This window comes from Salvia splendens, chromosome 8 (assembly GCF_004379255.2).
Source record: "Salvia splendens isolate huo1 chromosome 8, SspV2, whole genome shotgun sequence".
Classification (NCBI taxonomy): Eukaryota; Viridiplantae; Streptophyta; class Magnoliopsida; order Lamiales; family Lamiaceae; genus Salvia; species Salvia splendens.
This window is the reverse complement of record NC_056039.1, coordinates 6,404,436-6,466,428: the sequence shown is the minus strand read 5'-3', so window position 1 is coordinate 6,466,428 and position 61,993 is coordinate 6,404,436. Positions and strand designations below refer to the sequence as shown.

General features: G+C 38.9%; 5 protein-coding genes across 9 annotated transcripts; 3 read left to right on the top strand and 2 right to left on the bottom strand.

The window, feature by feature from the left end:
* Positions 1–14,769: 14,769 nt before the first annotated feature.
* LOC121745432 (PH-interacting protein-like) lies at positions 14,770–26,197 on the top strand. Of its 3 annotated transcripts, none has more exons than XM_042139337.1 (24): positions 14,770–15,052; positions 16,253–16,619; positions 17,485–17,639; positions 18,512–18,751; positions 19,005–19,114; positions 19,227–19,304; positions 19,378–19,484; positions 19,900–20,000; positions 20,084–20,211; positions 20,630–20,733; positions 20,798–20,875; positions 20,995–21,073; positions 21,173–21,341; positions 21,549–21,619; positions 21,911–21,991; positions 22,076–22,149; positions 22,229–22,325; positions 22,407–22,466; positions 22,799–22,853; positions 22,970–23,364; positions 23,439–24,965; positions 25,043–25,615; positions 25,714–25,772; positions 25,850–26,197. In XM_042139337.1, exons 2-24 carry the CDS (start codon positions 16,267–16,269, stop codon positions 26,043–26,045), a joined length of 4,890 nt encoding a protein of 1,629 aa, XP_041995271.1. In that variant the 5' UTR covers positions 14,770–15,052; positions 16,253–16,266; the 3' UTR covers positions 26,046–26,197. The 3 variants fall into 3 exon arrangements, with proteins under 3 accessions (XP_041995271.1, XP_041995272.1, XP_041995273.1); XM_042139338.1 differs by having other exon boundaries at positions 14,770–15,329; XM_042139339.1 differs by lacking the exons at positions 14,770–15,052; positions 16,253–16,619; positions 17,485–17,639 and having other exon boundaries at positions 18,618–18,751; positions 18,907–19,114.
* Positions 26,198–26,966: 769 nt separating this feature from the next.
* On the top strand, positions 26,967–34,771 carry LOC121744402 (DNA mismatch repair protein MSH6-like). 2 transcript variants are annotated; one of them, XM_042137925.1, is made up of 22 exons: positions 26,967–27,044; positions 27,156–27,997; positions 28,353–28,485; positions 28,639–28,741; positions 28,835–28,888; positions 28,992–29,066; positions 29,251–29,319; positions 29,404–29,487; positions 29,600–29,794; positions 30,034–30,566; positions 30,657–30,786; positions 30,988–31,079; positions 31,176–31,354; positions 31,426–31,628; positions 31,709–31,810; positions 32,345–32,507; positions 32,906–33,192; positions 33,278–33,415; positions 33,670–33,749; positions 33,867–33,966; positions 34,044–34,173; positions 34,245–34,771. In XM_042137925.1, exons 2-22 carry the CDS (start codon positions 27,160–27,162, stop codon positions 34,472–34,474), a joined length of 3,918 nt encoding a protein of 1,305 aa, XP_041993859.1. In that variant the 5' UTR covers positions 26,967–27,044; positions 27,156–27,159; the 3' UTR covers positions 34,475–34,771. The 2 variants fall into 2 exon arrangements, with proteins under 2 accessions (XP_041993859.1, XP_041993860.1); XM_042137926.1 differs by lacking the exon at positions 34,245–34,771 and having other exon boundaries at positions 26,967–27,997; positions 33,872–33,966.
* A 149-nt stretch (positions 34,772–34,920) lies between these two features.
* LOC121744403 (E3 ubiquitin-protein ligase MARCHF8-like) lies at positions 34,921–37,215 on the bottom strand. Its single transcript, XM_042137927.1, has 7 exons — positions 37,003–37,215; positions 36,793–36,864; positions 36,093–36,160; positions 35,608–35,725; positions 35,405–35,482; positions 35,222–35,317; positions 34,921–35,120 (listed from the first exon to the last, which is right to left on the bottom strand). The coding sequence occupies exons 1-7, from the start codon at positions 37,192–37,194 to the stop codon at positions 35,034–35,036; spliced, it is 711 nt and encodes a 236-aa protein (XP_041993861.1). The 5' UTR covers positions 37,195–37,215; the 3' UTR covers positions 34,921–35,033.
* A 4,212-nt stretch (positions 37,216–41,427) lies between these two features.
* LOC121744179 lies at positions 41,428–42,212 on the bottom strand. Its single transcript, XM_042137626.1, has one exon. The coding sequence runs from the start codon at positions 42,176–42,178 to the stop codon at positions 41,531–41,533; it is 648 nt and encodes a 215-aa protein (XP_041993560.1). The 5' UTR covers positions 42,179–42,212; the 3' UTR covers positions 41,428–41,530.
* A 7,014-nt stretch (positions 42,213–49,226) lies between these two features.
* Positions 49,227–52,961, top strand: LOC121743027 (probable beta-D-xylosidase 2). 2 transcript variants are annotated; one of them, XM_042136207.1, is made up of 8 exons: positions 49,663–49,801; positions 50,046–50,111; positions 50,212–50,493; positions 50,569–50,738; positions 50,852–50,949; positions 51,036–51,386; positions 51,460–51,873; positions 52,127–52,961. In XM_042136207.1, exons 3-8 carry the CDS (start codon positions 50,236–50,238, stop codon positions 52,717–52,719), a joined length of 1,884 nt encoding a protein of 627 aa, XP_041992141.1. In that variant the 5' UTR covers positions 49,663–49,801; positions 50,046–50,111; positions 50,212–50,235; the 3' UTR covers positions 52,720–52,961. The 2 variants fall into 2 exon arrangements, with proteins under 2 accessions (XP_041992140.1, XP_041992141.1); XM_042136206.1 differs by lacking the exon at positions 50,046–50,111 and having other exon boundaries at positions 49,227–49,801.
* Positions 52,962–61,993: the final 9,032 nt, after the last annotated feature.

Sequence of the window (61,993 nt, the reverse complement as noted above, 5' to 3'; positions counted from 1 at the left end):
GACCAAAATACCCTCAAGCCCTAAAAGAACATTTTTGTCACTCCATTGTATTGTTAACATGTGATTTCTGCCACATTTTTGTCATCGACTTCTTATGTAATTTTCTAATAAGTTATAGTACATCATACGTAATTAAAAATTTGTCATTATTTACACTTTCTATTTTTTTTATAATATACATATTTATCATTATCTGCATTAATTGATATGAAAATAATAAAATGAGACCATTTCTTCCTTATAAAACTCATTTTCTTGTATTTTTCGATGTTTTCTATTTCCCCTAATTTTTATTTGTTTATTACCTTGATTTATCAATCGATTGTATACATTATGAAAGTATCCCAATTTTGCAGTATTAATTTATAAATTTACATTGTCTTAATTTCAGATACTATTATTAATAAAAAACCTCCAAGGATTAAATAGCTAATGTCACATGCTTGAATATTTTCAATATGTTACTCGTGTTTCAATTTTATCATGAATGATAAGAAACTATGCAAATTTATATATAAAGATTGAATATTCATATGATTTTAAAAATTTTAGGTTATACTAGATTACAATTCTTAATAAAATATCAATAAATATAAAATCGTCTTAAAGTTAGGCTTAGATTTACAAATTAGTTCGATGATATATAATGAAATAATATTTAAATGCCAGTGTTTTCAAGAAAATAATACTGTATCATTTAATTAAATATGAAATATTTTTTATTATGTGTATTATTGATTCAGATTTTATTTCATAAATAACTTCACTTTTTCTTATTTCGGTTGTTTCCCAATGAATTTCCTACATGATTAACTAGTAGTACTATATGGTTACTACTAACTTTGTGAAAACAATTGAATCAACAAATAGCAGCAATCAAACAAAGCAAGAAACGACAACGGACAATGAATTTACGTGGTTCGATCAAACCGATCTACATCCACGGGAGAACTCGAGCAACTTTGCATTAATGGTGAAACAATAATTACAGAGGCATGAACACTATAATTCTACACAATCAACGTAGCATCTATACATGTTGAATCAGCTAAAACTCGGCAGATGAATCAACTCACCGATGCGGTGAAATTGACAAATGAACTAAGCCAATCGATCACAAAGATCAGCTCCTCTCAACTCTCCTTCTTGATTGAGAATTTCCGGCTAGTTATCTCCTTCAAATATCTCTTTTCTTTAAGGTGTAAACTCACTCTTACTTCATGCGTTTGGTGTGATCAGCTTATACACTCACACCCCAACAACCATCTCACGGGCTATGATCCCATGTAGTCGCACTCATGTGCACCTCAACGAATAACCAACTTAACTGTCGTCATTCATTCCTTGATCTTGTGAGACGCATATTGTTAACAAACTTGAAATAGGAATATGAGAAGTTTTTTTTTGTACAAATATTGACAAAACTTTAATTACATACGAAGTACCAGAACTTATTAGGACATCACGTAAGAAGTTGCTGATATAAATGAGACATAATTCATATGTCAGCGAAATTAGGGATTGCCAAAAATGCCCTTCAAGCCATTTGGGCATTTTTTTGTCCAAAAAGTGGCTAAAAACATGATTCGTGATTATGTTTAACATTAGAGTTCTCTGACGGTATTTTTTTTGGTTAAGAACCTATTAGGGCATCCGCAATGCATCTCGTTGCGGTCCCTATCTTGTCTCGGAGAGACGAGACGGCAGCGAGACAGTGTTGCGAGCTGCGGTTCGTCTGTGACGCCCATTCGCCGGCTCGCGAGTGGACGTCGTTTATTTCCGTTGAAAATGTATTTTTATGGTTTTTTTTTAATTCAGAAAAAATTCGAAAAATAAAAAAAATCCCAAAATTATACTAGCCGTTTATAGCCGTTTTTTACAATTTTTTTATTTTTTAAACATTTTTTAAGCCCCCAATCACTTCTATAAATATCAAATCATTCCCACAAATTAATCAACCAAAAAAACTCTCTATTCTCGCTCAAACACTCTCAAACACTCTACATTCTTCATCTCAAAACATTATTCTTCTCCCAAATTTAATCCATTCATGGATCCATTTGAGCAAATGCGTCGAATAATGGAAGAATCGCTATGTCACGCCCGCATTTCCTAAGGATAGGAAGTACGGTGGACCGCGACTAGGGGAGGAACAAAGAAGCGGGGAAGAAAGGGGAGAACAAGATTATTTGACCCAAAAACATTTATTAAAAGAAGTTCACTTCAAAACATTGTACTGAGGTTAAAGTAAACAGAGTTTAAATAAAAAACATTGTATCAGATTACAAAGCAGCGGAAAAGACCAAGAGATAGATAATGCCGGGTATGACGACACGACACCATCCAAAAGGCAAAGTAAAAACACAATTTTTGACTTTAATTGCTCAACATCCGTCATCCCCATCGTCGCTCAACCTGCACATTAAGAAAACAACATGCAGGGCTGAGTACTTATTGCACTCAGTGGACACACGCCAAAATCATAGTTTGTCATGCCATAACAGTGTAACCTTGGGGTTTTAAGTGTAAAGAAAATAACCCAAGTACACTAAAACATATTTCATAAATTCGACTGCGCAGTCATTTTCAGATATTGCCACCCTTATTCCCACCATCATACACTATCTGATCCAACGGGTGACAAGGGGCGTGGCCACACCCCAGGTCAACTAGACCGGCCAACTTGCTCTCAGATGGCTCCCGATCTCGTGTACACTAGCCTGAGGGTTCGCAGCCCAACAGACCCGAATTCGATTAAACATATGTGGTAAACCACTTCAGATAGGTTTCAAATCAAAACAGTTGGCAAGACAAGCAATTCACCTCCATAAACATTTCCGGAACGAAGTCCGTATTAAAGATAACCCACATAAAATAGTAGGGTAGAAAAGCCCACCTCGATTGCTTAGCTTTTAAAATAGTTCCCTTCAACCACACTTTCCTCGTAAAAGATCACCCTTTTTGAAAGATAAATAAATCATGATTAGAGTCAGGGTAGACGATGTTTAACGACAATGCATGATTCCTACTTGGATGACTTCAACATCTAGCACGTTACACGTATACACACTTAACAACATCTCATAAGCCAATCACACAAAAACACACGCCCGAAAACACACCCCGCACGCACCCGACACGCATACGACGTACCCAAAACGCGCACACGACACACACACAACACTCATACTCCTGGCATACCCTTACTGTGCAACGGCTCACTTGGCTCGGAAAAGGTTCGGAAAAAGCTCGGAAAAAGGATCGGCGTCTCGGCCTGGCTCGGTGTCTCGGCCGCCTGGCTCGGCACCTCGGCCGCCTGGCTCGGTGTCTCGGCCGCCTGGCTCGGCACCTCGGCCGACCGTCTCGGCCGTCTGGCTCGGCACCTCGGCCGACCGTCTCGGCCGCCTGGCTCGGCACCTCGGCCGCCTGGCTCGGCACCTCGGCCGACCGTCTCGGCCGCCTGGCTCGGCACCTCGGCCGCCTGGCTCGGCACCCTCGGCCGACCGTCTCGGCCGCCTGGCTCGGCACCTCGGCCGCCTGGCTCGGCACCTCGGCCGACCGTCTCGGCCGCCTGGCTCGGTACCTGTCTCGGCACATGGCTCGGCACTGGCTCGGCGTCTGTCTCGGCGTCTGGCTCGGCACTGGCTCGGCGTCTGTCTCGGCGTCTGGCTCGGCACTGGCTCGATCACGTGTACACCCGTTTTTCCCCAACCAACGATTCTCAAACCCTATACGACAACCACACCACACATTCTACATCCCAAAACACACCCAAACACCTGGGATCAACCCTTCAACACTCTCCACCACACTGCCCTAGGCCGAACCCTAAAACTCTCGGCCAACACACACGAAACCCTCGAACCAAACGCTGATTCCTCCGAGCCATCTCTTGGCCAAACACACCCACAGACTTCACAAAAACGAAGCACTCAGACACACCCCCATTGCACACACATACATCACCCAGAACACACAACTCGCAGAACTGCGCAGTTTACTTGCGAAAATCATAATAAAATCATACGACCTCCAAAGAAGCTGAAATTTACACACCACACCCAAGACACATCCAAGTTTATACAGTTAAAATTTCGTATCAAAAGGAGATCTTTTGCTCAGTCAAAAAGGGGTCGGAACCCACTGTCAGTTATCACCGAAAACATGTTCAACACAAACACATAGCCACAAATCCTATTCGACATCTAAACCATCCAAAAACGTCCTACATGCATGTTTTTCGAAATTATCACGAGTTAGGGTATCGGGTTACCTTTCCCGGATAGTTCAACGTAATTCACACGCTTTACTTCTTCTTCCGACTCCGATTCACAACGAGAGTGCGTAACACCTTGAAGAATCCAAGAGGATGGTGAGAGGGAGTGAATGAGGAAAGGTAAAACCGAGAGGGAGAAGGAGAGAGGGAGCTTACCGGTGTTGAGATTGTGAGGGAGAAGAGAGAAACCGATGATTGTGATTGGGAAGGGAAAAATATCGGTTATGTGGGAGTGGGGGGGTTGAGAAAATCGTGGGGTGATGGGGGAGGGATTTCGAAAAAAACAAGAGAGAAGGAGGGAGGGATAATTAGTTAATTAGGATTTTAATTCATGATTTATTAATTATCCCAATTATAAAAAGCCTAGTTAAATTATATCACATCCACCAACAATAAAATAAATCAATTAAGATTTTCCACACCATATATTAAACAAGAATTCACAAAATCATCCATTAAGAAAAAGAAACATTTTCGGATATTACATTCCTCCCACCTTAACAAAATTTCGTCCCGAAATTTGCCTAGATTACTCAAACAGTTCTGGAAACTTCTCTCTCATCTTATCTTCTAATTCCCATGTTGCTTCTTCGACTCCATGATTCCTCCACCGTACTTTCCCGAAGCAATTGACTTATTCCTCAATTCTTGCACCCTTCGATCCAAGATGGCCTCGGGCTTCTCCTCATAACTTAGATCGGGATTTAGGACCATCATCTCTTCTTGGTGAACTATGTGTGTGGGGTCAAACACGTACTTCCTCAATTGTGACACATGGAAGACGTTGTGCACATTCCCAAAGCTTGGTGGTAGGGCCAATCTGTATGCTACCACGCCGACTCTATCCAAAATCTCGTACGGACCGATAAATCGGGGTCTCAGTTTTCCTTTCACTCCAAAACGAGTTATTCCTTTAGAAGGGGAAACTTTCAGAAAGACCTTTTCTCCGACCTCGAATTGTAAATCGGTCCTTCGAACATCCGCATAAGATTTCTGCCGATCCTGTGCCTCCTTGATCCTCCCACGGATTTGTCGGACAATCTCTATCATCTCTTCTACAGAGTCTGGTCCGAGAATTCTTCTCTCACTCATTTCATCCCAATAAAGTGGCGATCTACACTTCTTTCCATACAATGCCTCATATGGAGCCATCTTGATAGTCGCCTGGTAACTATTATTGTACGCAAACTCAACCAATGGCAACACTTCTTCCCAACCTACACCTCGATCTAGCACCACGGCTCGCAGCATATCCTCTAAGGCTTGAATCGTTCTCTCTGACTGCCCATCGGTTTGTGGGTGGAAGGCAGTACTAAAATTCAACTTAGTCCCCAACTCGCGCTGCAGGCCCGTCCAAAACCTAGAGGTAAATTTGGCATCGCGATCGGATGTAATTGTCGCTGGTACTCCATGCAAGCGTATAATCTCCCGTACATATACTTTAGCCAACTGGTCGGACCCATAAGTAGCCCGAACCGGTACAAAATGTGCAGATTTGGTGAGACGATCTATGATCACCCAAATCACAGTGTTCCCTCGCTGGGATCTTGGCAGTCCTATCACAAAGTCCATTGCAATATGTTCCCACTTCCATTCTGGAATCTCGAGGGGTTGCAATCTCCCATAGGGCCGTTGGTGTAGTGCCTTTACTTGTTGACATGCTAGGCATCTCTCCACAAAAGCTGCAACATGCTTTTTCATACCGTTCCACCAAAATTGTCTTTTCAAGTCTTGATACATCTTGGTGCTTCCTGGATGAGCAGCGTATGGGGTTTCATGTGCTTCTCTCATGATTTCCATCCTCAGGCCTTCATCCTTAGGCACACACAACCTTCCCTTGTATGTGAGACCATTATCTGATGCCTCACGAAAATTTCCGAGTTCACCCGTCCTCACTTCTGAGCGAAACTTTTCTAGTAACGTATCTCGCCGTTGAGCTTCCACAATTCTGGCTCTTAAGTCGGGTTCCATCACCAACGTGGCTACTATTTCTTCCACAGTCTCGGGCATTCTCACTACTTCCAACCGCATCTTACTGAACTCCTGGATCAAACTCTCCTCGATAGTAAGAAAAGTGGCCAGCTGAGATTGAGACTTCCTACTAAGAGCATCGGCCACTACGTTTGCTTTTCCCGGATGGTAATTTATACCACAATCGTAGTCCTTCACCAACTCGAGCCACCTACGTTGGCGCATGTTCAACTCCTTTTGCTCAAAGAAGTACTTTAGACTCTTATGGTCCGTGTATATCTCACAACGGACTCCATAAAGATGATGTCTCCAGATCTTCAAAGCATGTACCACGGCTGCCAGTTCCAGGTCATGCGTCGGATAATTCAGCTCATGGGGCTTCAATTGTCTCGATGCATATGCAATCACTTTCCCCTTCTGCATAAGCACACATCCAAGTCCCACCTTCGACGCATCTGTATACACCGCATAGTTAGTCTCTGGCTCCGGCACAGCTAGAATTGGTGCGGTGGTCAATTTCTCCTTCAACAACTGAAAGCTCGCCTCACACTCCGGTGTCCAATTCATCTTGACTCCATTTTTCAGTTGTTGAGTCATTGGCCTTGCTATCTTCGAGAATCCCTCAATGAATCTTCGATAATAGCCTGCCAGTCCTAAGAAGCTTCGAATTTTATTTTGTGTAGAAGGTGACTTCCATTCCTGTACAGCTTCCACCTTGGCCGGTCTACACGAATCCCATCTGAGGTTACTACATGTCCAAGAAAGTTCACTTCCTTGAGCCAAAACTCGCATTTACTGAACTTGGCATATAATTTCTCGTCCCTTAGAGTTGCTAGGACGGTTCTCAAGTGCTCTTTGTGCTCCTCCACATTCTTCGAGTAAACGAGCACATCATCGATGAAAACTAGAACAAACCGATCCAAATACGGATGGAACACGCGGTTCATAAGGTCCATGAACACTGCCGGGGCGTTCGTCAGTCCAAAAGGCATCACAACGAACTCATAATGACCATACCTTGTTCGAAAAGCCGTCTTGGGTACATCTTCTCGCCAAACCCTCAGCTGATGGTACCCAGACCTCAAATCCATCTTAGAGAAGACTCCTGCCCCTCGAAGTTGGTCAAACAAGTCGTCTATCCTTGGTAGTGGATACTTGTTCTTCAGCGTCAGTTTGTTTAGCTCTCGATAGTCGATGCACATCCTCATCGATCCATCCTTCTTCTTCACAAACAACACTGGTGCTCCCCATGGCGACACGCTAGGTCTAATGAATCCCAATTCCAGTAGCTCTTGTAGTTGCACCTTAAGCTCCTCCAACTCTTTTGGCGCCATTCTATAAGGTGCTTTGGATATTGGTGCCGATCCGGGCTCCAGATCGATCGTGAATTCTACTTGCCTGTCGGGTGGGGGTCCCGGCAATGCATCGGGGAAGACATCGGGATATTCACTCACTATCGCCACATCTTCTATCTTCCTGTCTTTCTTCTCCTCCCCATTCAAATAAACAAGGTACGCTGGACATCCCTTTCTCATCATTGTAGTGGCTTGCAGCGCAGAGACAATGGACTTGCGTCGGCTCATTGAGAAACCGTAAAACTTCGTCGGCTCTTTTCCTGGGGTTTCAAACAAAATTTCCCTTTCTCTACAATGAAGGATAACGTGGTTCTCCGCTAACCAATCCATACCCAAGATTATGTCTACGCTACCCATCGTCATTATTTGCAAATTATGGGCCACTAAACTGAGTTCGCCTACTCCAAAGTTCACACATGCACAAGATCGGGATATATCTATAGTCCCGCCTACCGGTGAGGTCACACTCATAGTGGGTTCGGTCTTAACAGTAGGTAATCCCAAAGTATCCACACAAGAAGTTGATATAAAGGAATGCGATGCACCCGTATCAAACAAGACAACTATAGGCATATTTAGAAGTGTGCCCATACCTGCCAAGTTTCCTTGCCCAAAGGTTTCTTTCCCATTTGCCGGCTGCTTCCCCTTCAAGGCGTAGGCCCTTGCTTGCGACGGCAATCCTTGGCGGCGTTGTTGCGGTGGAGGTGCAGGTAGTGCCTGGGATTGTGGACGGAAGCCTAGCTGGTTCTGTCTCGATCCCGTTCCCATGTTCTTATTTGGGCAACTTCGGAAGTAATGGCCACTTCCACCACAGTTGAAGCACCTAGGGTCTCGACACTCTCCGGTGTGGTACTTGAAGCACCTTCCACATTGGGGGTTCCTCGGCGGAAAGCTTGCCCTAGGGTGATAGGTATTCTGTCTCCCGCCATTGTAGGGTGGGTTCTTCATGTGTTGTGGCCTCTTGCCACCATACTGAGTGTGATCACCATCCCACCTCCTCTTCTCTTGATGACCTGACTGAGCTTGTAGGGGTGTCGCGTTTGTTGTCGCCACCACTTTTGGTTTAGGGAGTGCATCTTCCACGTCCAGTGCACAAGTCAAGATCTCCGAGTAGGAGAGTTCTCCTCGACAAGCCAATGCGGCCTTTATCTCATCTCTGAGCCCGGCCCGGAACTTCACCGCCCATTTCTCGTCGGTGTCCATCAACTCGGGCGCATAACGTGCCATCTGCGCGAGGGCTCGGTCGTACTCAGTTACAGTCATTCGGCCTTGGCTCAGCGTGTGGAATTCTACCACCTTGGCCCGTCTGTACGTCTTTGGGACATATTTGTTATCAATCTCCACTTTAAACTCCTCCCAAGATAGCGCTTCCAGGCGTGCAGGATTCATAGTCCTTTGCCGAGTCTCCCACCAGTAATCGGCATCACCTGATAGTTGAAAGGTGGCGCAAGCAATGCGCTCCCTATCTGTGCACTCCATGACCCTGAAAATACGCTCGAGGCCGCGTATCCACTCTTCGGCTTTTGAGGGATCTCCCTGTCCATCGAATTTAGGGGGATTCTGCCTGGAGAATGTAACTATGAATCTTTCTTGCTGAGGCGGGGGTGGAGGTGGTGGTGGAGGTGGTGGTGGAGGTGGTGCCTCAGCGTTGGGTCCTTGTTGTGGACGGAGTTCACGTCTTGGCGGCATTCTGATTCAAAATCCAAAAAGTGTTACTACAATTCTCATCCAAAATTACCACTTTCTCGAAATTTTCTCATAATCTTCATGTAGTAAGATGCAACCCATAGGATATAAATCAAATCCAAATCCTCATTAAAAGAAAGAAGGTTAAACGTTGTTTCACAAGAGCAGTTCACACTAAAAGCAACAACTAAAAAGACATCGAACTATTTTATTTCTAGACTACGACTCGATCATCTTCATCCATAGGCCCTTCCTCCGGATCTTCGTCATCGTCCTCCTCGGAATTCCCTTGCGGAGCCACCTCGGGTTCCTCCTCGGGATCCTCTTCGGTTTCCTCCTCATAGTTATCTTCAAACCCTTGCTCACCCTCGTACATACTCACGTACTTGTCCTGATACACGATCCTCTCTTGCACATCCTGTGGGGGCTGCTCCTCTCGAGAGTCTACCAGTGCACAATACACGGCCTTCCGAAAGCCAGCCATGTCGCCCACCATGTCATCGGTAACGGGCTCATGCCACGTGTACCTCCTCGCCGTTCTTTCAGCCCACTACTTCCAGCTGTCAGGGAGCAATTCTATTAGCTTCTCAATGCCGTCATGCCCTGTCACTCCGAACTCCTGAGCTGCCCTCCAGAGGGTATCGAAGTGCGCTACGAACTCAATCAACGGTATGTGATCCTTCTTTCGATACACTCTATACTCTCTGAGCACCCTCTGTGCCCTAAGTCTATCACGATCACTCCGTCGCGGGGTTCGGAACATACGCGCCATCTATAGAAAAAACAGAAACAGTCGCCTCGTATATAAAAACAGGGTGCACAACCGAAAAAGAGAGAGATATGTGTATGCAGACGTATCGCTGTTCTAAATCCAAGCCCGCTGGTGTTCAAAGGCCATAAGTCCTTATCTACTATAGGTCTAAGAAGCCCTAGTGAAACCTCTCACGTCTAAGTTCAATCATTCAAAAGGCCAACACATTCACACGTAAAAGCTCACATCAACATTCACGTCATCATAGCATCACACATCAGCCACATGCTTTCATATAAATTCAACACACAAAAACAGTTCATAACTCTCATAATTTCCAACTTTTCACATCACTTTGTACCCTTCCACATGCATCAATATTTACTTAAACTTTCCAAAAATCATTTTCAAAACCCAAAATCACAATTTCCTCCACTTCCATATACTTTCCAAAAATTCAAAATTTTCATTACCTCATTTCAGGTTGAGTTCGATGAGTCGGATGTTGAGCCAATGACACTTTTGAAAACTTACTCAAAACAGAAAAAGACTCTTGGATCCAGAGCAGAAAGAAAACCTAGGCTCTGATACCACTCTGTCACGCCCGCATTTCCTAAGGATAGGAAGTACGGTGGACCGCGACTAGGGGAGGAACAAAGAAGCGGGGAAGAAAGGGGAGAACAAGATTATTTGACCCAAAAACATTTATTAAAAGAAGTTCACTTCAAAACATTGTACTGAGCGACATTTCTAAAGTTAAAGTAAACAGAGTTTAAATAAAAAACATTGTATCAGATTACAAAGCAGCGGAAAAGACCAAGAGATAGATAATGCCGGGTATGACGACACGACACCATCCAAAAGGCAAAGTAAAAACACAATTTTTGACTTTAATTGCTCAACATCCGTCATCCCCATCGTCGCTCAACCTGCACATTAAGAAAACAACATGCAGGGCTGAGTACTTATTGCACTCAGTGGACACACGCCAAAATCATAGTTTGTCATGCCATAACAGTGTAACCTTGGGGTTTTAAGTGTAAAGAAAATAACCCAAGTACACTAAAACATATTTCATAAATTCGACTGCGCAGTCATTTTCAGATATTGCCACCCTTATTCCCACCATCATACACTATCTGATCCAACGGGTGACAAGGGGCGTGGCCACACCCCAGGTCAACTAGACCGGCCAACTTGCTCTCAGATGGCTCCCGATCTCGTGTACACTAGCCTGAGGGTTCGCAGCCCAACAGACCCGAATTCGATTAAACATATGTGGTAAACCACTTCAGATAGGTTTCAAATCAAAACAATTGGCAAGACAAGCGATTCACCTCCATAAACATTTCCGGAACGAAGTCCGTATTAAAGATAACCCACATAAAATAGTAGGGTAGAAAAGCCCACCTCGATTGCTTAGCTTTTAAAATAGTTCCCTTCAACCACACTTTCCTCGTAAAAGATCACCCTTTTTGAAAGATAAATAAATCATGATTAGAGTCAGGGTAGACGATGTTTAACGACAATGCATGATTCCTACTTGGATGACTTCAACATCTAGCACGTTACACGTATACACACTTAACAACATCTCATAAGCCAATCACACAAAAACACACGCCCGAAAACACACCCCGCACGCACCCGACACGCATACGACGTACCCAAAACGCGCACACGACACACACACAACACTCATACTCCTGGCATACCCTTACTGTGCAATGGCTCACTTGGCTCGGAAAAGGTTCGGAAAAAGCTCGGAAAAAGGATCGGCGTCTCGGCCTGGCTCGGTGTCTCGGCCGCCTGGCTCGGCACCTCGGCCGCCTGGCTCGGTGTCTCGGCCGCCTGGCTCGGCACCTCGGCTGACCGTCTCGGCCGTCTGGCTCGGCACCTCGGCCGACCGTCTCGGCCGCCTGGCTCGGCACCTCGGCCGACCGTCTCGGCCGCCTGGCTCGGCACCTCGGCCGCCTGGCTCGGCACCTCGGCCGACCGTCTCGGCCGCCTGGCTCGGCACCTCGGCCGGTCGTCTCGGCCGCCTGGCTCGGTACCTGTCTCGGCACATGGCTCGGCACTGGCTCGGCGTCTGTCTCGGCGTCTGGCTCGGCACTGGCTCGGCGTCTGTCTCGGCGTCTGGCTCGGCACTGGCTCGATCATGTGTACACCCGTTTTTCCCCAACCAACGATTCTCAAACCCTATACGACAACCACACCACACATTCTACATCCCAAAACACACCCAAACACCTGGGATCAACCCTTCAACACTCTCCACCACACTGCCCTAGGCCGAACCCTAAAACTCTCGGCCAACACACACGAAACCCTCGAACCAAACGCTGATTCCTCCGAGCCATCTCTTGGCCAAACACACCCACAGACTTCACAAAAACGAAGCACTCAGACACACCCCCATTGCACACACATACATCACCCAGAACACACAACTCGCAGAACTGCGCAGTTTACTTGCGAAAATCATAATAAAATCATACGACCTCCAAAGAAGCTGAAATTTACACACCACACCCAAGACACATCCAAGTTTATACAGTTAAAATTTCGTATCAAAAGGAGATCTTTTGCTCAGTCAAAAAGGGGTCGGAACCCACTGTCAGTTATCACCGAAAACATGTTCAACACAAACACATAGCCACAAATCCTATTCGACATCTAAACCATCCAAAAACGTCCTACATGCATGTTTTTCGAAATTATCACGAGTTAGGGTATCGGGTTACCTTTCCCGGATAGTTCAACGTAATTCACACGCTTTACTTCTTCTTCCGACTCCGATTCACAACGAGAGTGCGTAACACCTTGAAGAATCCAAGAGGATGGTGAGAGGGAGTGAATGAGGAAAGGTAAAACCGAGAGGGAGAAGGAGAGAGGGAGCTTACCGGTGTTGAGATTGTGAGGGAGAAGAGAGAAACCGATGATTGTGATTGGGAAGGGAAAAATATCGGTTATGTGGGAGTGGGGGGGGGGTTGAGAAAATCGTGGGGTGATGGGGGAGGGATTTCGAAAAAAAAACAAGAGAGAAGGAGGGAGGGATAATTAGTTAATTAGGATTTTAATTCATGATTTATTAATTATCCCAATTATAAAAAGCATAGTTAAATTATATCACATCCACCAACAATAAAATAAATCAATTAAGATTTTCCACACCATATATTAAACAAGAATTCACAAAATCATCCATTAAGAAAAAGAAACATTTTTCGGATATTACACGCTAGCACAAGATCGAGGTTGGGAGGAGGAGGATGCAGAAATGTACTGCAACAATTCGTCAGCTTGCTACTGGACAAACGACGGATGTATTTGACGAATACCTGCACATTGGGGAAAGCACTGAAACAATGTGTTTGATAAACTTCTGCAAAGGCGTCCGGGCAGCCTTCACCGCCGAATTTCTTCGGAAGCCTAGCCAGGTAGATTGTCAGTTTCTGCTCCGACTTCACGAAGAAGTGCACGGATTCCCCGGGATGCTTGCCAGCGTCGATTGCATGCATTGACAATGGAATAATTGCCCTGTGGCGTGGAGGGGGTCATACACGAGCGGCGACAAAGGCACCCACGGCACCATTATACTCGAGGCCGTTGCCGACTACCTGCTATGGATTTGGCATCCGTATTTCGGGGTCCCCAGATCAAACAACAACGTCAACGTGCTCAACCAATCCGACCTATTCAACGAAGTTTTGAATGGTAAAGCGCCGACCATCAACTTCATCGCTAACAACCGACAGTATAAAATGGGGTACTATTTTGCCGACTGCATCTATCCGAAGTGGCCAACCTTCGTGAAGACGTTCAACAGGCTGGTGAACGAAAAACATGCTCTTTTTGCGCAGAAGCAAGAGGCAACACGCAAGGATGTGGAGAGAGCGTTCAGGGTTCTCCAAGCTCGCTTCAACATTATCAAAGCCCCGGCTCGTACGTGGTTTATGGAGAATATGGTCGACATCATGTATACGTGCATAATCTTGCACAACATGATTGTCGCCGATGAAGGACCTAAGACGGGAAATTGGTTTGACCCTGAAACCCCGGGAAGCTCCACCGCAAGTAGTCCGCCTCGCAGTGGAGTGCATCCGTCTATGCAAGATCGGTTGTCTGTTCGGGCAAGGACACGTGATTCTACCGCCCACGCCCAACTCCAGGAGGATCTAATGTAGCACATTTGGGCTAAATTTGTCAACCAGTAGACGCACATGATCGCCATTAGACAACTCTTTCTTCTACTTCTTTGAGTTTTGAGAGTTTGAATTTAGAGAGAGTGGGCGGAAGATTTTAAATTATGTATATTTTTTTTATTTTTTTAGGATTTTATTAATGTGGTTTTTAATTTTTTTAGAATTTTAAGTTGTAATTTTATTTTATTTAATGAAGTATGTTTTTATTAATTGAATTTGTTGGAAATAAAAATAAAAAATGAAATTGAATGAATAGTTAAGGGATGAAATGGTTAAGAGACAATTAAGAGATGGAGGGTTGCATGTCCTGTTTAATAAGAGATGAGATGAAAAATACAGTGGGACCCATAAATAGTTAAGAGATGAGACGGTTAAGAGACGGATAAGAAACAGCGTTACGGATGGTCTTATGTTGTCACAACTCAAAAGTGAAGGACTTTTGAGGCGGCTAGTCTAAAATGAGATATTTAATCTGCATTCTAATTGTACTTATTCGATAAACATTAAATTTATCCCCATAATTTCCACATATACACTTTTCACTCCGAAAAACAGGAAAGAAAAAGAATTCGGGGCTTATTTTGGGCAAAGCCGGCCCCCTCGCCTCCGCTCACCGCTCTCCGGCAGCCGGATCGGTACCACCATTTCCGTACACGAGCGTTTTGTTACTTTTTTTCGCTCATCAAATCTCGAATCCAGTTAGCCAACCTTTTTTATATTTTGAGCCAGCGGTACCGTCGATTGTTGAATGAGGACGCTAGGAGCATTTTATCAGTGCTCTCTTCTTCGGAGGAGCTAATTTTAAGTCGTGAGCTTATTTATTTCTCCCATCCATCGTTTAATTCGTGAAATTGCTATGATTGCTATTCATCTGCTGCGGCAAAAATATACACTGTTTAATTGAATGATTAAGTTCTGGTTAATTAGTAATTTTGGTTATCGGTTTTTAAAGAGTTTTGATGAAGCTGCCATGGAGGCTGAACTCCAACATTTCAAGCGTTTACGCTGACCTTGCGGGGAGATTCTGTATCCTGTGCTGTGGGGGAAAGAATGGGCATTCTGTGATTAGGGCTAAGAATGAACTAGTAATCATCTCCAATTTTCTGCATTTCTGGTTCTGCGAACTCCGATCTCCAATCCCCCGGTTCTTTGATTAGAACTCTTGTTGACTCATGAGCGACTGTTTTATTTTGTTTTGATGAAATGCATGCCAAAAATTGGTTCATTTTCGTATCTTTATGTTGCACATTTTTTACATTATCTTATGATCATAATGCCTATGATGTAAAAAAAAGGGCTAGGAGATGTTTTAAAGATGAGTTTGATTATTAGATAAGTCTCACGTGCTGTTCAACAGAGTAAACTACGGTAACAGGGTAATCTTCAATCGGCCATATCATGGATATTTCACGTACTGATACCCTGAATGCTGACTAGATAGATTACAATGAGTATTACAGTTTTAAATTTTGGAATGAAACACACAACGATGAAGAACAATTACAGGAGAGGACAAACTAATAATTTTAGGAGTACTTTTGTTATCTGCCGTTCTGTATTCCATGCAAGTAAATGGTTGACTCCAGTGTGCTTCTTCTCCTTGCGTCTTTATAAAACTTTATAAAACACTTTTAGTTGGTTTGAAATAACAACTCATTACACCATGATTTAGTGATTTTTATTAGTTTAGCGGGATATTTAAGTCTACAATAAATTTAATTCAGCAACAGTATCATACTAATTAAATGACATCTAAAAAAATCTAAATGTATTTGTGAACTATCATCATCAGGTTTATGGTAATGTTGTAAGACTAGCTGCTTTAGCGATTTTTTTTGGGATATACATCCCAGAAATTAGCCTTTGACGCTTCCAATCAGATTATTTTCCTTGTCATTTAGCTTCAACAGAAATCATTTATATATATTTCATTGCAAGTAGTTTGTGCTGCAAGCACCCTATATTCTGGACCAATAGTTCTGATGAACATTTTCTATTTATGCTTCAGCATGCATGTAAAGCATGGATTGCAGGAAATATACATGTGCTGGCAATGCACCTTCTATGAATCTGGGCACCATAAGTTTCCCAAGTAAGGCACATGATAAACAACAAATGAAAGATCACGAGGAAGCTGCAGATTGTGCTGCTTCCATGGATATTGATGTTGACCTCCGTGAAATTTATTTTCTGATCATGCATTTTCTATCTTCTGGGCCATGCCATAAAACATTTGGGCAATTTCACGAGGAACTTCTGGAACATGAGCTCTTACCTAGAAGATATCATGGCTGTTATTCAAGAGATGCAACCTGCAGGGATGAAAATGATGATGGAAAATCTTTTCCTTTAACTTATGAGAATTTGATTAGAAGGTAAGTATAGTTTACAAATCACATTTTCTCAAATTCTTTTTTCATAGGGCAATTATTTCAGAGTTCCTCCTACAGATGGACAATGCAAGTCAATCTTATCATTCAGAAGAAAACTGGCTGCAGTTGTACTGTGCTTTTGGGTTTTCTTTAATAAAAAAATTTGATTGATTACTACTAGATATTCAGTAGCAATATAAAATGTTACCCCTTTTAAACAGCATAAGCTTTAGCAAGAGGTAGTTGTCCAACATGGTATGAGAGACTGCTAAATATATGTTGTGTTTGAATTGGGGCCACCTGTTATAATACTCCCTCCGTCCTACATTAGGAGCCCCGTTGACTTTTTTGCACTCGTTTTATAAAAATGATAATAAATAGTTAAAGTGGAGAAATGGTAAAGTAAGAGAGATAATAATGTAGAGGAGAGTCTTCTTGTTCGTATTCTCTCTCTTACTTTACTCTCTCTCCACCTTAACTATTTATTATATAATTTTTCCAAAACGAGTGAAAAAAGAAGTGACTCAAGTAACGTGAGACAGAGGGAGTAGTATTAATCATATAGGAAAATGTTATCTCCTTGATATTTTATCAGTCTTAAAAAATACGAGGATAATTTAGTTCCTGCAAAATTTTCTAAATAATGTTAATTAGGCTGTAAAAGTTTTCGTGGTGTAAAATTACTAGCCATTAGCCAATGGAGGAGGAGACTGAGGTTCTTCTTACAATTTTTTAGAAGTGTACATCCATCCACAATAACATTTTCCAGCACAATTATTTAGTTTCTTAGCTTTTAAAACCATTCCTTTTCCTTAGCGTGCAAGTGTCGTCATTTGATTTGGGTTACTGACTTACTGCATTATACCAGGTACTCTCACATTGAAAAGGATCACTTGGTTAAGCTTCTTAAACAGCTGATGCTGTTGGCATCTCCTCCGTTACGGAGTATGGTTGGAAAAGTTGCTCCAAGTGCTGCAGATGTGCCAACACTACTCGGAAGCGAGTCATTCTCTTTGTTGTCTGGTATATGATGCTTTGACCTTGTTTCTCTTATTTACTTTTCCCTGCTGCATGAAACAGATCTTGGAGCTCTTTTTTCTTTCATGGTCAATGACAGAGTGTAAAATGCAACTTGAAGGCTTTGTAGTCCATCTTTTTCTAGCCCTTTGGCAGTTGATAAGAATATCATTCTACTCGACTTGTTGAATCATTAGCTGCTTACATAGAGATAATATGCATTTGCAATTCACGACAAAAGTAAATTGGAGATTGGCCTACTCATGCTATTATGTGCAACCCCAAAGGGATGCACCCCAGAATAGGGTAGATTGCATCTAATTTATATTTGTGTCTGGGAAGTGGGAAGTCACATTTATGTTCCTAAGAGTTACTCCCTCCGTCTACCATTAGGAATCCCATTTTTTGGCGGCACGGGTTTTAAAATGTTAAGAAAAGTGGGTGAAAAAAGATAGTGGAATATAGGTCCCACTTGTATATATTAGTTTTAAATGAGATGTGAGTGAAATGAGTTAGTGGAATGTGGGACCCTATTACCGTTTATGGTAAAAGTGAATAGAGACTCCTATTCGCAGATGGACTAAAATGGAAAAACGGGACTCCTATTCGCGGATGGAGGGAGTATTCAGGAATATAGTGTCATTCAAATGGTTTTCCCCTTCCTAAGCTGGTTAAGATTTCAGCCAGTCATGTACAAAATCATGCCAGTCATGTACAAAATCATTTTTTTTTCTGGTATCTTGCTCTATGTCTCTCTCAGTGAGCATGTGAAGCCTGTAGTTTTATGAATTTTCTGTTATGCTCACCACAGATGTATTCGATTAAGAGAGTATAATGTATGGCACTTAAAAGGAATTCATTATTTGCATGTTATGTAGGTGAGAAAAACAAAACAAATAAGCCAGCGAAGAATTTGCCATCTTTTCTGCGCTGGCCTCACATGCAAGCTGATCAGGTTCGAGGGCTTAGCTTGAGAGAAATTGGAGGAGGCTTTTCAAAACATCACCGCGCTCCATCTATACGTGTTGCATGCTATGCCATTGCCAAACCATCATCTATGGTGCCAAAGATGCAAAATATAAAGAAGTTAAGAGGACACAGGGATGCTGTGTATTGTGGTATGTTCTCTTTTGGATTTAACAACACATGGCATTTTGCAAAATGCACTTTACGAATTGCAAACAATCTCGTGGAAGCATATCAATTGAAATTTGTGTCATATCTCCATGCATTTCTACCCCTTGGACAAAGCTTTCTCTCTTTCTCTTTACAGCATTTCACCCCATTCTCCAACACTAGTGGTGTCTGTCCTACCCCCATGCCTAATATGAGTGATCCTGCATTGTTACTGAACTGCTCAGCATTCTGCAGCAATATTTGATCGCTCTGGTCGCTATGTGATTACTGGATCAGATGATCGCTTGGTAAAGGTTTGGTCAATGGAAACTGCATTGTGCCTAGCTAGTTGCCGTGGACATGAAGTAAGTTTAACCTCAAGTGACTTGAGATAGTTCTATATATTGAGAGAGATGATTTTGTTTTCTCTATTCCAATTTATACTGTCTAAATTAATTCCCTTATGATTATTGTCAGGGAGACATTACTGATTTGTCTGTCTGTTCCAATAATACGTTAGTGGCATCAGCATCAAATGATTTCACTATCCGAGTTGTAAGATTTGGTTCTTGAACTGCTGCAATCTTGTCTCTTACCTCTTAAAAAGCTGAATTATCGTGTTATGCAGTGGCGTCTCCCAGATGGGTACCCTATTTCAGTTCTTCGGGGACATACTGGAGCTGTTACTGCAATTGCCTTTAGTCCCAGGCCTAATACCACTTATCATCTCTTATCGTGAGCATTCTTTTAACATTGATCTCTGCACTATTCAGTATCCTATTCCTACATGTCAAGTTTGTCACATATTTAAGAGCATTTCATACCCTGTTACACTATTTCTAATGAGCACATTTAGAGCCAATATGCATTGTCATATAAATATCATATAGATCATGAAAGGAAACTGTTATATATAAATAAACTAATAATACTATATCTTTTGATTGCTATATAAAACTATAAGTTGTTTTTTTCTAGTTATATATAGAGCTTCCTTATCTATGGAATATCGTGTGTTTAAATCTCCTTTAAAGCTAGATTTGATGAAGAAAATATATCGTTTCAATGTAATCTGATTATTAACAAATTGAACTTGTACCTTATAACAGCAATGTAGCGTGTCTTATTTACTAATTTATTAACTTGATAGGTCATCTGATGATGGAACATGTCGATTATGGGATGGTAGATACTCCCATACTCGTCCTCGTGTTTACATCCCAAAGCCCACAGATGCTCTTGCTCTTACTGGTTAGATGATGTACCATTTCTTTGTAGTTTATGCTAACATCTTGTTTTATTTTTACTCGTTTACATGATTCTACTTGGTGCAGGAGGTAGCAGTTTGCCTCCACCTAGTACGTTGTCGAGCACTGCTTTGCCTTGCCATCAAATACTGTGTTGTGCATTCAACGCCAATGGGGCAGTCTTTGTTACAGGGAGCTCTGATACTTATGCAAGGGTATATCAAATTACTGCTGTTTATACTATGTTTACACTACATGCATGTGAATTTGAGAAATGCCATCCTGCCAACCTTTTACTGTTATCTTCATTCACATTTATTTAATGGTAAACATGATTGTGTGAGTAACTCTTGACTCTTTATCTGCCTCCTGTTTGTGCTATTGGGTATACGATTCTTTGCATGTGCTGTTTCAGAGTATAGTTGAGTGGAGTAACATTTAGATGCTGGGAAAATTTTAGCATCTTGTACCCATGCAGTATGGAGATACAGAGTATTTGTTAAGAGATTATCTGAGTTCCATGCTGTTATTTTTCTTTTATTACTTTTATATCTCTTTAAGTGTTGTTGGCTGAATGAGATACTAATATAAGCCCACTATGGATAAAAATCTTAAGAGTTTCTTCATTAGCAGGTTTGGAGTGCTTGTAAAACAAGCACAGATGATCCTGATCAAGTATGTCATGAAATTGACATACTAGCTGGCCATGAGAATGATGTCAACTATGTTCAGTTCAGGTTTGTAAGTTATCATTTTGAATCCCTGTAAATTTTCATGGGCTAATTATTGCATTTTATGCAGTGGCTGTGCTGTGGCTTCGAGATCTTCTCCATCTGATTCCTTCATCGAGGACAACATCCCAAAGTTTAAAAATTCCTGGTGCACCTCTTATTTACATATCTACAAGGACTACATCTTCCCCCTTTTTTGCCAGTGTTAGAGATTTAACTTAGCATATTTTTGTCATTGACTCGTGTTTTTCAAACCCCTGATATCAGGTCTAATCATGATAACATCGTTACCTGTTCACGCGATGGTAGTGCAATCATATGGGTACCCAGATCACGAAGATCTAATGTTAGTGCTTCCAGGCCAGTAAAATTTTAAAGATAAATTCATCACATATCCGTATCTATTACGTTTGGTTTTATTCTTCCTTCAAAACATCTCTCTTAGGGAAAACTTGGACGTTGGATTCGGGCATACCATCTTAAAGTTCCTCCTCCACCCATGGCTCCCCAACCACCCCGAGGAGGTCCACGCCAGAGATTGCTGCCTACTCCACGTGGTGTAAATATGATCATGTGGAGCCTGGATAATCGCTTTGTACTTGCTGCAATAATGGGTAATTAGATTCACTCTGAATATATATTTTCTTCAATTCGTCATATCTCTCTCTAAGCCCAAATTTTTTTCGGTATAATGCTGCCATTTCTGTTACTATCATATATTTTAATCTCCTTCCCATTTTCTAATCATTTCCATGTTTAAGAAAGAGATGTTGTAGTTTCTTGGTTGGAAGTATTTTTTAAATTCTAAATTTTGTATGCAGATAACAGAATATGTGTCTGGAATGCTAGTGATGGCAGCTTGGTGCACTCTTTGGCTGGTCATACAGCATCTGTATGTATATTTTAATTTCTGAGATTTTCTTGGCGAATTAAACCATCAGCATGTTGCTTGCTTGTTTTTTAGTGTTTGAAAAAACAATAAATTTGCATATGGACACTTTCCCCTTTTCTTCATTTTATTGTATAGCAGATCTTTCAGGATACTAGTCATCGGCATGAAAATCATCAGTAGTTATGATTAGGCATGATCAAGAGGCAAGAGTATTTAGTGCTATCATTTTACTTTTGTATTAATGCTAATATTTGTTTATTCATTTCCTTTTTGGGTGCTGTAAATTGACAGACTTATGTTTTGGATGTGCATCCTTTTAATCCAAGAATTGCTATGAGTGCTGGGTATGATGGCAAAACAATATTGTGGGATGTAAGTTATTGAAGCATTTATTTCAGCAATCTGCTGACATTAGTTTTGTCTTATCTTGATATTTTAAATATGTTGTATTCCTAGATATGGGAGGGTACTCCTATAAGAGTGTATGAGATAGGTGGACGCTTCAAGTTAGTTGATGGGAAGTTTTCACTGTAAGTTAGACCAACTTTTTTTTTCTCTGTTGTATGAATGTATCTTTGTCGTTACTTGTAAAACTTGCTATTTCTCCAGGGATGGCACATCAATCGTGCTTTCAGATGATGTAGGGCAAATATATCTGCTGAACACTGGTGAAGGAGAGTCCCAGAAAGATGCTAAATATGATCAGGTATAAAGATGATACTTGGATTCATTTTTTGTTGTTTCTTTGACTCCCATGCATGATTCTCACTATGTATATAATCGACAGTTCTTCCTTGGGGATTATCGCCCACTTGCCCAGGACACTCATGGCAATGTTGTTGACCAGGTTAAGAATATCTTCCATGGTGCTTGTACTCATTGATCTACTGGAGCTCCACCAGTAATTCCATATTTGCATTCTGAAACTCCGATATCCTGCTCTCTCCATTTCAATATATAACACCCGTAAAAAGATTTGATTGGTAACATTCATAGGACTTGAAATGCTGCATCTACAGACTTTAGAATGATAGAATTGTCGTTCCATCTTTATGGTTGTCAAGTTTAGAGTATCTGATTAATGATTTCATTTAAGAGTAGTTTAGCTAAAGGGATTGGTCTCAAACATCTTATTCGTCTTGTTTATCAAAGATCTCAAATATGATGGATCTGATGCAGGAGACGCAGCTTGTACCATATATGAGGAATATTCAAGATCCCCTATGTGATTCGAGTATGTCATGTTCTGATAGTGCGCATGTTGCTGACGTTTTCTCTGCAATATTTTCTTTCAAGCAATGTAATGTGTTAATGGTCTGGGGTTACACACCCGACAAACTTGTATCACAGGCATGCTTCCATACCCAGAACCTTACCAAAGTACATATCAGCAGCGGCGGCTAGGTGCATTGGGAATTGAATGGCGTCCTTCATCCATTAAATTTGCTATTGGCACAGATATTGGGATAGGCCAAGAGTTTCAGATACTACCTTTACCAGATTTGGATGTTGTACTTGAACCACTACCAGATTATGTGGATGCTATGTTCTGGGAACCCGAAAATGATATCATACATGACGACAATGACTCAGAATACAATGTCACTGAAGAGAATTTTAGTGATGAGCAAATTTGTCCCAGTGATGGAAACTCAAGTGATTCAGCCTGTAGTGAAGAAGACGAGATTAGAGAAAACCCGAGAGATAGTATGCGCCGATCAAAAAGGAAAAAGTCTTTTCTTGAAGTAAGCTTGATTTCCCAAAATATCAATATTTTAGCATGTTTCGCTTTTCTCTGATCTCCATGTTTGTTTCTCAGGTTGAGCATAGAACTTCTACCGACAGACGTGGTAAGAAGAGAGTTCCAGACGAAAAAGAGGGTACTTCATCTAGAAGTAAAAGATATAAAAAATCAAAAATTTCTCTGAGGACATCCAGAAGGAAGTCTACCAAGTCAAAGTCATCGAGACCTCAGAGGGTTGCTGCACGTAACGCTATACCAGAAACTACTACAGACGAAGATGGTGAAGATGGCTCTACAGGTGAGACATCAGATAGTGAGTCACCATCCTTGGATGGTTTAGCTATTCAGAGCAAAGAACAAAGTGACAACCTGATGAATGTGCAAAGAGAATACATGACATCTTCACATAAGTCTGAAGAATTAGTCAAACCTTGTCTAAACCACCCTGATAGCCAGATCAATGTTGGAAACAAGAAAAAATTGGTGCTTAAATTTTCTCTCCCTCATCGCAAGCCACCTGTCTTGTCTGGGAACCTGGAGAGTGAAACTACTATTGCATCTTCAACTTCTAGAGGTTGTGAAGAAAACCCCAAAGAAGACAGGGTCAATGCCATGCCAGGGAATCTAGCTTCATCTTCTGTAATTGTGATCGATAAGGAATGGTCTGAAGACCATAAAAGGCAGCCTGGCGGTAATGAAAGAGCAACAGAAGCTAGTGCGGTGAGTGATAACAAGGTGAATTTAGGGAAGTTCGAAACGGGCTCATCAAACGGAACACAGTTAGGAGGCTATGATGTGCATGATGTCCGTACTAATGGAAGCCTACAAGTTGACAATGGCTATGATGTGTTTAACAGACAATATGGAGTTGTAGAAACAGATTTGTCCACTTCTGATCTTCATGGATCTAATAGCCTCACTATTGATGCAAAACCCACTTCTGAACCTCAAAATAAATCCAAAAGGAAACTCACTATAATAAAGATCAAAACTAAGAAAGTTCCTGGGGAGTCTCCTTCTAGACTTCCAGGTTTGAACCGCGCAGACGGTTCCACAGGTGCTGCAGTTGAGTCAACATCTAAAATTGTTGAGGAAGAACCAGCTTTCCGAGTGTTAACGACTGACAATTTTTCAGACGAACCAAACCACTCTCCATATGTCCATGGTGATGGATTTGATGACAGTACACATGTCAACCCCTATTATGAAGAGGCAGAATATGAATTGCCAGACTTGGCAACTGATTCAGCTCGTAGAGCTAGATCCTCGAGGTTGAAAGCTACATCTTTGGAGAATGGTTTTGCTAACCATACTTCAGCCATGGGTGTCGACTATCTGCAACCAGGTACATCAAGAAGTGCGGAAAGATCCTCCAAGAGAACTGCTGAGAATTGTCCATCATGGGGATACAAACATGCTGGAAGACCTAAGTCTTCTTCCAGTAACAAGAGAGAAAGTCACTACAGGGGAGACACAAGCTCTTCTGTTGAGAAAAACAAAAACCAGATGCTCAAGAAAACTAACTGGCTGCTGTTGTCAGAGCAGGAGGAGGGATTTCGTTACATCCCCCAGCTTGGGGATGAAGTTGTGTACTTGCGACAGGTATAGGTGCTGAATCTGAGTCCAATTTTACTCTTCTTGTTTATATACTGAAGGCCTTAGCCTTTGATGATCTGCAGGGACATCAAGAGTACCTAGAGCACAGTGGGACACAACAACGTGGTCCTTGGCTGAGGTATAGAGAAGAAGTTAGAGCTGTTGAAATTTGTGTAGTTGAAGAGCTAAAGTATGTGCCATGTCCTGGTTCTGGAGAGAGCTGTTGTGAAATCACACTACGTTTTGTGGATGCATCATGCAGTGTAGTAGGCCAAAAATTTTCCTTGACACTTCCTGAACTGGACTTTCCAGATTTTATCGTTGTAAGGTCACGATATGAAGCAGCTGTGGGCAGAAGCTGGACCACTAGAGATAAGTGCCTCGTGTGGTGGAGAGATGAGAGCGAGCAAGGTGGCACTTGGTGGGAAGGTTGCATTGTTGCTATCAAAGATAAATCTAGCGATTTCCCTGGAAGCCCATGGGAAAGATATCATGTCAAGTACAAGAATGACGATGTTGCTGATCCGCATCGTCACTGCCCTTGGGAACTTCACGATCCAGATAGGTTATATGATCCTCCTAGGATTTGCTTCGAAAGCAAAGAGAAGATCCTAAGTTCTCTTACTAAGTTATTGCAGAAGGCTAGTAGAGACAAGGTCTTCCTTTTCTCCTCTTCCTATAAATAGGTTTTCTACTTGCTAATACTCTGTGCATAATAAACGTGTTATTTCAATCTTTTTGCCGATGTTTACAGGATAAATATGGCATCATCAAATTGAGCGAAATCGCACAGAAGTCGGATTTTGTGAACAGGTACAAAATCAACATTTTGTATTTCACCTCCATTGCAAACATAATAGTACTAGTGCTTAATGATGGAAACGATTCAGGTTTGTTGTTCCACTATCTCCTGAGCTTATCAAGTCAAGAATAGAAAACGACTATTATAGAAACACAAAAGCTGTGGAGCATGATGTTGAGGTAATGATAGAAAATGCTGGATTGTACTTTCCGAGAAATCCAAAAATCATGAAGAAGATGAACCGCCTATCAAATTGGTCTGCTGATATCTTTTCGGACCTGTGATGGTCCGCATTCGTTCTTAATTTTCACCTTCTGAAAATGCATAGATCCATTTTTTTGCTGGTGAAAAAACAACATTGTTATTTGGTGTATGAGATGTTAAAAAAGAAAAGTCTTATACTAGTTTATAACATTAAGACTATTTCAACTGATCAGATTATCTAACTTACTAGCTAATTGCTGTTTTCTGATGTGCCATGTCTGTTTCTGGGTCATGATCCAGAACCAGAAATGAAGCGTACAGCAGCAGGATGATATAGTAATTTTAAAATATGTATCCCACAAATAATCAAAGTTTTTTGTGATTTTGTTTTACCTTTTGCAACTTGTGTGTTTCGAGTCTTGTAATAGATGCTGCAGTACAGCATACAAAGTAAAGTAAGTTTAGGTGAAAAATCGAAACCTTATTGCGTGTTGATGTTTAGACTTTGGTTTACCAGATTTTGGGAGAAAAATATTAGCAAGGTGGAATTATGAGTTAAAATTGTGAAATGAGTGAAGATTCAGATCTAAATATAATGAGACTCCAATATAATTTAAAATACGCTGCTAATGTTATATGTCTGGATTTGGATTCCGTCTCTTTGTGAGATGTTCCAAATAGTTTGTGTATGTTGAATTTCACAGTGTGTAAATCTCATCCTTGGTAGTTTCCTTCTTAAATATCACTCTTAGTTACACCATCATTAGTTCAGTTTTATTTTCTCTCGAACTCCATATCATACCATAACACCACTAATCATCCCAAATTATAAGTATAATAGTTTTAATTTTATCATTTTCTAATTATTCTCCAATTCTATACTACTTTTTAATTGTCAGTACTATTATTTACTATAAAATAAAAATTAATAGCTAAAAATTGAAAGACTACCTAATTAAAATTTATAAAATTTTCTAAAACGAACGTTGAAATGCAGGCGCCGGATGGAGCTTCCTCCTTGCCTCAGTTCCCGCCAACACTCGCCATTTTCATTCCCGCCCTCCCTCTAATGCTCTTCGGTATCCGTTCCCGCTTTTAAATCTCTCTCTCTCTCTCTCTCTCTCTCTCTCCCCTACTGATTACTGAAAGGTCTCCACTCTCTCTTGGTCGCACATTCACATTCTATCAAGTATAATGGCGCCGTCGAAGAAGGCCACCAACGGGCGCTCGCCGCTAGTCAATCAACAGCGTCAGATCACCGCTTTCTTCGGCAAGAGCCCGTCGGGATCATCTCCGGCTCCTTCAGAATCGCCCTCTCCATCTCTCTCCAAGCTAAACCCTAACCCTAAAGTGGGCCCGCCTCCAAGCCAGAGTCCCATCACTCCTTCACCTCTCAATTCCAAGCGTAAGAAGCCCCTCCTAGTTATCACCCCCAATTTCGGCGCCTCTTCGGCTGAGAAACCTACCTTGGAGAAGAAATCGTACGGGGCGGAAGTTATTGACAGAAGGGTCAGGGTTTATTGGCCGCTGGATAAGTCGTGGTACGAGGGCGTTGTAAAGTCGTTTGATGAGGCATCTGGGAAGCATTTGGTTCAGTATGACGATGCCGAAGAGGAAAGTCTGAATCTTTCGGGGGAAAAGGTTGAGTTGATTGAGGAGCCGGTGAAGAAGAAGCTTCGGAGGTTAAGAAGGTTTTCAGTAGTGGAAGATGATGACGACGAGGAGGAGGATGAGCCTGATCTCAAAGAGCTAGAAGATGATTCGGATGATGAGGACTGGGAGGAAAATGCAGGGAATGGAATATTGGAAGATGAGGATTGTTTGGAGGATTCGGAGTTGGAGGAAGAGGGGAGTGGTGGAGCTGAAGATAGGAAAAATACGAGCTTCAGGAAACGGAAAGGGGGCGAAGGAGAAGTCGTTGCTGGTAAAAAGGGAAAAATTGCTGAGGAGTTGAAGAGTTGCTTTTCGAAGGTTTCTCCTTCAGGAAAGGCTGAGAATCTGATCGAACCTATTAGCAGAACTAGTACTTATAGTAAGTGATGGAATAATTATGTTTGTTATGAAGTAATTTAAATTGAGAGCTGTGTGTTTGTAATAGTTTAACTTGATTACGTCATTCTTTTGAGCCTTTCTGTTCTACCTCTTCAAAAGTTCATGTTACATTGTTACTTTTTATGATTTGTTTAGTTTAATAATCAATATCAGCATAGTAATACTGTAGTACATTTATACCTGGCGACTTTTATCTGGTAGAAATGGAAGTACTAATACTTATTGTTGATATCTACTTAATATGATAGGATGCATGTTGTGGACTTCTGTAAACTTAATGTCAATAGAATGGTATATTGTACGATCGGCAGTAAATCTGGATTTTGTCACTGCAGGTGTAAAGGCATCTGATACAACCAAAGAACGCTCTCTTTCTCTAACAGCATCCCTTCTGGATAGCCCTTCAATGGTAGACACGGCAGAAAGATTTGCCAAACGTGAATCAGAGAAATTGCACTTCCTTGAGTTGTAAGTTGTTATGTAGCTTTGACCTCCCTTCTACATTTATGGAGATGCCTTCTAGTAATGCTGTTAGCATTTGGTGTTCTGATATTTGTTTGAGGCATTTGCATTTGCTAAGATTTACTGGGAACAAATTTGAACTGATTCTCTCTCTGGCAGAGATCGTAGAGATGCCAACCGGAGGCGCCCTGGGGATGAGAAATATGATCATAGAACCTTATACTTGCCTCCAAACTTTGTGAAGAATTTAACGGGTGGCCAGGTAATTGATTTATTCATAATTTCATTTAACTGGTTTTATCCCTGTTTGTGGGTATCTTCAAATAGTTTATCTGATGTGTTTTGTTAATGTTAGCGGCAATGGTGGGAGTTTAAGTCGAAGCATATGGACAAAGTTCTCTTTTTCAAGGTATCAGCCAAACTCATATATAGTAAAATTTATAGTCAGTGCTATCAATGTAACTCATTACTTTTCTGAGATTTGCAATGTTTATCTTTTATTGTTGAACCAGATGGGCAAGTTTTATGAACTTTTTGAAATGGATGCACATGTTGGAGCCAAAGAACTTGGCTTGCAGTACATGAAGGTACTTGACTTGGTTGTTATTTATGTTGACATGCTACTATTATTAGATGAGAAGGAGAGAATCTTGATCATACAATTGCACTTCTTAGACTTGTACTATCTATCTGTCACATATACATATGCTACTTTCATTATTTTAGCACTTAAAATTAAAGCTGTTAAATAATGGTTGTTTGTGCTGCTAGGGAGACCAACCTCACTGTGGATTTCCAGAGAAGAACTTCACAATCAATGTAGAGAAGCTGGCAAGAAAGGTTGTCTTGCATTGTAAAGGTTCTGGTTTTAGTCTACTCTAGTTCAATTATAGTTATTTTAATTTTGATTTTTAAATTTGTCAGGGTTATCGAGTTCTTGTTGTGGAGCAAACAGAGACACCTGAACAGCTTGGCATTCGTCGAAAAGAAAGTGGCTCCAAGGATAAGGTCATTGAAGCAATTGTTCTTTCAATTTCACTAAATTAAATAAGTCCTGGAACTCATAGGAAAACTTATTTATTGCGTTATGATGTTTAGCAACTACTGCTGATCTTTCCAGGTTGTCAAACGCGAGATATGTGCTGTTGTGACTAAAGGAACTTTAACCGAGGGAGAAAGTTTTACAACAAACCCCGATGCTTCATATATAATTGCTGTGACGGAAAGCTGCCAAATTTCAGCAAGTGAACAAGGGATCCACATTTTTGGTATCTGTGCTGTTGATGTGGCTACAAGCAAGATTATTCTTGGGCAGGTGGGATTGAAAAACAGAATTATATTGTTTCTAAGCATATAAAGAGCTTAATGTCTTCAATATGCTTGTGTCCTATCCTGAATAAAGATTTTATGGTTTGACCTGGTGGGACATGTTGTTACTCTTGATTCGTGAATCCATGAAGTAGATAGTGGATTTTGTGTATTTTCTTTTATATCAGCAGACTTTTATCACATCGATATTTTCTCTGTGATATTAACTATATTCTCTCCGATCAGTTCAGGGATGATGCTGATTGCAGTTCGCTTTGCTGTTTATTATCTGAATTAAGGCCAGTGGAAATTATTCAACCGGCTAAGTTGCTGTGTACTGAGACTGAAAAGGCACTATTTAGGCATACACGAAATCCCCTGGTTAATGAGCTGGTTCCTTTCTCTGAATTTTGGGATGCTGATAAAGCTATTTCTGAAGTTACAAGCATTTATCAGCGCCTTGGTGGTCATTCCCATAGTTCATCAGAAAATAATGATTCTTCAAGGGAGAATGATGGTAGAAACTGCCTACCAGAAGTGCTATCCAACCTCATAAGTGAGGGTGAAAATGGAAGCCAAGCACTATCAGCACTTGGTGCAACTCTTTTCTATTTAAGGCAGGCATTCCTTGACGAGTCTCTCCTCAGATTTTCTAAATTTGATCTGCTCCCATGCTCTGGTCTTGGGGAAATTGCCCAAAAGCCATACATGGTTCTTGATGCTGCTGCCATGGAAAACCTTGAGATATTTGAAAATAGCAGAAATGGAGAATCTTCTGGGTAACTTGGAACTCTTCTCATTTTTGTTTCAAAACTGCTTGTTCAATGTCATCTTATTTTTCCTCTTCCTTGTCGTTCTTGTGTTTTCAGGACATTATATGCTCAATTAAACCATTGTGCCACAGCATTTGGTAAAAGGCTACTGAGGACATGGCTAGCCAGACCTTTGTATCATCTCAAGTCAATTAAGGAGCGACAGGATGCTATAGCAGAACTGAGGGTATATTTGACTATGATAACATCTCTCATCATAAGTTCTATTGTCTACCGCCCTTAATGTTTTCATTTGATGTGTTTGAATCTACTCAATATGAGAGGAGCTAGTGTAACCGAAAATTTGTATTGTTAATTGCTGGTTCTGGTAATTTGACTTCTGATGGTAAAAATGACTTTTTAAATATTGTTTTGTTTTGAATCATAGGGAGTTAATCAACCTAATGTGCTTAGCTTCAGAAAGGAGCTATCGAAACTACCTGACATGGAACGCTTGCTTGCACGGATATTTGCTGGCAGGTGAAGTTGCAGAGATTTTCAGTTTCATACATTCCATTGATTTTGCTGTACTGCATCCTTCAACTGATTCTGTTCTTGGTTTCTGGGTAAATACAGTGAAGCTAGTGGCAGGAATGCAAATAAAGTTGTTCTCTATGAGGATGCATCAAAAAAGAAGCTTCAAGAGTTCATTTCAGTTCTTCGTGGATGTGAAATGATGACCAATTCGTGCTCTGCAGTTGGGGCTATTTTAGAGAATGTGGAGTCTACACTACTACGTCATCTATTAATTCCTGGTATAGGCGAAATACCTTTCAGTGTATGTAACACTCCTTGGTTATTAGCTCCTTATAATGGATGTTTCCAGGTTCAGGGATTCCCGATGTCAATCCAATTTTGAGGCATTTCATGGATGCCTTTGATTGGGAGGAGGCATATCAATCAGGGCGCATCATACCTCGAGAAGGAGCTGATCTTGATTATGATGCTGCATGCCAAGTTGTTAAAGACATTGAATCCAGTCTCAAAAAACATCTAAAGGAGCAGCAGAAATTACTTGGAGATCCATCCGTAAGCATTTCTAATATAGCCTGGTTTATGATGATTAAATTTCTTGCATAATTTAATTTGATTTCACCCCATTCTTCCAGATCTGTTATGTAACAATTGGAAAAGATGCGTACCTTTTGGAAATGCCTGAGAGTTTGACACAGGCGATTCCGAAGGAATTTGAGTTACGATCATCTAAGAAGGTAAAACCGCAATGTTTGACTGTGCATTCTGTATATGGCATCTATTTCAGATGCCTTGCTCCCAATGAGACTTAAACATCATTGATTTATTGGAGTGGGTAGATTGCTTGTCCTAGAAACAGGGTTTTATGCAGAACAAAAGTATTCCTAGTGCTGATTGGAAAATTTATGGGCTCTGTAAAAAGCTTCAGTATTTCCCAAAATTTTGTTAATAGTTGGTAAAGTGCAATGATTTCGAAAATGTGTTGAACAACTTTTATACGACATCAATCAGTGATTACTTGTAATTTTAATAGCAAAAAAGGATGTATTTTATTCCATTTTGAAAGTAAAATCTGCCAAAAATTTAAGCTTGCTCCAAAAATGGAAAATGGTCCATTTGTCCTCCAGTAGCTTATGTCACAAGGGCTTGTGCTTCATTCATAAATGTTCCAGTAGGTCTGGAATCTGGAATATGTTTGACTATCTTGAGATATTTCTTGTCTTGCTTGGATCTCTATTTTCTTTGATAACTATCTAAACGATTTATCTCAGGGTTTTGTCCGATACTGGTCCCCAGTGATAAAAGATTTAATAGGAGAGCTTTCACGAGCTGAATCTGAGAAGGAGTCAAAATTGAAGAGCATTCTTCAGAGGTTAATAGAACGATTTTGTGAGAATCACATTAAATGGAGGCAATTCATCTCTACTGTTGCAGGTAATGTATTACTGTCTAGTGGTGTTCTGAATCTGGAGTTGGACTTTTCTCGGTGTTTGTGTGCACTATGATTGTTAAGATCTTTCCTTCTATGGGAAAGTCGAGACAAAAAGAGATTGGCACTTGGCTTTAATTCTTGCCATGTCTTAATATCTTAGGTAGAAAAAACCCACGTCTAAATTTATTTTAGATAAGAAGTGACAAAACTTTGCTTGCCAAATGTATCTGTTTTTAGCTTTTTTCTTATAGTACTCCTATTTTATTTAAAAACCTTCATATATATTCGCTTCCTTTATATGCAATTCAATTGATGTTGTTGCAGTTTTAGTAGTTTTTGTAGTATAGAGATTGGATATCTGGATATATTTAATGAATGAGAATTGGTTCCTGTTTTGCAGAGCTGGATGTCTTAATCAGCTTATCAATTGCAAGTGATTATTATGAAGGGAGAAGTTGTCGTCCAGTTATAGCTTCAGCGAATCCTGATGAAGTGCCATTCCTCAGGGCAAAAAACTTAGGGCACCCTGTTTTAAGGAGTGATTCCCTCGGAGAGGGCACCTTTGTCACCAATGATGTCACTTTAGGTGGTTCTGGTAACTCCAGCTTTATACTGCTTACCGGTCCTAACATGGGTGGAAAGTCTACTCTTCTACGCCAAGTTTGCATGGCTGTAATTTTGGCCCAGGTTTGGTGTTGGATCTCTTTTCCCAAAGCACTGCTCGAAGTTATTCTGCTTTCCTTATCAACACGTTCACTTTGATTCTCAACAGATGGGAGCTGATGTACCCGCAGAAAGTTTTGCTTTGAATCCTTTTGACCGTATATTTGTTCGAATGGGTGCTAAAGATCAGATTATGGGTGGTCAAAGCACATTTCTGACAGAGCTTCTGGAAACTGCAGCCATGCTGGTGAGTTGATCTTGTCGATAGGGTAATGGATATTACCTGGTACCTAACATGTTAAAACCTAATGGGAGTGTAGGAGAAAAAAATTAAATGTCACTGGGATTCGGAAAAAGGTACTCGTAGATGGGTTACGTATTAGGTTTGCAATATGTACAGGGATTGATTATATGATTTATGATCAGGCTTTATTCTTATAACGAGAGGCTACCTGTATTTGACATCTTGCCATGCTAATTTGTTGTCAATGATGAATATAGACATCAGCAACGCGCAGCTCACTTGTGGCACTGGACGAGCTGGGACGAGGAACTTCCACATCAGATGGGCAGGCCATTGCGTATGTACAACTTTTTTTGTTGAAAATTACTAAAAAACAAGTATCCTTAATTCTCTCGGCTTTAGCGAACAAGCATATTTCATTCCTTAAATCTTGTATTTTGGTCTCTTTTGGCAGTGCAGCAGTGCTCGAACATTTTGTTCACACAGTGCAATGCCGGGGAATGTTTTCTACTCATTATCATAGATTAGCTGTTGACTACAAGAGTGATCCTAAGGTATTGAGACTCGAGCAGACAGTTGATAAAAAGTTTCGAAGCTTTATGTAAACCTTCCTGCTTGAACATTCATACAGGTCTCCCTCCGTCATATGGCTTGCCAAGTCGGAAAAGGAGCCGGAGATCTTGAGGAAGTAATCTTCCTTTACAAATTGACACCTGGCGCATGCCCTAAAAGTTATGGTGTTAATGTTGCTCGGTTAGCAGGTACGTTAACTGTTGAAATAGTTTCTGGAAAACATCAAAGATCACTCCCTTACTGGTGCTATTATTTCCAGGACTTCCTGATACAGTTCTACGAAAAGCTGCAGCAATGTCTCAGGAGTTTGAAGGAACTTATGGCAACAAATTAGTATCCACTCATAGGTGGGAAGACAAAGCATCATTTATCATCGAAAACTTGATAAAGATCGCAGCTACTACAAACTACCACACTCTCGCTGAAAGCAAGAATATTGGCTTGTTAACTAGCCTGCAGTCGAGAGCGAGTTTACTTCTACAACAATAGTAGGAACATTTCCTGTACAGTCTACCCAGCAGATTTACGAAATATCCCATTCGCGTCGTATGGCGCAATTTTGACCCGTATAATTTGAGTTCAGGTGAAAGAAAACCTACATCTGAGCGGCTAACAGGTACAAGTGCCATTCCGATGATGACTTGCTCTGAGCTTGAATTTTCTAATCCAATATGCTAGTTAAGCTACAATGTTTGTTGGTGAATATATTTGAGCCTTGTTCAGATATTGTCCAAAAAATGCTACTGTAGTATATATTTTGTGAAATGTGTTGATCTTCAACTACAATTTTGACTTGTCTAGGTTGCTATAAAGTTTGTTGTAAATGAATTTCAGATATTGCTGTGACTCGTGAGTTGTGAAAAACTCTGAAAAGGAATCATCATATCATATTTATGGTGTATCCTTTCAGTTTTATTTAGAGATTGCAGATAAAATTGAAAAAAATGTCATCTTCATTATGTTTCTGTAAGGCTTTTCTATATCTTCATGTATATATGAAAGAAAATTGGAAAAGAGGGAAGAATACACAGAAGGTGCAAAGAATTGGTTAAACTTGTGCGGCCATACTACTATGCCACTGCTCTTCATCTTCATCTTCATCTTCATCGGAGTTTGTCCTCCCACTATCTGCATTCTGAAACGCATGTAAAATGTTGAGTTGAGTTATTGAACAATTTGCAATATGTAACTAACTAGGTACATATATTTATGGACCTATATGTATATCCAAAATACCTGATAATGATGCCGAATGTTGTTCTGTAGTGCTGATAAAATCCTAATCAATATGTACATGGGAACCACTATACCACTTGCCCTGGCTATAAGCACCTGCAATATCAGTCCAAAATACTTTAACTTAATTTTTTATTTTCTTTTTTGCATAAACGTTTAATGGTAGAAAATGTGGCTGCTTACAGTTAGTAATGAAAAGGGGTAATCCCCTGCTCCAGTTATAACAGCAAATAAGTGTCTTGTCAGAAGAAGAGCTGTGAGCTGCAAGAGTAGTAAAACTCAAATTTTATTAAGCTATTAATTCAATCTTCCAACTGTTCCTGCATGTAATTATGTAAATTTTCATTTAAATATAACTCAATAATTCAGAAAAAAAATATACTCACAATTAGAGCCAGTGTTATGCAAAAAGAAGGGCTTCTATGATCTGCATCTTCACATTGATGCTCTGTTTCAACTATTTCATTTTCTTCTTGCTCATTTCTTGGCACTTCCAAACTCCCCCTGTCACATTCAATGAATAATACTACTATAGCATTAATATTTATGCACACAATGATGTATATGATGCATGATAAAGATTGATGGCATAAAATAAAATTATATAGTAGTACTATTAAAATGGGATGTGAGGCTTATCTCTTTATTTTTCTTCTAATAACCAACTTAGTGGGGCATTAGTAAGACAAAAAACATAGTATGGGTTTTGAATTATTAGCCTCAAATTGAGGACAGATTAAATAATAAGCCAAGAACCAGCCGGTGTATTTAAAAAACAAGAAAAAATAAATCTTAATTTAAATGCATAGAAATTAATAAGTCTCTCAATTTGTAGAATACTAATACTAAATTGAGAGAGAAAAGTGGATACCTTATTGTCACTGTTGCATCGATTGGCTTTATTTTCTTTGGTGGCGATGTGTACCCAGGTTCAAATTTCTGCAATTAAATTTATAAATGAAAAAAAGTAGGTTTTCGTTATAATTATACTACTACTAAAACTAAAAACTCCCTTTTTCATTAAAATATTATACCATCAACCATCTTCGAACTGATCGCAAAAATGAATAAAAAGAAGTGGGGAGACTATATAATAGTGGGAATTAATTTGGAAAGAAAACTAGATAAGAACATATGGTGATGGTGTGTCCCATCCCATTCTTGTAGACTGTAGTAATAGAAAAATAAGCAAGTATTCAACTGGATATGAAGGCATCCTTATTTATACTCCAAAAACTGACATTAACATCTATCTTTTCCTTTTAGCACAGTATATATATCTGGATAACCACATACACGCACTATTAATAATGGAGTAAATCTAAATATAAAAATAAATGTAATGAACAAAAAACATGAAATTCCTTTTTCTTCCTTTGATTTAATTTCTGAGAAAGGACAATCTTGAGCAAAAATAGTGGAAAAAAAGGAATATGAGAAGCTTCTCAAACAGGAAAAACGACTCAAACACGAATTCTAAATCACAGAAATCGAATTATCAGCGAAAAATGAAGAATTTGAAACCAGTTTTCTACAAATTTCGCCTCGCTCTCTCTCTCTCAATATCTCACCTGTAAGCAAATTTCGCAAATTGTATTCCCCTTTTCATCGCACCATCTCTGTACGCAATCCCTGTGTGCAAACTGGAAAAACAAGAATATATTCAATGATAAAAAAGGAGTGCCCCAAAATACGTGTGTGTAGTATATATTTACACACACACACACACAAATATACACTTATATAGTAGTAGTAGTAGTAGTAGTAGTAGAGATGAATACCTTGACAGTGCCAGAGCAAGCACAAGGAGTCTCGAGAGTTTTGCAGCTCTCAAATTCTTCTTCGTGGCAAATTCTGCAAATATTTGAACAACAAGAAGAAGATGATCTCAAATCATCTATCAGTAACACCATTTCTCTCATTTCCTCTGTTTTTTCCCCTAAAAAATTCGGTAATTTGTAGTAGTAATACATATTTGGAGATGCGAAGTTACGTTAATACCCTCTAGATTCAAATTTTCTATTTATCGATATCATATGTTTTGTCAAACTTTAATAAATATGGACTCCTCCTTACTTTGTGGTCATTATCATCCTAATTGGTTTCTACTTTATAGGCTCTTAATTTAAAACAATTTTTATGCTACGTCAATACTCCATTTATGTGTATTACATCCATTTATTGTGCTTTGCCACGGCCGGAAATGTAGTTCCACGATGAATTTGTTTTTCGAATTTGTAACCATTTCTTCCTAAGAGGAATATGATATACTACTATAACAAGAGTTGCAATGATTTCTATACTATAAACAATATTTGGTGTTTATTTTATTTTATTTGTGAATAAGATCGAATATTTGGTTTTAATGACGAATAAACCACTTATAAAATAAAAGTATGCGGCGGTGTGCAATAATGTCTTCTTGATGTAATTATTTGTAGTCAATCGTAGCTGTAGAACACCAATAAAAACATACTATGAAAAAAAGGGACCTTACTTACCACTTTTTAAAAATAGAAATTATACAATAATAATAATAATAACCTGAAATTACTTAGTATTTTTGAAAAATATGAGTTGTATGATTGCTGGATCAACGGCTCACCAAATTACACTTACCAGAATTTAAATTTGTGGGCCCACAATTGACCACAACACGCTCTCACATCAGCTACATGCCCATTTCCGGAGGGCCCCAAATTCAACCTGAAATTACTTAATTTTTTAATACTACAAAAATAGGAATTAAAATATTACTACATAAGTGGGAATAGGATGGCGTATTATTTTATTCGTAGTTATGGATAAAGAAATAAAATAAATAAAATCTTCATTTAGTTGTTGTTCCGTTGTTGGATTGGATCCATGGATGTCAGTGTAGCCCGCAATCCGTGGACTTGGACTGACCCGAATAGTCCGCTAAATTTCTATTATTCTATTTTTTTAATTTCTAGCCCGATAAAATTAAAACCCGATAAGCTCGCATCCGATTAACCCGCAACTCGTTAGAGCCAGACCCGAAAACCCGATAAAATTTCTATTATTCTATTTTTTACTCCTAATTCGACACTTCATTGACTAATTTTAACATATAGATAACTAAAAAAATATCTTTCATTTTTATACTCCCTCCGTCCCATCTCATGTGATGGATTTCTTTTCGGCACGAGAATTAAGAAAATGATATGTATTGAGTTAAAGTGGAGAGAGGAAAATATGAGAGAGGAAAAAGTAAGAGAGATAAAAAGGGAATAAAGTAAGAGAGAGAGAATAAAGTAAGAGATGGTTGAAGTTTTATTTTTAGCTAAAAAAGGAAATCAATCACTTGAGATGAGACAACCCAAAATGAAAAGTTGATCACTTGAGGTGGGATGGAGGGAGTATTAAATATACAAATTATATATTAAATTTTTATTAATATTATAATTGTTAAATAAAATATCACTAAAAAATATATAAATTTCTAAAACATGCATTAAAATTCCACGAAATATCTCAAATATTAGTATTTGATCATATTTATGATTGAGTTTAAGCATATATCTCAAATTTATCATAATTAAATAATTTATATTTTATAAATATAACTAATTTTCATCATGATTTATTGGATTGTTCGCATCTTAATCTTATCGGTAGAAACCCGATTAACCCGTCGGGCTAGCCCGAAACCCGAGCTTTTAGAGTTAGGGTCGAACTTTTATAACCCGAAAAATACAACCTGGTTAGTCGGCACCCGATTAACCTGCAACCCGAATAGGATTGGCCTGAAACCTGATGGGCCGGCCCGATTGATATCCCTAATTGGACCTATAAAAATGAGATTGGTAGAAATGATACTTGAAAGCAAGCTCACGGGAGAATGTGGTCATGCTCACGCTATATATAAATAAGGAGGATATTTATCGGTTAAATTTTTTAAAATGTAAATATATATGGTTGACGAAAATGAAGCAATAACAAAATGTTGAGCTTCCATAACATACATCCTCGAATACGACGTGCCATAGTAAAATCTATATAAGATATTTATTTTGTTTTATAGTACTATAAAAACTTAACAAACAATTTAATATACTTTTCACGTTTTTGTACCCATTAGAATTTAGAATATCAAGTTACTTGTAGCAATATGCAATATGGCTTCATGTTATGCTTTATCTAATTTGATGTGTTTTTAAGTATTTGGAGTTCAATTGGTGTTATTCTTACAACACTAGTACTCCACAATATAATGATTTGGTATTGTGTTTTAACGTGATGCCATTTGCTGCTTATCCTCATTATCTTTGCTTCTTTCTCCCTCTAATTTCATTTTTTATTCTATTTCTTGCTTCTTGACTGTTTCTCTTTATTTATTTTTTTTAATTTGCATTAAATTATATACTATATAGAAAATGTTTGCAAACTTTTTAAATCAACCAAAACCTTTCATAGAGGATTGGGTTTTATCGATTTTGAATAAATGGATATATGTGTCTTGCAAGTTGCATCAATTGTTTCAGTGGTGATTGGAAATTGAAATAGACCTCAAATTGACTTATATTAGAAAATTTTATTTTGCATTAAATTTGAAGTAATCGCTTGATTTTTCTTTTTCCATTGAAATGATAGTGAAACGGGACCCATAGACCTGAGGTTGGTGGGCCTTGTGAATGTAACATAACTTAAATAATTATTTTATTTTTCATTAATATATATAGGAGATATTTTTTTTGTGCTGTTGTAAATTCTAATGCACTTTTATATACACTTAATCTCAGCTGGGTCAATTTTATGCAGACAACTGAAAATTTTAAAATGCATCTTTTGTGGTTGATGCAAAAAAATGTTACTCCACTACTTATTTAATTGTCAAATCCATCGAACATTGTCTTGAGTTGTAGTCTCGATATTTTGCCGGCCTTGAGCGGCTGCTGGTCCTGGATCAGTTGATGCAGTGGGCCTCGATCAGTCGAGCTCGTCGGGCTTGGAGCCGGATCGTGGCTGGGCTGTGTCATCACGTGCGCTGAGGCCCTATCAGTATACGTTGGGACATACTCCTTCTTTTCGCAAATAGGAATCCCGTTTTTCCATTTCATCCATCCACGAATAGAAGTCTAAGTTCATTTTTACATAAGCGGTATTAGGGTCCCACCTTCTAACATTTCATTTAAAACTAATATATACAAGTGAGACTCATGAACCAATAGCTTTTTTCACTTACTTTTCTAACATTTCTTAACATCCGAGCCGAAAAGAAATGAGACTTCTATTCCCGGAAGGAGGATGTATCTGTTATGAATGGAAAAAATTGGGACATTACTAATTATACAAAATAATAGTTGTAGGGCAACTTTAATCTCAATTTTAACCAAATCTTCCTCTCTTGCGGTTTTTAAAAGAGTGGGTTCAAAAGACAAAATGGGCCGTCAGATATTTTCTAGATCACAGTTTATTTTACAGATATTGGGCTCATTTTTAAGCCGGCCTTCACATCTTGTGATTTTCAAGTTGCTTTCATAAAAACAGAATTAAATTCATACTACAATCTTTTATGATCATGTTACCAGTTTACATATGATTGTTTATAATTCATATGAATGAAAAGTACTTGTTTTAATTCCATTCTTTTACTATACTACTATCTTTTCTTTTTCTTATAATATGAACTTTCATTCGTTTCAACTATTAGTTCGAAATACCTGTGCAAATGTATTTCGATCACGTAATAATATCTACTGAAATTTAAAATTTGGTACTACAATTATTTAGGATTTCGATTTGGTTCAATTCAAATTTTTTGAAAATTTCAGTTTTGAGATTTGGAGGTATAAAAATCGAAAAAACCAAATAACTGAATTTATTTTTTTAAATTATATGTGGCGTAATATATCTCACCTAAAACAAACTCCATTTCTATTGGTTTATATATTAATAAACATTATGATATTAAGATGTTATGATGATTGTAGTTCTTTGGACATGTTTGGTTGATACTAAATAGTTAGTATATTTTAATTTTAACTATAGAAAATTAATTTTCAGATTTTTGGTATTTTTTGGATACATTTTGCAATTTTTTAAAGTTTGGATTATATTTTTTTCAGAGGATTAAGTTTGGTTAAATTCGACGTTCGATTGGGTTCAAATTAGATAAAAAGAAACTGAAAAACGATTGCTCAACTTACATATGTATAAGACTAAGAGTAACAACATAATTTAGATATCGAAAGCAACATCCATACCATATCACAACTTATATGTACATAACATTAAAGCTGATGAGGCAGACCAAGACCATCTCCTATTTTATAAGCTTCATTACATTCAAACGCTAAAGCTTGAGGGTATGATCCAATGCCGAACCTTCGCCTTCACCGTTTTCTCTCGAATCGGCTCCAAACTCGGCTTCCACCCCTTCCCCGACATCTGCCTCCTCATAAACTCCGGCCTCTCCTCCAATATCTCCGCAAAGCAATCCAATCTCGCCTCCTCCTCCTTCTCCCTCTCATCCAATCGCTTCCTATTCTCCGCCGCCGAGACGCCTCCCATCGCGGTGCAAATCCGCGCGAAAATCGGCACGAATCCGGTGTACGACACCAGCGCGGCGTTCGCGAGGATTAACCGCCGAGCTTCCTCCGACGACAGCTGGATCGGCTTTCCCCTCCTGATCCGGAGCATTAGGTAGGTTTTCCTGATCTCGAGCTTCTGATCCGCCGGCAGCGGCGCCGGCTTTTTGCCGCTGGCGATCGGATTGAATTCCACCACCACGTGCTGCGGGTGCTCCAGCATGAGCTCCGCGGCGGTGATCGGTGAGTCGTAGGTGACGACGCCGCCGTCGGAGAGGATGACTCTTCCGGATGCGTCGGGCAGGCGGTGCGGCGCGGCGTTCCCCATCGGCGGCGGAGGAGTGAGTGTGTGTGTGTGTTGAATTAGAAGATTTAAATGGAGAAGGGAGTGTTGGAGTAAAAGCATGCGTTTTGTTGGATTATAAATTAAGAGAGAGGGAGAGGGGTTTGTTAAACCGCTCCAATTTTGAGATTAGTGGACTCAGTAACAACTAATTACAATGTCAAATGAAGTTGTTACTCCATATTTTTATTTTTAATACCAGACTAAATAATATACTGTACATAACAATATAATGTATGACTTTCAGAAAATAGAGTGAGTGTACATAACAATATAATGTACGTAAAATGAGTACGACTTTCAAGAAATATATATTTGGTTGACTTGGTGTTGAATCACATAAAAATGCATTAAAAATGAATTTAATTTCTAATACATGCACACTATATTCATTTATTTTATAGTGTAAAATATATAGACTATAATAACACAATGTCTCTAGGTTAATCTGTTACATCAAATTATTGCAAGTCTCTTGATTTAGTAATTAATAAGATATTATAGGAAGTTAAGTTTGATAATTTATTTTGAAAATAGTAAATTCATGTCAGAAAATAGATGGAGAATTAACACTTGCTCAGGACATATTAGCGAGATTGGTAAAAACTAAAATGATATTAGAGACTACTTAGGAAAGTGATTAAGAATTTGTCAAAAATAGAAATAGACATTTGTTGGGGATTTGCGGTAATTTAGAAGATGTGAAGCCATATTAATATATTTAGTGTACTTAGTCATACCAACCAAACCAATTTAAGTCGTCGGTATAGAGGAACCGTTCAACGGCATTACCTTTCATCTTATATTATTATATTATGTCATGGGAAAAAGTAACTACTTATAATTTTGTCTTACAAATTAATTAATCAATATAAAAAGCAAAGAATGAAAGAGGGAGGAACATTCTTATTATTAGACATTGGCATATTGCTACTCCTAGGTTCATTTTATTTTTGGCGGAAAATAAAATATAGTAGTACTATAAGTAATGTAGGCTCTCTTTGCCTACTAGGCTATACAAATACTATACAATTGAAATGTTAATATTATTGTTCCCCAAATGAGCTTATTAAATTATATTTTAAATCCTTGAACTAGGAAAATAAATACTGAAGAAAAGCAAAAAAAAAAGGAATTTTGTAGCGATAATGGATTACATTAATATATGTTTCATTTGATTTCCACACAAATTACAACGTGTGTTACCCAAATCCTGACCGCCAAATTGAGTAAATCAAATCTTGATGATCAAATGTCGACCATTCCGATCCGGAGAATCCCACAATTTTATCGTTGCTGAACATTATATTGGGCTATTTTTTAATATTATGGTTGCTGAACATTATATTACTCCGTATATGAGATGTTTAGTCAAACTTAATTACTAGTATTTGATTTTATAATTTTGCAACATAAAACATTTTATTTTGAATTATAATTCACTTAAGAATTTAAAATGATACTTAAAATGCATGAATGTAAATAATTACACTATAAATTATTATTTTAACATTTTAAGTGAATTATAATTCAAAATAAAATGGTTTACGTTCCAAAATAAAAATTAAATAGAACGAGTATAATTTTTAAATTTTATGCATTACCAGGAGAATATGGTACACTGTATATGTACAAATTTGTACTACAACAATAAATTAATTGATGGAACGATGGTGTTCCATGCCCGAAATTCAACACCAGCCTTTGAAAATTGAAATTGAGTTGATCATGCAAGAAATGCAAACATCTAATCACAAATAATACTAGTAGTACCTATGTTCAATTGGCCTTTTTTAATACTCATTAAAATCTTACTTGGGTATCGAATGAAATCAGAGGCAAAGCTAAGTGAGAGGCCATCCTCCACCAATTTTAAGTTTGAGTATATATTATATATGTCTACTATAAATATAACGATTGAATGTGACGCAGCTGGTTTTATGACAAAGTTTGGTGTGAGATAAAACACATACTTCCTCTATCCCCTAAAAAATATAGTAAATATTTAGTTCTGTATAGGTTTTAATATATACATAATTGATAAAGTAAGAGAGATAGAAAGAAAAATAATTTTAAATATTGTTAATGGAGAAAAGTAAGTATTTTTATTTTTCTTACAAATTCATTAACCAGTATAAAAAGCAAAGAATAAAAGAGAGTGAAATTAAGTAATTGGGAGAAATTTGACTTGGAATTAGGCTGGAGCACATTTTAGAGGCCTTCAAATTGGAAGCCCATACAACGGCCCAAATTCTCTCTTGCTGGACTCAGCCCAATCCGACCCGACCAGACCAAGAAAGGAAAAATGTGTAATTACTTTCATTTATATTCATCAGCAGCATATAGTGTGTTTTAATATATACAGTATGTTTTGTTTGTTCTCTTTTCTTCTTCTAGAATGAGAAAACTTGTGCGTTGTATTAATAAAACTGTGCAAATCAATATTCTTTGGCACGTAAATGAAAGGTGGTTAATACAACCAAAACTTGTGTGTTGTATTATTCATCGATTATGAACTGTCTTTAATAAAGCTCTAAAATCGTACATACCTAACTGAAATTAACAACTTTGTCATTTTAAATTCAAATTTAACACTTTATCAAACAGGCTAGAGTTTGACGCAATTTCGAGATTTAAACTAACACAATATTCCCTCTATATTTTATTTTTTTATAACATGGATATATGATTTGGTATTGGCATATTGCCCATAGGAAATGATATAGGTTCATTTTACTTTTGGAGGAAAATAAAACATATAGGTAATCAAGACTCTTTTTGCCTACTTAGAGCATCCGCAACGCGTCTCTTATCCGTCTCGGTCTCGTCTCATCCCGGAGGGAGAGTTGGCGAGACAGCTCGCCACGCGCTAGCGCTGGCGCTAGGCGTGACGCCCACTCGCCGGCCCGCGAGTGGGCGTCGTCATACTGACGCAATAAATATTTTTTTAAAATTCGATTTTAATAAAAAAAATATTAAAAAATTATAAACGGTAATATTACCGTTCAATGGTAAATTTTTTTTTTGAGTTTTACCGCCCACGCCCAACTCCAGGAGGATCTAATGGAGCACATTTAGGTAAAATTTGGCAACCAGTAGACACAGATGATCGTCATTAGACAGCTCTTTCTTCTGCTTCTTTGAGTTTTGAGATTTTGAATTTAGAGAGAGTGAGCGAAAGATTTTAAATTATGTATTTTTTTTATTTTTTTTAGGATTTTATTAAGAGCATCCACAACCGTGCTCTTGCCAGCGGCACGGTTGTGGGCCCGGGCGGTACTATTCATGCCTGCTCTCTGGCAAGAGCACAACACCCACAACTGTGCTCTTCCGCAAGGACGAGCACAATTAATATAAAATTCAATTACACAAAAACATTTCCATAATATTAAAATTCATTTAAAACCCACAATAAATATTACAAATGACAAATAAAATTAAACATTGCATAATTAAAATCCTAAAAATTAAAAATTACATAATTAAAATCCTAAAAATTAAAAATTACATAATTAAAATCCTAAAAATTAAAAATGACACTACTCGTTGCCGAATTTCGCCCACATGTGGTTGATTAGGTCTTCTTGTAGTTGATTGTGGATTCGAGTATCGCGCATTGTGTGTCTTGTCTCGATCCTCTGGCCAACCGTCGTATGCTCGCCTCGGCGTAGGGGAGACCTCGCTGTTGAGCTTCCGGCTTCGTCCTCGTCGTAGAAGCTAGCCGCCCTCGGCCCTTCGTCGGCTATAATCATGTTGTGTAATATAATACACGTGAACATGATGTCGGCGATATTATTCACGTACCACAGCCGAGCCGGGGCCTTCACAATGTTGAATCGAGCTTGAAGGACCCCGAAGGCTCTTTCGACATCTTTCCGCGCTGACTCTTGACGCTGCGCAAAAAGAACCCGTCTCGGGTCGTGCGGGTTGTGGAGCGTCTTCACGAACGTCGACCACCTTGGGTAGATACCATCGGCGAGATAGTAACCCATGCGGTATATATTTCCGTTGATGGTGAAGTCGATCGCCGGTGCTACACCATTCATCACATCATTGAAGAGTGGTGACGAATATAGCACATTCAAGTCGTTGTTGGATCCAGCAACGCCGAAATATGCATGCCAAATCCATAGGCGGTAGTCGGCGACCGCCTCAAGGATAAGCGTTGGGCCGCCGCCTTTGTGACCGCTCAAGTGTTGCCCCCTCCAAGCAGTCGGACAATTCTTCCACCTCCAATGCATGCAGTCAATGCTGCCAAGCATTCCGGGAAAGCCATGGACTGATTCATGAAGACGAAGCAACCGTTGGCAATCATCAGTGGTGGGTGCTCGAAGGAATTCATCCCCAAAAGCAGAACGAACGCCCTCGCAAAAATTCTTTAAACATAGGATTCCAGTGGACTCACCGATATGCAAATACTCGTCGAACATGTCGGCCGTTTGCCCAGTAGCGAGTTGTCGGATGGCACACGTACACTTCTGCAACGCCGTGATACTTTGCCGGCCGGCTGCATCTACACCTGTTTGAAAGTATTCAACACGTGCGGACAATGTGTTGACAATTCGCATGAACAAGCGCTTTGACATGCGAAAACGGCGCCTGAAGTAATCTGCCGGAAACCGCGGCTGGTCGGCAAAGTAGTCGGCAACGAGCCTTTCGTGGGCTCCCTCCCGATCACGATGGATGTACCGTCGATTTGATCTGGTTCGTTGAGGAGGAGGAGCAGGGGTATTCGCCGCGACATATGCTTCGTAAGCGGCACGATGTTGTTCGTAGTATTCTTGTTCTTCGCGTTCCGCTTCCGCCATAATATGGGTGAAATCCATTTGAGATTTTGAGTGGGTGATGAATGTGTTGATAGTTTGTATGAGAATTATGAATGAGAGATGAATGAGAGATGATTTGATGTGATAAATGGATGATGAATGTGTGTATTTATAGATGATTTTGGGGAAAAAAATAAAAAAAAATCAAAAAAATTCAGAAAAAACGGGAAAAAACGGCCATATTTTTGGGATTTGGAAAATATTTTTTTTTTATTTTTTAGCATTATTTATAATTAAATACCGATTTTTAAAAAAAAAAATAAAAAAAGTTTAAACACAACGGCTATGCCGTTGACGAATGGGAGCGCGCCACGTGTGCGTCCGCTAGCACGGACGTGCTCGATACATCGAGCAGCGCCGTGCCAGCGGCGCGGCTGCAGCGGCGGCGGTCCTGCGCCTTGCCAACGGCGCGGACGGCGGTGGCGTCTTTCGCCACCGCTGCGGATGCTCTAATGTGGTTTTTTTATTTTTTTAGAATTTTAAGTTGTAATTTTATTTTATTTAATGAAGTGTGTTTTTATTAATTGAATTTGTTAGAAATAAAAATAAAAAATGAAATTGAATGAATAGTTAAGAGATGAGATGGTTAAGAGATGGCCTAAGAGAGTGAAGAGATGAGACGGTTAAGAGACGAATAAGAGCCAGCGTTGCGGATGTCCTAAGAGAGTAGTATTAGTCCTAAGAGAGTAGTATTAGTATACTATACAATTAAAAAGGCATTTCAAAATTCTATTGGTAAAATGCTACTCCATGTTAATTTTATTGTCCCTCAAATGAGCTTATTAAACACTCTAATTTTTGCTGCTATAGCATACCATATGTAAAGAAACAGTCCGTGACGATGTAATATTAAAACATGAGTATGTCCCCATAAAGATACGTACATATAAATAAAACAAAAACATAAGATATTATATAATACTAATACTTTGCCACTCTATGCCCAATGATCGATTGCCATCTGTATTTTTGAAATTTAAGTAATGCAACTTGCAAAGCGGGCAAGCATATCGGAGTTGCTTGTAAGCATCGTTTTGCACAATTATGTGATTTCACTTTCTATCTTATGAAACTCTATTATAGGCAAAATACTACCTAACTCACTTATGACATTTTTGTTATTTAAAAACTAAAATAATGTAGAAATTATATTTGTCCATGTAATCATTATTTAGATTGAGATATTTTTCCACAAGAGATCCCCCAATAAGAAATAATGGATGTACCAAAATAGTTGCAAACTCCTCAAAATTGTAGATCTAAAATATTTGTGTCTTCTTGGGCTTACTCTTGATTCTATTCATGTTTGTCGATTGTCACTATGAACAAGAAAAAATACTTAAGTCGTCTAATAATGTCTCAAAATATGAAGTTCGTAATAAATAATCTCTAGTTCGGAGTGAAAGAATTTATCAAGATAAAAACTTTTTTAAGAAGGGAAAAATCATCAGACCACAAAAGTAACAAAATAAAAGGGTAATGACTTGACACGAAATTGTACATCAAACTCTCACTAGTTAGGGATTAGTGATGATTTCAGGTTCCTTGGCATTGAGATAATACAAAACAACTACACCAAAACTATCAACATGATTTCCCACCCATTTGAACTTCTTATATTCTTAACATAGCAAGATTTACCAACATATTTACAACTTTAGTTAGAGCCTTGATAAATGTGTGACAGATATGTCACGTATAAAGTAATTTTATTTTATTTTCTTACAAAGAATTTGTTGTTAAAGGGCATGATAGTTATTACATGGAAATCTGTAGGAGTATTATTTATTACTACTATTACTCTAAACTATCATAAGTTCATCCTTGTACAGATCTAGATCTGTCTCAAATGTTAATCTACTCGTATTTTTCTGGAAAAAATCAATTATTATTACTTTTTTCTTACATTATTTTTTTTTCTCATATTTTATTATCCATTTACTTAATTCATTAAACACCATTTTTAATTCTCTTGCCGAAAGAAACTGCCCGATTAATTAAGTTTGTTTTGCCCAAATGTCAAGCAAACTTAGCAAAAGATTTGTTAAACATCATCCATTTAATATAATGTACATACATTAACTTAATCAAATGACACTAAAATACAATAAAAATAAATGCAGTAAATAAAACAGCACGAAATATGCATTTGCTGATCACATTTTTCGTGGTTTTATGGCTTCACCTAATCAATTAGAAATAGAGAAATATAACATGAATAAAAGGTTCCATAAAAGGAAACCTCACTTTGGTTGCAACTTGCACCTTTTGCCTCCAAATAGTGGATTTAAAATTTGTTGATCCTCGCAACTTGCAACCCTCTCTCTCTCTCTCTGCTTCTCTCTCACCAAAATCATGGGCATCCATCCATCCAAACTGCTCTCTCCATCATCTTTCATCACTGCCAATGCCATAATCCCCAACTCATCTTCTATATAATTGTAAACTCACTCCACTTTCCCCATTCATTTCATACCTAACCATGAAAATATCCCTCGCCCTTCTCTTCCTGCTGTTGGCGGCGGCCGGAGCGCGGGAGCCTTTTGCCTGCGATCCGCGCGACGCCGCCACCAAAACGCTGCCGTTCTGCCGGGCGGATTTGCGCGCGGAGGAGAGGGTGAGGGATTTGATCGCCCGCCTCACCCTGCAGGAGAAGGTCAAGCTTCTGGGGAACAATGCCGCCGCCGTGCCGCGCCTCGGGATCAAGGCCTACGAGTGGTGGTCCGAGGCGCTCCACGGCGTCTCCAACGTCGGTCCGGGGACCAGATTCGGCGGTGCGTTCCCCGGCGCCACCAGTTTCCCGCAGGTCATCAACACGGCCGCCTCTTTCAATGCCTCGCTTTGGGAGGAGATCGGCAAAGTATGATTCTTCTTCTCCATAAGCAGTTAAATCGTTTAAATTTTAATTTAATTTTAAGTGGATCACTTTCTAGTGTTACTTTTTTTTGTTTTATCAATTTATACAAAACAATTCTAGCATCATGTTGGTCTAGTAGTAGTGTAGTTATTAACATCTGAAACCAAATATATCAAGTTTGAGTCAATTTCTATTCATTTATTTATAAAAAATAAACAATTGTAGCTTTGCATTTTTCGAATTGTAGGTGGGATATTTAATACTCAAACGATATTCATAAAGTTGTTCTTATAAATTCAATCGCAGTGTATAGGTATGTATATTTAACAGATAGTTGCATCAGAAACCATTATCTTGATTATATAAACGTTATCTCATGTATTCAATTATTGCGCTTTCCGAAAATGGGACAGGTTGTGTCGGACGAGGGCCGAGCAATGTACAACGGCGGGGTAGCGGGGCTGACATATTGGAGCCCGAATGTGAACATATTGCGGGACCCGAGGTGGGGGCGCGGGCAGGAGACTCCCGGCGAGGACCCGCTTGTGGCCGGTGAATATGCGGCGAGGTACGTGAGAGGTTTGCAGGGGACGGAGGACGGAAACCGGCTCAAGGTGGCGGCCTGCTGCAAGCATTACACGGCCTATGATCTCGACAACTGGAGCGGAGTCGATAGGTTCCACTTTAATGCCAAGGTATGGAATTACTCTGCATATTAATGGAAACATACTGCAGAGTTTTAAATGGAAACATTGTCCCGCAATTTGCAGGTAACCAAACAGGACATGGTGGATACATTTGATATTCCCTTCAGAAGCTGTGTGAAGGAAGGCAATGTTGCAAGTGTGATGTGTTCTTACAATCAAGTTAACGGCATTCCTACCTGCGCTGATCCCAAACTTCTCCGAGGAACCGTCCGTGGTGCTTGGCGTCTCAACGGGTTAGAACATGTTCTTAACTCAAGAAAAACCATAAAACTCACTCCCATCAAAAAACAAGAAAAATAGCCTTATCATTGTATCTGAGTTCTTGAAATGCTGATCATGTCATTAGATACATTGTCTCCGATTGTGACTCTGTCGGCGTATTCTACGACAATCAGCATTACACCTCAACTCCAGAAGAAGCTGCTGCTGATGCAATAAAAGCAGGTAACTAGATCACATTATCCATCAACATCAATTCCATGATCATGGACTGTTTGTTTGATTGATGTGAAACTTTTGTTGATCTCAAGGTTTGGATTTGGATTGTGGGCCTTTCTTGGGAGTTCACACAGAGAATGCAGTTAAAAAGGGGCTTCTCAAAGAAGCAGAAGTCGATCTTGCTCTGTTTAACACCATCACAGTTCAAATGAGGCTAGGAATGTTCGATGGAGAGCCATCATCTCACCCATACGGCAACCTTGGCCCGAACGACGTCTGCTCCCCTCCCCACCAACAACTAGCATTAGAAGCTGCTAGGCAAGGCATTGTTCTGCTCAAAAACCAAGGCCCTGTGCTGCCTCTCTCTACACGCAAGCACCACCCCATCGCGGTCATTGGACCTAATTCCGATGTTACTCTCACCATGATAGGCAATTATGCTGGTAAGAAGATTAAAAAAAAACCTACACACTATGTGAGCTTTTGTCTTACATTCTTTCGCCATTTTTCGTGCAGGTGTGGCGTGTGGTTACACGACGCCTCTGCAAGGTATAAGGAAGTATGCTAGGGCAATTCATCAGCCGGGCTGTGCAGATGTCGCATGTGCTAGTGACGCGTTGTTTGGTGGCGCAATTGAGGCTGCACGGACGGCTGATGCAACTGTCATGGTGATGGGGCTGGACCAATCTGTCGAGGCAGAGTTCAAAGACCGGACAGGGCTCCTGCTGCCTGGGCGTCAACGGGAGCTCATCTCTAATGTTGCTGCTGCCTCTAAAGGCCCAACCATTCTTGTGTTGATGACCGGTGGTGCGGTTGATGTCTCCTTCGCCAAGCATGATCCGAAAATCGGAGCCATTGTGTGGGCCGGCTATCCTGGCCAAGCCGGTGGTGCTGCCATTGCTGATATCTTGTTTGGAACTCATAATCCTGGTAAATATATATACTGATTTAGGTTATTTGATCATGGGAGATGGATCATTTCGTAACTACCTTAAAATGAGAACTTGTTGGCAGCACAAAATGTATCATATCAGTTGCTCGAAACTGATATATTTGTGCTGCCAACTGATATCACTTGGCTACGAATACCATTTGAGTCACCAACTGATATGTTTTGTGCTTCTAACTGATAAGTTCTTCAACTGACCATTCCTTGTGATATGTTGAATGTTTGATTGTATAGGTGGGAAGCTTCCAATGACATGGTATCCTCAAAAATACCTCAACAACCTGGCTATGACAGCAATGGACATGAGGCCAAATCCTTCAAAAAATTACCCTGGGAGGACTTACCGGTTCTACCAAGGGCCGGTCGTGTATCCATTTGGTCACGGTCTAACCTACTCCAGCTTCGTGCAAACGATAGCTGAGGTGCCTAAGATGGTGTACGTCCCTGTGGACGGGCGCCACCACTCCAACACGACAAGCCAATGGGTCAGGGTGACCCATGCCAGGTGCAGCCGGCTGTCGCTTAGCTTTAGTGTGGACGTGAGGAACGTGGGGACGAGGGAGGGGTCCCACACGGTGCTGGTGTTCTCCAGCCCGCCCGGGGGCGGATGGGCGCCCCACAAGCAGCTGGTTGCGTTCGAGAAGGTGAGGGTGGGCTCGGGCGGGCAGGAGAGGGTGCCTATCAGGATCCATGTTTGCAAGCATCTGAGTGTGGTGGACACGGCCGGGATTCGGAGGATTCCGATGGGAGACCACGCGCTGAGTATCGGAGATTTGAAGCATTCTGTTTCACTTCAGCCGCAGACACTTGGTGTCATCAAATCATAACTCAACATTCTTGGTTGATTGGTAATTTAGTGTTTAGGCTTATTGGTTCAACTAGTGTTTGGAATTATGGTTATTTTTAAGGAATCTCGAAGATATTCCAAAACAGATTCGACAAAGAAAGGAATATGATTGATCAAGATTATTGTATGGAAATGAAGAAAGACCTAATTGTTTTTGCCCAGATTTTTGTTGTAATTGTATTTCAAGAACAAGGTAATGAAAAATGAGGTACTTGGGAAATAGCTTAAAAGTCCTATTGACTATTTTCTTAGTGCAACAAGATAATACAGATGTACTAACAATGAAACTGATATTCATATGCAATTTTCTAATTACCTTGCTCTTTTGCTTTAGATACGCTAAATTAGTACAGTATATAAATCAATCAGATTTTTTAAGGGTAGTTTTCAATATTTGTAACATAAATTAAGGAAGTTGGACTTTTCGCAATTATCTCATCTTTCTTTTTCCGGTATATTACAAATTTACACTTTGACGTGACAGTCGCTTTAAAACACGTGGATAAAGTAGCATTAGGCAAAACAACATCTAAGTAAGTTCGAAATAACTTTTTTGTTCACGTGTTTTAAATTTGCTATCATATCAACGCATAATTTGTCCGAAAATGGATGGATGAATCTTGTGATAATATTCAAATTATAGTATACAAAAATCCATCAATCAGATAGGCCCAATTTTAGTCCCACTAATTTACACTGGATTTTGGTTACAGAATAGATTGTTTCTGGATCTGTGTTGTACAAATCGTCAGCTCTATCAAAGTACTATTCCTTTTTAAGAGAGTAATGCACAAGTTGGACCTTAACCCATGTAGGGATCAGACCAGTCCGGATTCACTAATTACCGAGATCTCTTTGTTCTTGTATAAGAGAGCTCAGCCAAACTTTCAACCACGCGGCTGATTTTAATCAAGTATTACAAACTTGGTTACAAGTAAAGAAACCCTAGCTATTACAAGTTCTTGACAGAAATCCTAGCTAGCTCCTTGATTAATCCCAGCCTGCACACTTAAAGAAACAAGTTAGTAATAACCGGTAAAATCCTTACGGATCTAAGATATTACAACTAGAACGAACAAGAAACACGGAGAAAATCAAATAGATCACAGTATTTGGCTCAGCCACCCGCCAATAGTTCAGATCTATTCAACCAGAGTCTAGATCCAAAGGAGCACCGTCGAATCCGACCAAAGATTCACCTTTCACCGTCAGGATCAACACTACACAACTCCTTCACACCGGATCTAGAACCACATAACACAATCTCACACCAAATCCCTCACACATTAAACCCTAGATCTCACAAACACATCGGCAACCGAAGTAGTTGCCTTCACCGGCTGCACCATCGTCAATCGCATCGAGGAACAGCGAAGGACTCAAGAGAAACCACCGGAGAAGTCATCGGAGAAGAAGAGGGAAGTGAGAGATAAGAGAGAAGTCATTGATTCGAGTGAGTAGAGAGAGAGAGAAGTGTAAATTGAGTAACACAAAACGTCATTCATCTCACATATCTAACACAACCCCACATCCAACAGTGTATGATCCAGATTCGGGTGAATGCCAGACGTGGCAGTAATCAAATGATGGAGAGGAAGGGTCGTCCGGCTAAAGGGCTTACCAACTTGGGCCTAGCCCAATAATTCTGCTTTGGGCCAAGTTTAATTCATAGCCAAGATACAAAAGTCCACCAACAATATTCAACAACCCAAATTATTTAGGTCTAATAGTTAATTTCATAATTACTCATAAAATTTTTAGTCCAAAAGATCTTTGTTTGTTTTTTTTTATCTGTAGTTTAAGCATAAACATTTCAGTAAGAAGTAAAAAGGTGCAATTTAAAATTCTAAGGATGATAAATCCATTTCTTGAAAATCACAGCAAATGCGTACTTTATCATCTAAGACCACGCAATGATGCAGTTACTTAAAATATAGTATATAATTCAACTTTTATCCCACAATTAAATTTAATCATACAGTATTAAACTCTTGAATGCTATTTGACTGAAGAGGTAGAAAAAGCTGTTGGGGTGCTAACAGTGCTATTGAAAAGCTTCATTTTAGAGTGGGGCTCGATGATGCCTGCAAATTAAGCTTTTGAATTTATATTTGTAGCAAAAACATCCTTTTGATGAGAACTGGAACTGCAGATATTATATGTTTTGGTTTTCATTAAAAAGCATTATAATTAAGTCCGAGGATAAGTATACGGATTTGTCAAAACTAGGTGTCTGATTTAAAGAATACTTTCAATTTTTTCAGGTTTAATCACATCTGAATTTGATGGATTGGACCCATGTTAAAGTTAGGCTAAGGTATTATTGCATGTGATGCAGATTTTTAAAGGACTCTAAATCCAAGTTTTACTGATATTTTTATATTTGAATATACCCTGTTAAATAAGTATCAAGTTAACATATAAATTTGGATGAAGTGATTTTGCAATAAATTGAAAGATGGTAAATGTTTAATAATAAAAATTGTATTATAGTATAGAAAATTTAAAGTCGGTTCATGGATTGAGAATGAATATTTGGCTGCACTGAAACGAATGAATATTTGCATGTTTCCAAAAAACTTTACAATTGCTTGTTTAATAGTCAACGATTTGAAATTTGAGGCTTCTCTTTCCACATATAACCGGCCGAAATTATATTAGTTCTATTAAATTACACGAACACACTGATGTATAATAATTACTCCTATAAACATAACAGAGATAATTTATTAGTATAAATTTTGAATGAATTTTATACTCTGATATATAGCTTTATTTGTGGACGTAAGTTCAATATGCAATTAATAAATTAAAAGAAAGGAAAAAAACAGTGAATAAAAAATGATAGAAAGAAAAAAAATATACATAGAATTGAGACTAATAATCAACATAAAAAATAGAAAAAATAATACTACTACTATTTTTTTTGTAGGCGCAGAGAGTATATACAAAGATTTGTTATCTTAAAATCGAAGTAGTGCTGAATGCACATTGTGTGTCATAAATATTGAACTGTTGTCCTATTGATCTATTTTAAATGTAAAACTAGCTTACTTAGTAATAAGATAGACATTAGTTAAAGATATGAGTAATAAATAATTATAAATTAGCGAATAATTTGAAGATATGTTTAGGGCCGAGGATAAATACCGAAATACCAGCCTTATCGTACCGAAAATATCGAATTTTAGGTATACCGTGATTTTTTATACTGTATGATACCTTATAGAAATATTTCGGTAAGGTAAATGTATGAATTTTAATATACCGCGGTATACAGCTGCATACCGAAATTCGGTATATACTGTATTTTAAGGTATATACCGTAAAATATAATATAATTATATATAAAATATATTTTATATATGGTTAAATTATAAAATCTATTGTGAAATATAAATATAATATAAATAAAATATATTCCATCTATTCTATTGAAGATGACTCATTTTCATTTTTAGTTTGTCCTAACCAAGATGACCCTTACTAAAAATAGAAACACATTTATCTATGCTTTATTCTCACTCTCTTACTTTACTACTTCACACACAAAATAAAGTTGCATAAATTCCCGTGCCGCCCTAGGAAGGGATCATCTTCCTTGGAACGGAGGGAGTAGTATTTAATATATTATTTAAATTATAAAATATAAATAGTATTCTAAAAATTCAAATATTCCATTTTCATTGATGTTTAAAGTAAGTTATACCGCAAAAGTATGGTATACCGAACTTAGTACGACACACCGAAAATGAGGTATGGTATCGGTATGAAAATTCTCCATACCGAAAATAAGGTATACCGAAGTTCGGTATATCAAAAATTTTTGTAAGGTTAAGGTATGCTTTTTTCGCATACCAAATTTACGATAAAATATACGGTATGATGGTTTCGGTAAGGTATACCTTACCTACCCACCTCTAGATATGTTGACATAAAGTATTAAAACTGATTTTTTTATTAAAGATATTAACAACTTTAACACGTCTTAAAATATTACTAGTATTAAGAATGGTAAAATGGATTTTAATTAAAATCGAAATGGCAAAATGGTCGATCTTGGCAAATTCAATAATCTATATACATTTAACAATTAAATCAAATATTGTTAGAATTGCCATAGCAAGTAGCAACTTAATGTAATGGAGTATAGTAGTAGTTGTTGGGGTACAAACCCATCCCACATTGGATGAGTGAGGGAAGTTGGAAGGTGTATATAATTCCTGTCCAACCCTAATTAGTTTGAGGCCTTTTGGGAGTGACCCAAAAATAAATCCGTGCGGGCTTGACCCAAAGCGGACAATATCAAACTAATGTTGCAATCGACGATCCTAACAAGTGGTATCAGAGCCCAGGTGGCTATGGGTTGTGCCTGGATGAGCCCCGGTTAGGGTCGGGCCCTGAAGGACTTGGGTTAGAGTCGGGCCCAGGATGACCCAGGGGCCAGGGCTTGAACGACCCATGTTCGTGTCGACTGCGTTCCCGATGTGGTCTCGGTTTGAGGGGAGGTTTGTTGGGGTACAAACCCATCCCACATCGGATGAGTATGGGAAGTTGGAAGGTGTATATAATTCCTGTCCAACCCTAATTAGTTTGAGGCCTTTTGGGAGTGACCCAAAAACAAATCCGTGCGGGCTTGACCCAAAGCGGACAATATCAAACTGATGTTGCAGTCGACGATCCTAACAAGTGGTATCAGAGCCCAGGTGGCTATGGGTTGTGCCTGGATGAGCCCCGGTTAGGGTCAAAGCTAGAGTCGGGCCCAGGATGACCCAGGGGCCAGGGCTGGAACGACCCATGTCCGTGTCGACTGCGTTCCCGATGTGGTCTCGGTTTGAGGGGAGGTTTGTTGGGTTACAAACCCATCCCACATCGGATGAGGGAGGGAAGTTGGAAGGTGTATATAATTCCTGTCCAACCCCAATTAGTTTGAGGCCTTTTGGGAGTGACCCAAAAACAAATCCGTGCGGGCTTGACCCAAAGCGGACAATATCAAACTAATGTTGCAGTCGACGATCCTAACAGTAGTAATATGTAACTTACCTAATAGGAGTATTTGGCATTTCATAAGAATAATATCTAATTATTACAAAAACTCGACAACTTCTCAAAAAGTAAAAATACATAATATTCCATCAACTCGCAAGAAATCAAATATTTTCATTAAATAAACCCCATAATAAAAATTAAAATCATCACAATCTCATTTTCAAAAATTTCCAGCAAAAAAGAGAGCCAAACGAGGCAGTCACTGTTGCTTTTCAAAGTAAGAGCATCCACAATAGCGCCTAGCGCACCGCCTAGCCGAGCGCCGGCGCTAGGTGGTGTGCTAGGCGAACTATTGCAGCCGCCTAGCCGATTTCGCGGAAAAAAACCGCCTAGCGCTAGGCGGTGCGCTAGGCGATCCGCTAGGCGCTATTGCAGCGTCCGGATCGCCTAGCGCACCGCCTAGCACGAATTTTTTTTTTTGTTTCCGAAACACTATATATACGCGACTTGCCCGTCATTTTCATTCGCACCACTTGTATTAACGAGTGGGCGCGGAGGACTGCACGACGTTAGTTTTTTTTTTAATTATGTAATTTTTTTAATTAATGTACTTTTTAAATTTTATTAATATTAGTGAATTTTCTCGTTTTTGTGGAGTAAATTTAATTCCGTATATTGTGTGATTGTTAATTATTTCATTTTGTATATATTTGTTAATAGTGATGTGGATAGTATTATTAATGTTTCCCGTATATGTCTCGTAAATTAAATTCCGTATATTGTGTGATTGTTAATTATGTCATTTTATATAATTGTTATTAGTGATGTGGCTATTGATGTGGCATGGCTATTTATGATGTGGCTAGGCTATGGCTAGGCTATTTATGATGTGGCAGTAGGATTTTTAGTGCTGATGATGTGGCAGTGGCTAGGCTATGGCTGAGCTATTGCTGGGCTATTCCTATCGTGGATGGCCTAAGTGGCTCGCATGAATTCGGCACATGGGCGGCACGTGCGAGATCCAACTCTGCCTCAGACTCTGACATAGGATAAAGCGCCCAAGCATTTCATTGGCTGAATTACTAATCCATTACCATACAAAATGGAGATTTATTTTAATCATGCCGCCAAAAATTGAAGTTTCATAAAATACTAATAAAGTACTAATGTAAATTTGTGTTGATTGTAATTAAATGCTTAATAAGAGATAGGATAAGAGCATTAGCAGTGGAGCGGAATTCCCAAAAACACCTCATGCCATGTTATACGGACTTCCCACTGCCCTGCCACGTTATACGGAATTCCCACTGCACAGTAGCGGAATTTCCTGCGAAATTCCCGACGGAATTCCCACATTAAAAAAAATTCACAAATTCACAAATTAGACAATTTCCGGAATTAAACAATTTACAGAATTAAAATTTCGACGCGAATACGAAGAAAATGCAACCACTTTATTTTAAAAAAAATCATACTTCATTAAAAAAATACATAATTACTAAATGGCATCATCCCCGGCATTTGAGGCATCGCAGCGGACATCGGCGTACTCCCGCCGATGGGAAAATAGGGCGCCGATGACTCGCTCGAGGCGGGGGAATCGTGTCGTGGTACTCTATTGTTGATTCGAAAGAAAGGTATTTTTGGAGAGAGAGAAACTTGTTAATACAAGTGGTGCAAATGAAATGAAGTTCAACGAGATGTATATATAGAAACCGAAAAAAAAATTTAATGAAAAAAAATAGAATTCCGCGGGCGTCAACGCAATGACGGACGTCCGCACAGAACACCGCGGAACTGCGAATTCATTCGCGGAATTCCGTATCCGTGCCTGGGACGCGCAATGGCGGACGTCCGCCTCGGAATTCCCGCACGCCGATGGGAATTCCGCGTGGACGTCCGCCATTGCTGATGCTCTAAGAGAATCTTTAGGAATTCACACCACACAATTGCCTCCTCTTACACCAACATGTCTTGAGAATGGGGGCTTTTATTTATTTTTATATTTATAGTTAGCATTTGCTCAATTAATTGATTGGTTGGAATTAATATTAGTTTTCCTTGATTCTATGTGCCTTGTAAGGGGGATTTGTTACCTTTCAATCTTCATTTAAAATGGAGTTGGTATATGGTTTCCAATGTTCTTGATTCTCTTCTTTATAAGTAAACCTATTCATATGGAATACTAAGAAATAATAGTATTTATTAACTACACGCAGAATATGCCATAAAATTAAAAATCATATATATTTAAGGTAGGTGGTAGGTGGTAGGTTTAGGCGAGCACCTCACAACCTTATGAAAATAATGTCATGAATATAATTAAATAAAAAAATGTCACATAATTTATTTAAAGCATACTCATAGAATGTTATAGTTTGCTTTTATCGAGTAAATTGATCGTTTAGTTTCCCTCGAGCCATGTATGCTTTTATTACTTGATATTGCACTTCTCTAATTGTGGTAAAACAATGTCACTCACTAATATATATAGTATAGTAATAAACAAAACTATCAATTGTGCAACAAGTAGTACTTTATATAAATAAGTAATAGTACTAGAAAAAATGCATTCCCATTTCAAACACCTCCATAGTTTATTCAATTCCCAGTTATACTAGTAGTATATTCTTTCTATCCTAGTTTGTATAGGCCATTGATGACAGAGTTGGAGCTGGTGATATATTATTGGCACATGCTCAACCTTGATTAAAAGAATATAAATATGGGTATTAGTTATAACCACATAAAAGGCGGCTGATCACTATAACTAATTATAAGGCCATTTGCCAATACTTATTTCATAAAGAATATAATGTGGATACTTATAATACTATGTCTCTGCTTTTTTTTTGTTTATTTTTGTGGCTGTTCCGCTACAATCTTTTTCTAGCTTCAGTTTTTGCTGGGACTTGGTTGCCAGTTTTCTCTTTTCTCTTATGTTGCGTTGTTATTTCTGTGATTGTTTTGACTTTCATGAACAAGCTCGCCTCTTTCAAGGGTTTAAGCATTTTGTCTTATTGAAAAAAAATAGAAAAAATGAAACAAGTTGAAACTAAAAGATAAATACGAAAAATAAATTTCTATATTATAAATATTTTAGGATGAAGATGTTAAAAATGAAAATAAATACTTAGTAGTTGGTTTTAGGTTTTAGCACTACATTGGTTGGTATTTTTTGCCTATATATATGGCCCTTTCTTTTTATTTTGCAATTAACTCTTTCGCAATGTAGTCCATAATTAAAATCCTCTTTCTCCCTCCATTATGTGCTACGGTTTCTTCTCTCTTCGGTTTCAAGTGCAGTTTCTTTTAATCTCCTTCAATGGTGGTTTCTTGCCAATTACTTCTCCAAATTTTACACAAAATTTTTCCTTATAATTTTTTTAAAAAAAATACTGAAGAACTTTTTTTTTTTGGGAAGTGTATATATAATTGGAGCTTATATTTACGGCTTATATGCTACTTTTGCCGAACATGTTTCAAAAGGTTATAACTTCCTACATTTCATTAATATATGCATTTATAAGTCATACTAAATACTTATAACAGTGACGATCAATAATTGTTCTTCATTTACTTCCATGTTAGTGATGATTCTCTTCCAACTTATTAGCTGGAATGGAAATTATATGTTTCACCAAATAAACCGTGTTTCATAGTTGTGATATTCCAATGGAATACGTGATTTACAATCTTACCATGCTTTGTAAAATGTTCGAATGAATGTAGCTTGATAACGTTCCCGTCCATAGTTGCTATTCTTTTAATTATAACAGCATCAGTTTAATTTTGAGCTATAATAACAATGATAATAATAATTTATAAATAAGTATCAATTTTCTTTCTTTTTTTTTTGTTTTACAAATAAATGTATATAATATTAATAGAAAGAATAATGTACCAACTCGCAAAGCCAATTATAATCGAATACCTATTTCAAGGCCATCAATGGAAATTGAGCTCTTTGAATTGTCATATATTGATTACAAAGATTTGAACATGGAGTGTGTGTTGTTTTGTACTTCAACCTCAATATGCCAATGATATGTCTTCTGCTTTATTAAATGTTATGTATCAAACATAGTATTTTCACAAAATAGTGGTGGGAAATGTACCAACACCCTATAAACTAGATATGCATTCGTACCATCGAATAAAATTGGGCAGGCTGCATTATTGATAATTAAAAGAAAAACTGTCTCATCTCATTATTATTTTTACCTGGAATAATAGCATATTTATTAATTTAATTAAAAAATAAA

What these genes read in the sequence shown, in the direction of transcription:
- LOC121744402 (XM_042137925.1), top strand. Translation starts at nt 27,160, where the DNA reads ATGGCGCCGTCGAAGAAGGCCACCAACGGGCGCTCGCCGCTAGTCAAT. An exon ending in TAGAGAAGCTGGCAAGAAAG is followed by an intron (nt 29,320 to 29,403) that starts GTTGTCTTGCAT and finishes TAAATTTGTCAG; the next exon opens with GGTTATCGAGTTCTTGTTGT. An exon ending in TGGAAACTGCAGCCATGCTG is followed by an intron (nt 33,416 to 33,669) that starts GTGAGTTGATCT and finishes TGATGAATATAG; the next exon opens with ACATCAGCAACGCGCAGCTC.
- LOC121745432 (XM_042139337.1), top strand. Translation starts at nt 16,267, where the DNA reads ATGGATTGCAGGAAATATACATGTGCTGGCAATGCACCTTCTATGAAT. An exon ending in TATGAGAATTTGATTAGAAG is followed by an intron (nt 16,620 to 17,484) that starts GTAAGTATAGTT and finishes GCATTATACCAG; the next exon opens with GTACTCTCACATTGAAAAGG. An exon ending in AGATCCCCTATGTGATTCGA is followed by an intron (nt 22,854 to 22,969) that starts GTATGTCATGTT and finishes CTTGTATCACAG; the next exon opens with GCATGCTTCCATACCCAGAA.
- LOC121744403 (XM_042137927.1), bottom strand. Translation starts at nt 37,194, where the DNA reads ATGTATTACTACTACAAATTACCGAATTTTTTAGGGGAAAAAACAGAG. An exon ending in TTTGCGAAATTTGCTTACAG is followed by an intron (nt 36,161 to 36,792) that starts GTGAGATATTGA and finishes ATTTAATTGCAG; the next exon opens with AAATTTGAACCTGGGTACAC. An exon ending in ACATTCGGCATCATTATCAG is followed by an intron (nt 35,121 to 35,221) that starts GTATTTTGGATA and finishes CATGCGTTTCAG; the next exon opens with AATGCAGATAGTGGGAGGAC.
- LOC121743027 (XM_042136206.1), top strand. Translation starts at nt 49,424, where the DNA reads ATGAAAATATCCCTCGCCCTTCTCTTCCTGCTGTTGGCGGCGGCCGGA. An exon ending in TTTGGGAGGAGATCGGCAAA is followed by an intron (nt 49,802 to 50,211) that starts GTATGATTCTTC and finishes AAAATGGGACAG; the next exon opens with GTTGTGTCGGACGAGGGCCG. An exon ending in GGTTCCACTTTAATGCCAAG is followed by an intron (nt 50,494 to 50,568) that starts GTATGGAATTAC and finishes CGCAATTTGCAG; the next exon opens with GTAACCAAACAGGACATGGT.
- LOC121744179 (XM_042137626.1), bottom strand. Translation starts at nt 42,178, where the DNA reads ATGCTTTTACTCCAACACTCCCTTCTCCATTTAAATCTTCTAATTCAA.